The sequence below is a fragment of the Marmota monax genome, unplaced genomic scaffold, assembly GCF_021218885.2.
Source record: "Marmota monax isolate L192 unplaced genomic scaffold, Marmota_monax_Labrador192_F-V1.1 WCK01_AAM20220418_F8-fsc00088, whole genome shotgun sequence".
NCBI lineage: Eukaryota > Metazoa > Chordata > Mammalia > Rodentia > Sciuridae > Marmota > Marmota monax.
Window position 1 is genome coordinate 6,099,962 of NW_026694492.1, and position 72,089 is coordinate 6,172,050.

At 43.0% G+C, this 72,089-nt stretch overlaps 1 protein-coding gene across 1 annotated transcript; it reads left to right on the forward strand.

The window, feature by feature from the left end:
• The first annotated feature begins 5,666 nt into the window (after positions 1-5,666).
• Positions 5,667-59,394, forward strand: Onecut2 (one cut homeobox 2). The gene is made up of 2 exons (XM_046419455.2): positions 5,667-7,225; positions 47,196-59,394. Exons 1-2 carry the CDS (start codon positions 5,998-6,000, stop codon positions 47,480-47,482), a joined length of 1,515 nt encoding a protein of 504 aa, XP_046275411.1. The 5' UTR covers positions 5,667-5,997; the 3' UTR covers positions 47,483-59,394.
• The last annotated feature ends 12,695 nt before the right edge of the window (positions 59,395-72,089 follow it).

The window sequence follows — 72,089 nt, forward strand, 5'->3', positions numbered from 1 at the left end:
CCCAACTTGACCTGAACAAAAGGGACCTCACGCCAGTTCTTCTTTTGTAGGGTGACAACTGGGGGAGAGGAAAACTTTATTTTAAGCACTCTTCAGTTGTACTTTAATGTTAAAAAGAACATGCGGTGGCAGGTCTATACAATTTAAAATCGAGGCTATGGAGTTTGGGGGAAAAGGGACAAATAATGGGCAAAAAATCTTAAAGTCGGTAAGAGGAATTTTGTCTTCGTTTTCCAGTTAACAAGTTGCTTATTTAAAAGACAACATTCTTAGAAAAAAAAAATCTATTCTCAGAAAAATACCCTTCCCCTGCTCCCCAAAAGAAGTCCTCCAGTTCCAATCCTCACTGCCCTCCCATTCACTTTTTAAAATTATGTTTTCCCCAAAGAGGAATATTATTTCTCTCATCTGCTTCCGCAGTGGTAGCAGCCACGAAGCGGGTGGAGGCAGGAAAGTCTGCGGTGGGCCTGAACTCCGGAGAAGGAAAGTGCTCTGGTTTGGTCAGAAGTTCCCGTGGTCAGTCCCGGAGACAGCTACCGCCCGTCCCAAAGAGAGGCCTGGGCACCCACCCTCTTCAACTCCAACTCCGATGAGGGGGCCGAGGGGGCCGGGGCCCCAGAGGCACCCGGGGTTGGGGTGTGTGTGTGTGTGTGTGTGTGTGTGTGTGTGTGTGTGTGTGTGTGTGTGTGTGAGAGAGAGAGAGAGAGAGAGAGAGAGAGAGAGAGAGAGAGAGAGAGAGCAGACTCCAGCAGTCCTTTATGGAGTTAGAGGAGGAGGATGATCAAGGTCAGCCAACTGAGTTCTTGGCTTTCTCTAAAACTAGGCAGGTGAATAAGCTACCATAGCTCAGCTTGGCAGGGCTCGGGATTCCCGCTGTGGCTACCCCTACAGATCCTTGGCCCCTGGAGTAGGGACCTACGCCCCTTGGGATAGCATCTTCTCCTCATCCCTTTCCCTCAAGCCTACCCATTCCCCGTGTCCGGACTACAGAGGAAATTGTAAGGTTTGCTCTTTGGCAGCCCAACTAATACAACCTTCTAATGCAGATGTTGGGGTCTTCCAGAGAAACTTTCCACCGCAGGGTCCTTTAGCTTCATTTATTCCCCAAGAGGCAAGATGAGGGTGAGGGCAAGACTGGCAAATCCCAACTCTCTCCCCAACTCCGAACAAAGTGTATTTTGTCAACCGAAAAGTTGGGGGTCAGTCCCTTGTAGGCTCTGCTAACCTCTTGTTGGGGATTTTAACAAAACCGACCTGGAGGAGGAAAGAGACGAAAAAAAGGACCCGTTTGGCTTTAGCACCCAGGAAACTTTTTTTTTTTTTTTTAACTTTCCTAGATCCAGCTGGAAATCTGAAAGTGTCAGTGAGTTTCTAAGCTGAAAGGTCGAAGGAAGTTGGGAGGTGGGGTGGAGGGGCTGAGCTATGGCTTTAGTTTTCTTCTCCCTATGCACAACCAGTCCAAGCTTTCAGACAGAAGAAAATTGAAGCTAATGGAGATATCAAACTGAGCCACAATTCCGAAGGCTCCTTTTCCGCCACAAACACCCACCCTCCATCTGCACGTGTAATCACAGAGACTTGCGGGGTCTTCATTACCAGGGGCTCCAAGAAAGGGGGAGAAAATACTCCATCATTAAAAGAAACCCTCTATCATCACTACTATTATTTGTGTATAGCAACATAAGAATTTCTTTCTCTTCTTAAAATTCCCCCACAATATTGAAACGGCATTTGTTGTCAGATTCATACAAACGCTTGAGGCCTTTCTGGAAAACCATTACCATTCAATGGATAGAAAATTGCTCTCCTTCCTTTAAAAAAAAAAAAAAAAAAAAAGCCGGGCGCAGCAGCAGCTACACAGACAACAAAAACTTTCTCCTGCATAATCCTCACTCACAGAATGACAAAGAAATGATATTGACTTACCCCTGAACGGATGATGTGTTTGATAAAGGGGGGACTTTTTTTTGAAGATTTCTGTTCCGGAGCTGCACAGACAGCTGCAATTCATGGGCGACGCTGATTGCCAGAAACGCTATGGATTGGCATGGGGTCTGCAGCTCACAGATCCTGATCAATACCCCTACACTCACACGCCAGATGGTTTGGGGAAGGACAAAAATAAAATAGTCCAAATCAACCCACCATTATGTCTTTTTGTATTGCTCTGATAAACCTAGTTGGAGCACAAATGTGTTCTGGCCAACACAAAACATGAAGAGATTTTGAGCACTTGGGTAGAAATAAGCAGCCCTGCTCTTCTCTGGATTTGGGCTGTGGTTACTGTTGTTTAGTAAAAACAAAGCTGGTGGGCCCTTTATCCAGTTTGGGTTTACTTGTGGTCTTTTCAAAATTTTTTTTTTTAGTGAATAATTTATAGAATTTCTGTTTAAAGTGAATGTTTCTCTCTCCCCTTCCCCCAAATACCTTTAATGTGAAAAATGCATATGAAAAACCATTACAATAAATATTTTCAGTCTCTTCCTACAATTGCTACCTTACTTTCAGTTTTTTTTTTCTTTTACATTTCAATAGCCTACAATTGTTGTCAAAGCTGTGTTTTATTTACATGCTTCTTTTGCTCTATTTAAGTTTCTGGTCTTGAAGAAAATCTGACCTGCAAATGTGGTATACTCAAAAGTGGATATTCCTGTCCTGATATAACAGTGGGTGCAACTGTCTAAATTCTACTAGTCATGAACTAGCACACCACATTTCTATACAGACTATTTGTGAATCAAATACTGAGGAGTGAGGAGGAGGGTAGAAAATAACTTTATATTAAAAGACAAAATTCTGAGCTACAGAACTTGTGATGGTTAGAGTATGGATCCTAAACAAGGAGCAGTTAGAAAGCAATGCTTCTTTTTTATTTTCTCAAAGGACTATCTAAAAGAAACACAAAGTGTATCTCAAAACATATTTTAAATCTTATTAGCGTAGGTATTCTTAAAATAATCTTGAAAATTAAAGTAACTACATTTCCTTTTAGAAAGAAAGGCGAAAGAGCATCCAAATCTTAATCAGTAAAAAAAAATTAGGGTGCTGGCTTTCATTTTCCTTTTAAATGGGTTTGGGGTTGAAACATAAAACCTCAAACCACCATTAGAAAAACGTGAAAAATCTGCTTTAATCTAGCCCAATGAAATTATATACAAAGAAGCCAATACGATTTCATGATTTCCCTGAGATCGCCAATATTGATCGAGGAAAGGGGGAGGGATGGTGGAAGAGAGGCTAGAGGGAGGGAAGCAGGGAGGGAGAGAGAGGGAGGGCGGGAGGGAGGGAGGAAACGGCAGGGAGAAAATGCAACTCACCTTTCTGCTCCCAGACACATCGAAATGCAATTCCCAGGAGCAGATTTATCTTGGTGGCCTGGTAAATGAGTTTATCATTTTGAAAAATAATTTAAATGGCAATTTATATACTTCGGTTTCTGTGAGGAAGCAGCACCACTCTGGGGTCATTGGCCATTCCTTGAGCCTGAAGCCAGGGGAGCAAAAACTACCTCTAGCCTTTAGGACTGGGGTCCATTAAATGAACCCCTTCCCAGGCTTGTTTTTCTCCTGTCTCATTTCAGCTACTCAGGAGGCCAACAGTAGGTTGCACTCTTATGAACTTTTGTTCAACTGGGTGTGTATTTCAAACATTAACTGGCTCAAATTATCCAAGTGTCCAGCCATCATATATAAAGTAGGGAGTGGAAAGAGATACAGTAGAAGGAAGAAAGGGGGAGAGGAAAGTAAAAAAAAAAAAAAAAAAAAAAAAAACAGAAAACTGAGTTATTTTACCTGTCTCCTGTTGTGACACTAAAGATGTGAAAATCCAGAAAACTATGTTTGGCAAAGCCAAGTACTGCTTCCTTACCCAGGCTTTGATAACACAGAGAAGATTCTATTTGAAAGAATAATTGGCAACGTATTGGTCAGAGCTCAATAAAGTTGATCTATGAATAAAGTCACTGTACATTCACGTGACAGGATGGTGTTCAAATGGGGAGGGTCTCTGTAGCTAAAAGAGAGAGGAGGGCAACAGAAAAGGTCACTGCGACTAAGAACTGTTTTCCAAATGAATTAAACCTTTCTGTAGCACCAAGAAACACATACAGTATTCCAGGCTGTCCTTGTTTTCTTATCAAGTTTTCTCTAACAGCTGGAAGTGGTTGGCGGGGGCTGTCTTAAGGAGACCCCCTGCTCTTCTTTTGACAGCTGATCAAAAGAAAATAGGTCACGCTTCTCAAACTTATGTCCACCCTGTCCTTAATTACTGTCTCTTTAAACAAAGGCAACATCTGCGCAACCTCAGCTAGCTTGAATCTTCGGAGGCAAACAGAGCGCAACCTGCTTTGGAAGAATCTGTTACTTTTGAGGCTTTCAAAGCCGAGTGTTGGCCTCTTTGGCTGTCTTCAACTACCCCTACACCCCCACGCAGGCCGCAGAAATCACCACCTCCTTTCTCCCCCAGCTCCACTTCCACCTCCCGATCAGTGGTTGCCAAACAACGGAAATTCTAGAAAGAATAAGGTGCACTTTTTAAAGCTATGGATGCGTCTGGAACCGGCCAGGGGCTAGGATCTTTTCAGAAATAAGGTTTGAATATACAGATGTCAGTCCAGGCTCGGTGTCACCTACCCCAATAACCAGAGATGTTCCTTTCCCGGGATTCCAGAGTGTGTGTGCGCGCGCGCGTGCTTGTGTGTACCGTGCATTAGGAGAAAGATCCGCGGTTGTTGCCCCGGTCAGTTCGCATGTTCCCTGTCCCCAAGAGAAGTTTGCTCACTATAAGTATCGGCAACAATCTTCACCCCCACCTCACCAGTTCTACACTCTCCCCCCTTCTTTTCAAGCCACTGATGGAGCAAGCACTTGCTCTTCTTGAAACCGCAGCTCTCGGAATTCGAATTTTGTTTTGCAATTTAGCAGGGCCCTTTCGAAGTCTCATAACTGGGAGATTTATGGGCTCGCGGAGTAATTAAATGATGTTATTGTGTTAACTTTGCATACATTACGGTTGCCCGCGCTGCCCGTGGGCCGTCTACCCACCGCAGCTTGAAAGCTGCAAGGGCCTTGGAGTTCCTTTTGCCGAGTAGATTATGCATGCCCCAGCCTCGGGAATTTACCGTGCATTAGAATACACTAGCGCCTGCATTTTAAAAGGCTAAACTACTGGCTCTCAGCTAGGGACTCTCGGGAAGTGACTCGCTAGGAGACGCACATTTGTTTTTACAGGAGCACGGAGTCCCTTCCTCCCAGCTTCGAGAAAAGCTTTGAGGTGATGCGAAGGGGACCAAAGCAATGCCCCCTCCCCAGATCCCAGCTGCCCAAAAGGGATATAGAGCGGCATCTTTCACATAATCTCTCTCCCTCTCTCGCACTCCAGCCTCTCTCCATCCCCACCCCCCGCCCTTCTCCTCCCTCCCTCTCCTTGACGTTTGATTCCAGTAGCAAAGGAGGAAAAAAGGCACCGAGCCGTCAGCCAAACATGAAACCCGAAGCCCCGCCCCTCACCCATTCATTGGTAGTTGCATGTCAAAAGCCCGCCCCCCGGAGCAGAGGCGTCCGAGGAATGGCTACTTGCGGCGCCCATCGAGTGCGGCCCCGCCCCGGGTCCGGGAAGGTAGGTTGGCTGCCCCAGCGAGCGGCAGAGCCCTTCTGGACAGCTCCCGCTCACCCAAACAGAAGACGTCGGCGCCGGAGCGGGCTGGGACATGGCGAGGCAGCGCGCCGGCCCAAGCGGCGGGGCCCGGTGATCCCTTCTTCCCTCCCTGCCCCCTCCCCTCTCCCGCACGCAAGTCCCGTCCGCCCCCACCCCACCCCCACCCCGGGCGCGCCCGCCTGTCCTCAGCCCGGGACACACACCCGCACACACGCTCTCCTGCACACACTCACGCACTCCCGCGCCCGCCCCTGTACCCACAGCCGAGCCCAGCCACGCGCGCCTTGCCAGCCCGCCGGCCTCCCCCGCCGCCCCCGCCGCCCCCGGGCCCCGATGGACTGAATGAAGGCTGCCTACACCGCCTATCGATGCCTCACCAAAGACCTAGAAGGCTGCGCCATGAACCCGGAGCTGACAATGGAAAGTCTGGGCACTTTGCACGGGCCGGCCGGCGGCGGCAGCGGCGGCGGGGGCGGCGGGGGCGGCGGGGGCGGCGGCGGGGGTCCAGGCCATGAACAGGAGCTGCTGGCCAGCCCCAGCCCCCACCATGCGAGCCGCGGTGCTGCTGGCTCTCTGCGGGGTCCTCCGCCGCCGCCAACCGCACACCAAGAGCTGGGCACCGCGGCAGCAGCAGCAGCAGCAGCGTCGCGCTCGGCCATGGTCACCAGCATGGCCTCGATCCTGGACGGTGGTGACTACCGACCCGAGCTCTCCATCCCGCTGCACCACGCCATGAGTATGTCTTGCGACTCGTCCCCGCCCGGCATGGGCATGAGTAACACCTACACCACGCTGACGCCGCTCCAGCCGCTGCCACCCATTTCCACCGTCTCTGACAAGTTTCATCACCCGCACCCGCACCACCACCCCCACCACCATCATCACCACCACCACCAGCGTCTGTCCAGCAACGTCAGCGGTAGCTTCACGCTTATGCGCGACGAGCGCGGGCTCCCGGCCATGAACAACCTTTACAGCCCTTACAAGGAGATGCCCGGCATGAGCCAGAGTCTGTCCCCGCTGGCTGCCACGCCGCTGGGTAATGGGCTGGGCGGCCTCCACAATGCGCAGCAGAGTCTGCCCAACTACGGTCCTCCTGGCCACGACAAAATGCTCAGCCCCAACTTCGACGCGCACCACACTGCCATGCTGACCCGCGGTGAGCAACACCTGTCCCGAGGCCTGGGCACCCCTCCCGCGGCCATGATGTCGCACCTCAATGGCCTGCACCACCCGGGCCACACTCAGTCCCACGGGCCAGTGCTGGCTCCCAGCCGCGAGCGGCCCCCATCGTCCTCATCGGGCTCCCAGGTGGCCACCTCCGGCCAGCTGGAGGAGATAAACACCAAAGAGGTGGCCCAGCGCATCACCGCCGAGCTGAAGCGCTACAGCATCCCACAGGCGATCTTCGCACAGAGGGTGCTATGCCGGTCTCAGGGGACTCTCTCCGACCTACTCCGGAATCCAAAACCATGGAGTAAACTCAAATCTGGCAGGGAGACCTTCCGCAGGATGTGGAAGTGGCTGCAGGAGCCGGAGTTCCAGCGCATGTCCGCCTTACGCTTGGCAGGTAAGGTAAGGGGCACCCAGGAGCAAGGCTCCCCCCTTGCTCCTGGGATCCAAGTCTGCGCGTCTGGTCACTTTTCTTGGTTCTCCCTTCCTCTCCCCTATACATTTCCTCTTTTTTCCTTCCTCTGTTTTTTTTCTTCCAGTTTCTTTTTCTCTTCTCTCTCTTCTCCCGTTTTTCTCTTTTCTCTCTTCCTTCCTCTTTCCTTTTCCGTGAGCTTTCATTAACTACCTCCCCCCATTTCATTTGCCCTCCTCTCTGTGCCAGTCTTTGCCCTCAATTTCCCACCTTTCCCAGCAGTGGGAGGCGCGATGGGGGGGGGGGGTAAGGTGTCTGCGAGGACTCTTTCCAGATCTCACAGAAACTGCGAACTACACTTATTCAAAATCTCGTGCACTTGAACTCTTCTTTAGACAACAAACTTAAGTTTTCCAGGCTACCTACTCTCCCTGTATGGAGGCAGTTAAGGGGCTTTGCTTCTTAGAGTGGAAAAGATCTCTGCACTCCCTCCCACCCACCACATCAGCCAAACTTCTTTGGTCACTGGGAGGAGGCACAGCCTTGCCCGCTAAGGGAGCTGACAGCCAGGAGGATACAACACTGCTCCTGGAGTCCATCTCCTGTCTTGGTGTTGGCCAGGGACTTTTTGACCTGTCTTGATTAAAAGAGCTCCAGTGCCACTGCCTATAGCTAGGGGAGGGTGCAAGGAGGAGGCTGGGAGTGTTACATTCGCCGTTTTAGGAAGTCGAGAGAGAGGCGGAAGGGAGAGCGCTGCGCCTCCCTCGCCAGCAACCCTTGCCCGGCTCCCGGCTATTTGTTGGGATTTGCCGAGGTATGCCGAGACTCCGGGAGAAGATACTAGCTCGGGGAAAGAGGTGCTGATAAATTAAGATGCAGGTTAGTTAATACATGTTGGTTGCAGATTGTAAGCTCCGCCTTTGCATTAAGCGGGCGCTGATTGTGAGCGTAGCCGGGCAGCAGGGAGGGCTGGCGGCCCGCTGGAGAGCACGGGTCGAGGAGCCGGTTACATTGTTCTGGAGCGGGCTCGGCTCTTTGTGCCTCCTCTAGCGGCCAAGCCGTGAGGTACAGCCCTCTATTGTTCTAGGAGGACAGAAATCTCCCGTGTGGGCGGCGGGTGCAGGAGCGAGAGCGAAGGACGCGGCAGTGGCTTCCGACTGGCATACAGTTGCGCGCCTTTGTGCGCCCAGACCTTGCGCCGCGCGCGTGGTAACTGCTCTTACCCCCAGGACCGAGCCATGATCCCAAAGGGGCAAAGTGTCCAGATCTCCCATTGAGGAAGATGCACAATAACCTTACTGCAAGCCAGTATAGGCGGCTTCTCCAGAAGGGTGGGAGGGAGGTTCTCTCAGAATCTGTGGGCGCTGGGGGGAACAATTCTTAGTGGCTTCGATTTGCATAGCGTGGATATTGGGACCCGAGATTCGGAGTCAGCCGCGCGCACAGAGCGCTTCCGGGGCTGTGAGCTCCCTGGGGGGTTTCTTGCGTTGCTGAACCCGGCCTATGGGGTGCACTCTCCTGACGCCGGTCTGGGCTGGGGGATGTGACAGGCATCTTGTTCACTTGGGCCTGGGGAGGGGGTGTTTCCGCTCTGACAGCCTCCTCCTTAGCCAGCTGTTGGGGAATTCGGATTTCCACGCAGTAACCACCCCCACGGTGTTGATCTCAGAAGGTTAAAAAAAAAAATCTGTCACCCCCTAAAATGGTGGGCTCCAGATACTCTTGAGTATTCTTAGGAGTCTACTTGATACTTTTTTGTCCTTTAGTTTACCTTTCAGCCTTTCCTACAATTTTCTAAGATTTACGCTTGGTTCCTGGCAAAGATAAAGCAATGAGAAGAAAGTGACGTGAGGAATGAGCTGGAGGTTTACTGACGATTCTGTGGTAGTGCTTCTTTGTTTTAGATTTCTGCCCCCCACCCCCACCCCTGCCCCCAATGCCGCAGGCTCTCTCAGGCGGACTCCAGAGTCGGCTGGCTTCCTGGGCTTTGGTGGTCAGAAGGAACTTGGCAGCTGCTCATGGGGGTACAGTTAAACACAGGATGACAGCTTTTCTACTCCGGCCCTTCTCGGAGCGCTGCCGCCCCCTCACGCCTGTAGCGCAAAGAACACAGCTTATCTGCCTATGTAGATGGGACTGTGTAGATCTGAAGTGGAAAGCACTCCTTCACTATTTAGGGCCTGTCTGCTTTTACGGCGGCCCCAAGTATTGCTGAGATGAGGAAGAGTGCACCTCCGGGTCCTCAGCCCCACACGGCCCGTTAGTCGTCTGAGTGGTGACTGCTCAGAGTCAAACCTCAGAGAGCATTGCCCACACCGCGCGGGCTTTGGGGCACAGGAGCGCTGAAACTGCCTCTACAGGAAACTGATCGCCTCCTACGACAAGCGGGAAATGCCGCTGAGGACCCGGCTTTGCTCAAGCATTCAAATGTGTGTCTGTTTTATTACCCTGGGTTGAAAGGGGACAAGAGCTTTAGCCTTTTTATCTGGCCATTTTATCAGCAACTACAAGTGTGTTGAGTGGTTATTATTACATAGGAGGCTTTTCAGTTGGGGTCAGTAGATCAGTCTCTTCAGACTGACGCAGAAGCTGGACTGGTAAGTAGGTATTATGTACTCAGGAGCGCTGGGGGACGTGAGCAAATGGAGAAGAAAAGCGGAGGCCTTCTCCGCCAGGAGTATCGATCGGAATCCCCGCTGGGACGCACTGAGGGCCCAAACCCTTGGCCCCAGGGGTTAAACAAGCCAGCAGCTCCGCTGGGCGGCTGGGCCCGAATCCTAGCCCAGGGCCTCCAAAACACAGCCCCTACCCTGCCCCTTTCCGGAGTGTGCATGTGTGTCTCTCTCTCTCCTTTTGGCTTTCCTTTCTTTTTCTCATTTTGGGTCCCTTTGGGGCCCTGCCAGAGGCCCTAGCAGACAAGAGTTGAGGGGCTTCAGAATCCGGACGTCTGAATAGGCAAGCCTGCCAACCTCAGGGCCAAGCACCTCTAGTCTCTAGGAAGGCAGGTCTGTCCTTCCTGCCGCCCGTGGGTTACCAGGCTCTCTCCCTAATGTGTTTTGGCTTACCAAGCTGGGTACCGGGGTCACTTAGAAGGTGAAGGGGAAGGTGTCAGGGAAACTCGGATTGCCAAACATTAGATTTCAGAAAAAATGAACTCCAGGGTAGTAAGTGGTTGCAACCCCGCCCAGGTGGATCTCTTCTGGGGTTCCGACGACAAAGGCCCCAGTAGGGAGGTTTTTATTAACCTGGCAAGAGGCAACAAGGACAAATTCCCGAAGTTTTGAGGCGCTTTCCAGTTTTGAGCCCAAGGGGCCTCAGCACCAACCACAAACACTAACAAGAAGTGACTGCGAGAATACAGGCATGGACCTGAACGGGCGCGCGGCGGAGGAAAAACTCTGCTTTCTATGGCAAGGAGGGGTTTTTCAATGTTGGAAGACAGCGCAGAGTCGGCGATTAAGTTCTCTGCTAAGGTTTCCGCTTTCAGTTAGCCTCCTCTCCCCGACTGCTTGAAGTCCCTGCCACCCACAGACGCACGGGCAACAGCTCTCAACTGCCAGGACCGAGCTAACATCGTACAGTAGGCGGAAAGCCCTTAACCAACTCAAAAAGTCGCCTAGACCACCTGCCACCCGCCGTGGTGCGGCATCGACTGGACAGTGCACAGCTGCTCCTGCCAGCGGCGTTACTTGTATGCATGTCCCCTGCTCGCAGGGAATGTCCTTAGACGAAGCGGGTCGCAGGACGTCTCTGAAGAAAAGGGGTCCTTCTTCCTAGTGCACTCGCATCCTACCCCCACCCCACCCCCACCTCCCCTTTCTCGGACTTCGGGCCCACCCCACCTCTCCTGACCGGTTTAGTTTGGGACCCCAGAGGTAGATGAGAAACGCAACCCTCGCCAATGTGGAACAGATGATGTATTCGCCTGCTAGCTGGTCGGATTAATAATTGAAAAGCCTGCTATCGTCCTAGCGTCGTCAAGTCCTGGGCGCTCGGAGACCGCCTTTCTAACACAGTAGGGTGGGCGGGAGCTGCCAGAGGAGGCGGGACGCCAGGGACCGGAGTGAACCCCAGCGCTAGAAGTATTCCAGGCTGCCGGGCGCCCAGGACACGAGAGGCCCCGCTTTATTTTTATTCCAGGCTTTCCACCGTGTGGTTATGTCACTTTCTCAAACAAATGTGTATATGGAGTGAGATCGATGCTGATAATGTTTAGAAGATTAAAAGAGCATTAATGCTGGCAACAATAACGCAAACGTGTGGACCCAGATTTCATTGATCTGGAACCTGATCCTGCGCATTTCCAGTAAGTCCGACGGAGCGCTCTTCCCAGCAGAGCGCTCGCCAGCGCCCAGGTTCCCCGGCGCTCCAGCCACTCGGTTTCCCTAGCCGAGGGCAGTTTCTCAAGTCTGACCGCAACTCTGCCCCGCATGATCCTTCCTCGCCAGTTTTCTCCTCTCGCGAGGCTCCCAGCCCTCTTCCCCGTCATGGTATGCGCTCATTGCCCTCTACGTTGCCCACTACCTCAATCCTCACAAAACGGCGCCCAAATCCTTCCGACTCACTTGTCCTGTCCTTGGTGGCGGTGGCCCGCACGTGGTTCAACAGAGCTCGAGGTTTTCCCATCGAAACCTTCCTGAGAAGTCCCCATGATTTTAAATTTCAGTCTCAATATGAACAAATGTCTTAAGTTTGTAAGTGACGTGCCTGAAGTTGCCTGCTAACTTCACACCTTCGTGATCCGAAGTTCCCCTTCATCCTTACCAGTTATGGTACTTTTGACACTGATGCATTAGTTGGGCCATTAAATGCAGCTTTAGTAACAAAAACCTAGGTCTCATCCCTCAGAACAATCAGCTTTGCTTTGGGCTAATTGGATCGACCAGGGAAGAATCTTGTGACCTACTTTGATGGGAGGCTAGGGGAAAAGACTGGAGAACACCCTAACCCCCACCTGGCTCTGAGGCGAGGGTCACAGGCATATCTGGGGTAGAGGGATTTCTTTGAGACACTCACAGTGGAAAAGAACTCAGCTCTTCCTTCCTGACACCCCACCCTGCCAACCTCTCCTTGCCAGGTGTAGCTTATTCTTCCAGAAGGAACACACGGAGGTGAATGTTATATAAAGAATGAAAGAGCTGGGTCTGAGGTGGGGTTTGGGGATGAGGACTAAATTGGTCTTTTTAAAAAAATTATAAATCCTTCTTTGAGAAAACTAAGTTTTTTTCTTCAAGAGAAGGTCTCATTCTGGAAGGAAAGGAGCATTTCCTTTCTTTTCCAAGAACAGTGGAAAGAAAGAGGGAGAGAAAAACAAATCTTGCATTGTTCTGCTGGTGAGATGTGGCAGAGGGTGAGCAGGTGTTTTTTTCTCATCTCCCCAGCAGCCGCTCCCCTTAAACAAGGGAGCTTCCAAATGCTGCCATGGTTCCTAGTCAGAAAGTGTCTTACTGTCTTCTAAAAACCAGTGCCAGGTGATCAGATACTGACAGAGTGGGTTTCCTTCCTTATGGAAAGCAACTGACCCCCTCAAGGGGGTCACACAAGGACTTCTAAGCTCTGAGAGAAGTGAGTCTTAGACAGCTCCCACCTGCATCTTGGAATCCCAAGACAGAGCAGGATTCCTGATGAATGCTGAGGGCAAGGTAGAGGGTAAACAGATTACCCAAGATTCTCTCTGTCCCTACAAAGCCCCACAACTGCTCCAACCTCCTCTTGAACCAGTCTGCCCAGAGGCAATAGGATCCTGGGCCAACTTTCCAGGACTTCATTTTAGGCTCACCTCTTGATGTAAGAGAGATCCTAACCCCAACTAACCCTTACTAAAGGAAAACCAGAGGAATGAATTGGAGAGCTCTCAGGAAGATGTACTGGACCCCACACCATTGCTGGTGGCAGGAGTTAGCAGAAACTGTCTTCATGAAAAATGGTATTGTGTAGGGAGATCCCTGGAGAGATGAAAACCTCAAAGGAGAAGCAGAGAGATTTAGTTTCTGGGTTCTTGCCAAAGGGAGGAAAATGAGGAGGGCATAAATAGAAATAATTGCCTAGATAAATGGCCCTAGGGAAGAGGATAAAGATGGAGGCACCCTGGGCCCTAAACTTCATCTGCATAGACTCTTTGAGCTATGCTTACCCTGATCTTTTTAGGGACCCCCCTCCCCTCCACCTGAGGAAGGTTACTTCCTCCAGGGGGATAAATTTTCTTGGTGGGTAGAATCCATTATGAAGAAATCCTATAGGATCATTTACGCCATCAGGTGCAGATGGCTGGCTCATGCCAAGGAGGGACATCACCAGACCTCTTTACCCAGTCGATTCCCCTAAACACTCTCAATGCCTTTGGGAAAGCCTTTTTGATTTTCAAGTCTCATGCAAGGCAATGATTTTTAAAAAGTACATAGGGTTTTTAGAGGTAGGTGGAAGGAGGTAAGGTAGTTGATTGGGCAACCCAGTACAACTGAATCCTGGCACAGTACAGATGGGCAAGGCATGGAGACAAGACTCTCGGGCCATGCAGATAGGGATAATCTCACTTGGGGAGCAGGATTCCTAGAACCTGTGGACATTTATTATGAAAAATCATCCCACACAAATTGTCCCAGAGGGCAGGGAGGCTCTTCATTCCACCTTGGCGCCTCTCTCACCATTTGAGGATCCATTACTCTTTCAGTAGAAAGCAGACTTTGTTTGGGTTGGAAGCACACCTCCAACGTAATTTAATCAGCATTGGACTTTGGCTAGTGTAATCAAATATACATATACTTTCTCCTGCAGGAAGAAAAATAATTTCTCAGTAACTGGTATTGACTTGAAGTCATGTAATCTCTGGAAAGCATCACATTTTTAAAGGGAAAGGTAAAAATTAAAGGGAAAAAAAGCCACAGTTTTAGCGGTTTGCCTTGTTGTTACTAAGAAGGGCCAGTTACCACTAAGGTAGGGCAGAAAGAGCCCCCCAAAAGCTCAAATACTCATCCTACTCCAATTGCAGATATTTCACTACAGCTTCCTCTGTTCAGCCTCCAAGATCTATATTGATAGGAAGCCAGGTTGACTGGCTCACTAAATCTGAGAATGTGTGATTTATGTTTATATTTTATAGATATCCTTAAAGAACATGTATGGTGTATTAATTCGCTACCTTCTTTCGAGAGGTCATAGGCAGCAGGATCTGGATGGACAAAAAGCCTCTTCTTTTAACAGTGCTTGGTAGCCATTGCCAACTTGCTCCCTATTCTGCCTTGTGTCTTGAGTCTTGAGCGTGAAGCTCTGCCCTAGAGCATCCCCCTGGAGCAAGCTTGGGCTCCCCACCCCCAGGGCGAAGCTCTGGGCTTTGCCCAAGTTGAGTCTGTTAGGGAATCTGTTGTAAACACAGATCCATTGATTTGCATTTGTCAGAGAGTAAAGTTAAACCAGTGAAAAGAGAAGCCCTTACCCTTTTATGCAGGGCCAGGGAAACCTTTCATATTGATCCTATTGATCCAACCTTTCCCTTTAAGGAAACCACATAGTTAAAGACCCTCGTTCAATAGATTTACCCTTCGTGCTTGTGATATTCCTTTAAGTGTTCTCATCTAGGATAGCTAAGCATTAAGCCCACACTCCCAACCAAACAAAAATGAAAAGGGGGTAGGAGAAGAGGGGTTAGGAGGCAGAATTGTGGGAAGTAAAATTAAATCAAACTGAAATGTGTAATGACCCAGTTGGGGATGTTATTCTCATTCTTCTAAGATGATATGCAGGGATAAAGACAAAATAGATTTATTTCACCTCCTCCCCCACCCCACAAAGGAAAATTAGTTTGTATGTGCATGTGTAGAGATTTCTTAGGAACACTACTTTCTACTGTACAATATTTCAATCAAGCCATTAGTTTGATTCATTTAATCTGGTTCACTAAAAAGCAATGATACTGCTACAATAATTTTTTTTTTGGTTCATTTGTAGAAAATCAGGAATAGAATTGTCCCTAGAAAAGCCACATTGAACTCTGCATATGAGCAAGGACACTGAAGATACTTGGAGAAGAGAAAGGTCTTCGAGCTGCCTGCTCTGATGAAAGTGGGTAGAGGCTAGTCCAAGGTACAACTTTTGTTGTAGAGCAGGGTAGACAGAATCAGAGTTGCTAAATATTGTTCAGTGTTCCTTTTGCCTGCAGATATAAAAATGAAAGTCTCCTTTGTCTCTAGAACTGTTGGCACAATTTGTTTCATTTCTTCCTTGACCTGTTTTTGCTCTGTAAATAACATCCGTTCGTGATTTTTTTCCAACATGGTGCACAAGCTATTCCTAATTGGCTATCTCTTGGGTTGTTTTTGGACATTCATGTTTGTTTTATGTGATTGAAAAATATTAATGATTCCTTAGGTGAGCTAATGTATTTATCTGCTAAGCAAGTTCAAAGGGCAGAGTTCAGCCATGGTTCAGGTTAATTGAACAGGAAGCAGTGAGCTCGCCAGGCTATGTTGAACAAGGGACCAGTCCCTTAAAATATCACACTCAGCAAACATACAATTTCACTGTCCTTATCCTGGAGTCTGATGTAAGAAGTTCAGATCAACTCGGATTGCCTGTTTAAAAACCCAAAGCAAAACACAGCAACTGCAGCGAAACCTGCAAGTCCCCCTCGGGGAAGAAGAGTTTTCTCATTGGCTAATTGCTTTATTGGTAGCACTGACCTGCAGAGCAGCTGCAGGGGCCTGGATGAAGGCTTAAGGCCTTAGAATAATGTGCTCCATTAGAACAGGGCAAGGCATTTTTTGTTTACTCAATTGGAGCTCCCTGCAAAGTGCCATTAACCCCAGCCCAACTGCGTGCATGCTGCAAAAGCCAAAGGTCACGCCAGTCAGTCTGTAGGCATAGCTGGCTTTGCCCTAGTGGAAGGGAGGGGGCATCCTGCTGGCACTGCTGTCCCTGGGGCTTGGCCCTGTCCTTTGGGCTCCTCTAGGGCTTTGACCAAAGCAAAGCAGTTGCACAACTTGTTTACATTTCTCAACTGCTGAATCATGATATTGATGATTAAACAGTTTTGATCTGAGCACCATCAATCATACCAAAAAAAAAAATCCTTCCACTGACTCTTTCTTTTCTATTTATGTTCCCTTCATTACTGTGCATTACAGTAAATAGAATTGCAAACAAGGTGCTTTTAGCAGGAATGTAGTCCTGGTAAGTACTTGGATCAAGAGGAAGACAGGCCTTCAAACATGGCTGGGGGTTTGCGGGGGCAGAAGGAAGGTTTGAAGTGGAATGGAAGCGGAGTCAAGACTTCTACCACCAGCACCATGAACTAGGGTGCCACCTGCTGGGAGTCTTTGAACTGCAACCAGCATGGCACCTCTCACAAGGTCCTGGTGCCTTCTTTACTCAGTTCCTAGTTTCTGTGCCCCCACCTCCCATGCTCCACCCTCCAGATTGCCACCCATGCAAACATGACCTTCCCAGAATTATCTTAAGGGAACTTTTCCTGGTCCTTTGAGACTCTTACCTCTGCCTCTTCTAATTCATTGCCAAAGAGAAACCAATTAACAGTTCTGTCATTAATGAGTTTATTCACCCACCCTATTCCTTGTGGTGCTTGGGGGAAGGAGATGCAGAGAAAGCAAGAAATATGTGTTAGAAGGAGAATGGTTATGTTTGGAAGAAGAATGGCTCAATTGATGGTGCCAGGGAGGATCGTGCCAAGTGCAAGAAGATCAGCAAAGGTAAAATACTGCACAAAGGAGAGAGGATGGACAACAATTAGCATCAGCAGAGAGAACGCTGGAGAAAGAGACCAATCAAATCAGCATGCACGAGGTGGGCTCTGTGAAGTCCCCCGGGAAGAAAAATGCGAACCAGCCGTTTTGCAATCATAAAGAAGTGAGCCATTGAGCTAAATTTGGAGCCAGCTGTGGAGCTGGCTGTAGCTCTGTGGGCGGCAGCTGTTTCCAGAGTCACCACACATCGATCCCAGCCTGGAGCCCCTGGCAGCCGAGCACCTGTTGGGTGGGTCGCTGCCTCGGCTCCCGTGGCGCGGGCTTCAGCACCATGAACAGCGCCCTGGAGCGCCCGCCAGCCCTGCACCGGGACTGCGGTCAGCTTGAGTTTCCATCTCAGCCTAGCGAAGGTAGATGGAGCCCTTACTGGTACTAGTTCTGGGCAGGATCCTGACTGGTAGCTTCAGTCCTGTACATCTCGATGCCCCCAGATAGAGCAGGACCTCAGATTTTTCTCTCACCTCTGCCTTCTTGGGTTTTCTCTATGAGGTCAACGATAATAAAGGGAGAAGAGGCTCCTGGCTTTGAAAAGACAAAAGATGCTAAAGGACCCTTGCCTTCAGAGAGGACGAGCAGGGCCTCTGTTGGGGGCAAGAGGATTGGCCTGTATTTCTCCAAGTTACTGCCTTCTGCAGACATTGGAATTTCGCCTCCCTCAGCACGGCATTTCAGGTCGAGGTTTCCTTTCAAAGTTTAGGTCAGTTGCCTCCGCCTACCCCCCACCTCCACCCTCTACAGGTATACACAAACGGATGCTTCTGTTTCTACTCCTGCTTGCTTCTGATTTTTGAAAATATGGTATTCATTCTAATAAGTAATATTCTCACATTAAATTAACAATAAAATTTTAGAGAGAGCCAACTATGAGACATCACTATCTCACATAAATCTAAAAACTGAGTTTGGTTTCTTGAGAGTCACTAACAATGATGGGACTCTTTAAAGTCCTCCCCACCACTTCTGCTTCCACACAAAAGGCGGGGAATGTTGAGTCACATTCTCCAGGCCACACAATGGATTCATATGGCCCCAGCCTGGGTGAGGGCTGACATTAAGCACTGACCCCTGACTCTGGCCTTTGTCAATCAGCAGCTCTGCTTTATTTGTGTTTTTATTCCAGAAAAAAAGATGCAGGTGGGTTCTTTTGGTCAAGGATGAGGCAAAACTCTTGTCTCTTTGGGTTTCTAGAAAAATGGCCCTTGACTTCCCAAAGCTAATTAAAATGTAAAACTTTTGCTTTATTTCAAGGAACTTCAGTTCAGGCCTAATCTATTGCTAAAGTGGCTCTCAGGGAGGTGGAGCCTGGGAACAGACAAGTGTGTCCGCTTTAAAAGAAAGTCAAGGGTATGATAAATGAGATTTTCTTTCCTGTGATAATTCATCTTTAAATCCCAAGTGGCTCTTGTATGAAGGGAAAATCCAGCCCCAAACAAAACAAATTTGGTAGAGCATTCAAACTCATTGAAAAAAAATTCTGTGTCTAAATACCTAAAATTTCACCTTAAAAATGAGCAGAATCAGATCTAAATACTGATTTTAAGTGTATTTAATGAGTTGTAGATAAAACCGTTTCTTCCATTGTATAACATTTGAATTTGCAGACATGCATTTCTGGTTAGTTGTTGGGTTTCACTATCACAACTTCTTCCAGTAAAACCTGGAATTGACAGTAAGCATGACTTTTTTAAAAAGTCTTTTTCTGTGCATCACTAATCTTCTTAAAAAAAGGTATTACATTCTGCAAGAACATGTTCTGAATGCATTTCCTTCTAAAGAACTCAATTAGGTAATTAAAAGAGATTTTGACAGGACTGTCATGTAAATAGGACCTTTTCTGTGGTCTTCTTTGACTCTAAATTTATTTTTTTAAATGTGTGGAATAAAAGAACTTCTTGTTTTTCTAAGTCAGGGCCATAGATCCCCAAATATGAGAAATACAGAAAAAAAAATCTTGGATGCAGTTGCCTCCTCGTGTATACCAGAGCTCACTTCAGGACATGTTCAAGGCACATGAGTGGATTTTCTTCAAGCCTCAACATCTGACTCCCTCATCCTTTCTTCTTTTCTTCTGAAGAGGAAGAGGTGATCTCCCTGTTGAAGACCAAATCCTCTACCTTGTTCTGGGCCCTGCCTCTACTGCCTCTCGGGATCCCATCCTTTTCTGTCCTATCAGCTTTTTCTGTCCATTGGTTTTGTCCCATCAGCATTTTTTATGCCTCAGTCTCTTTTGTGTCTTTAAAAAATGCTCCCCAGCACCTATCCCAGCTTTACCTCTTTCCTCTCTTCACTTCTAGAAAGAGTAGCTGTAACTCAGCATCTGTTACCTGACTGCTCAGCCTCAGCCCTTTGTGATCTGGTTCCAGCTGCTCCAATGTACTGAACTTGGTCCCACCAATGTCACTATTGAGGTCTTTGTAGCTAGATCCCATGGACACATCTTAGTTCTTAAGGTGGCCTCTCTGAAGCATTTGACACACTGTAGGTTGACCACTCTTTTCTCTAAACCCTTTTCCTTCTTTTCTGAAATCTCATCTCATCTTCTTTCTTTCTCCTGCCCCATCCCCCAGGGTTCTTCTCTAGGCCACTTTATTTTTATTTTTCGCAGTCAACGTACTGTGAAGATCTTACCCACATGATTACCATCTCTCTGTGCTGAGGACTTATAGGTCTCTCTCCAGTACCTATAGCCCTCTCCTCAGCTCCAGGTCCCTGTTTCCTTCTGCTTCTGATCATCTTTGCCTGAATATTCTCACAGTCTATCTCAGAGAGAACTCATTTCCTGATCCTCCAGCCTCACTCACCACCACCAAGAAATGAGGCTCTTCTCCTATTCCATCTTTGAATAATATTAGCATGTGCCGATTTTCAATCCAAAATCAGAAAGTCAATTTGGGCTCTCTCCTTTCTTCTTTCTCCATTGTCAACCAAATTAGCCATGTGGATTACACCTCTTAACCATCTGCTGATGTCTCTCCATCCCCTCTGGTGCTGCCCCAGCTGGGGCCATCAACAACTTCAGTAGTTTCCTAACTGATCTGTCTGTCTCTAGTCTTGCCCTCTCTCACCTTTATTCCATGTTTAAGCTAGAGTGATATTTCTGGGTCCTCAATCTGACCATATAATACCTTGTTTAAAATTCTTTGTTGGCTCCATGTGGCCCTTGAAACAAAGCCCAGATCTCTGAGCAGGGCTGGTGCACTTTATGTGCAGAACTATATTCATCCCTAAACTGTTTGAACTACTGAGTCTCAAGATCTCAAGTGGTTTCACTTATTTATTTGCCACAAGGAAGGATGAAAAAGGGAAGAGGTTAAACTCAAAAGTACAAAAATGTGATCTCACGATTTTATTTATTTTTAGGTAAATTTAAGTCAATCTAAGAATTTGCAGAATATCAAGTAAGGGCTATGTAAATGCAAATTTTTAGCTTATGATAATTAAAATTATTTGTCAGAGGAAAATTATTTGATTATTAATTTGAAAATTATTTGATTCACTGACCTGATTGTTGGCTCAATTGCTTTGAGATGGGTGACATTTTCATCTTTGTGTGGAGGCAGAACAACCTTTGCTTTTAACCAAATCATAAGCAAATCATAAGCCATGTTTTCTCCATATTAAGCTTATGTCTAATTTCGAGTTAACACGGGGATCCATTTTTGATTATGTAAGCCAATATTTCTGTCAAGGACCAAATCATTTCTAGAAAAGAACTCCCATTTTAAAAGAAAAGCTAGAAAACAATGACAGATATAAATAAGCATACACTACCTATTCCTCCCAGAAGGAGTGAAATTAGGAGATTCTATAGTTAGGAGTCAACTCCCTTGGAAAAAAAAATGCCCACCATGGGTTCAGTCATGAGCCAGTCGCCACAGGAAGAATAAGGGAATGCTACCTGTCAGCTAGGACCAGAAGCTAGAAACAGAAGACACAGAAAAGCCGTAGGGAGAATTATAAGAGCTAAGATGCTAGATTATATGATTTAGAACAGATGATTACAGCTGTAGCTCAGGAAAGGGATAGAAAAGGATGGCCTAAAGTCAACTGAGAAGACTTGAGAAAAGGAGGTAGATCAGAGGTGGCCTGAAAGGTCGGAGAGGACCGGAGAGAGAGAGATGAGATGTGCATTCCACGCAGGGGAACAGATTTGCAAATAGGGGAACATGACAGAAGGGACAATATATGAAGAACAGCAAGGAAAACCACCTGATTGGAGTGGGTTGCCCAGAGGATTAGAGCCAACAGGTTAAATGGGTCTCTTTTCTAGTGTCCAGTGACAGCCATTTCATATCCCTTGCCTCACAGGGGTTAATCTGAAGCCTTAAAAAAAAAAAAAAAAAAACTTAAATTCACTGTAAGACTCCCTTGAAAACTAGTCCCTGGCTGTTATAAAACTAGTCTCTGTCAGCTTTGGAGGGAAATGATATTGATGAGAACTAGATATTGTGAAATGTGGAATACTTCTAAATGGTGCCTCTATGGCGATTGTTTTTAAAATACAATCTACTAATCTGGGAGAACACAATGGGCAGAAATAATATTGTATAAAAGTATTTATTAATTTATTCACAAATATTTATTTATTAGCTGCCTACTACATGCTCTGTGCCATCCCTGCTCTCCTGGAACCTCATCTTATAGGGTGACGCTGCAAGTCAGACGCAATCCCTGTCTGTATCTTTGTGCATCAGTTGATGGAGATACCAACTTAGGAGGTCAGAGTCGAGACCTGAAGCTGAGTTCAAGTTATTTTAGTGAGGGGGAAAGTACCCTAGACCAAAGCAAACTTATAGTTAAGAGTGGGAAAAAAATTAGCTAGCTTTCCCCCCTTTGATTTTACTAAATTTTAAAGATTCAAGTGGCTAAATCCTTGTTTATATTTAAAATACCCAAATGGATTAAGAGTATCTTTTATTATTATCTCAACTGTAGTGAGAAACCAAAACTAAGATAATTTACTTGCTATACATCTTATGAGCGAGTAATATATTGCCTCATGATGTCTTATGTCTTTTGCAATTAGGCTTTGGCATTCATATTACAGGAGTAACAGACTATGAAGAGTAAGCATATGTGAACAGAATATAGTGTTAAAATTAAAACATTCCAGATTTTTAAAAAAATTTCTTTAATTGAATGTATTGCTGTTCTGCATGATAATTAGGTGTACATGGTGAGCAATTGACTTAAGTGACTGTCACTTGTGTGCCTTGCATAGTCAAATCAAGTTCCTTTGATACTGGAGCAGGAAAGGTTGGGCAGAAAGGTGGCTCTCAGGCCTTTCTGAAGCACCTCCCACCTGAGGAGCTGCAGACTGTCCCCTGCTGGGGCACCAAAACCAGGACGTGGCAAAGGCCATAAACTTCCGCCTCCCTGACCCTCCTCTGCCACCCTGGCAAAAGAAGCAAGAGGGACCAGGAGGAGGCCGCACTGGTGAGCCCACCCTCCCTGGAAACCCAGACTCAGGTTTCCACAATCAAATTCTGGAAAGTAAGTTAATAGACCAGGGTGAGAAATAGGTAGGAGGTTGAGTTGGAGGAGGAAACTCTATACCCAGATAGGTGGTGTTTTGGGCGGTTGTTTTGTTGTTGTTGTTGTTTTGTTTTGTTTTACCATAAGCCACATCATCTCAGGAGACCCGCATCCTGCCTCTTCAGAGCTCTGGAAATCTCTGGAGACGGAGGGCAGGGAACTCTAAGCTAAGACAGGGAGTCTAAGCAAATCCTGAGAACAGTCTCCGTATGATCAGATTCCTCTCTCCAGGCTGCTGGGTAGGGATTGGAGGAAATAAGCACTTGTTTTTCCCTTCCTCTTCCTGTTCCCCCTCCTCTTCCACCTCTTCCTCCTCCTTCTCTCCCTCTTCCTCTCCCCCCTTCCTCCCCCTCTACCCCTTCTGATCTTATGGAGACAGTATAGCAGCAAGGTACACAGTAGAACGAATGATCTTTGGCTTTGGAGTGAGACAGGCTTGGATATTAATTCTAACTCTACCATTGACCAGTTCTATCCTGAGTCTCAGTTTCCTTCTTTATAAAATGGGAAGGTGTCCACCTTAGAGAGTACATATATTAGATAGAACTGATCTGTATACAGTAATTGTCAGGAAACAAGGTAATGTGGACTTTCTTCAGAATTTCCCCCACAAAGTCCTAGAGTTGTGACCCAAGACTCAAGATGGCTTTGAATGTTAAGGAGGCAAGGAGAAAGGATATGAAGGACATATTTTATTGAACATTTGTTATGTGCTGTATATGAGTTATTTATTGCCATAATCATGCTGAGTAGCAAATCACACCAAAACTCCTGGAATTCAACCATAAACACATTTCTCACACTTGCGGATTCTGCTAATGAAGGCTGGTCCCAGCTGGGTTTGCTCATGTGTCTGTGGTGTAACTGGCTGGATCATGTGTCTATGGGTGGTTCTTCTTCCACGTGTTTTTCATCTTCTTCTGTGACCACCCAGTTAGCCTGAGCATGTCCTTCTCACAGCAATAGCAAGCAATCATTTTCTCTGTACCATCCTGTTGGTGAAAGCAGATAACATGACTGTGCCCAGAGATGGAGCAGGAGGGTATTACAGTTTACATGGCAAGAGTGGGGTACAGAGAGGGCTAGAGAACTGGAGATTTGCCTTTTTCTTTTTCATACTCTATGTCTTGCCACCTGTTTTGGTTAAATTGTTCTTGCAGGAAGACACTCCCTTGGTAATATATAGACATCAAGGTATGTCTAATAGGAGTAGGACTGGTTTTGTCAACAAAAAGAAGATAAAGGGGGGCATATATCAGTTCATAAGTAACAAACCTGTGCCCATCTGGACAGACTAGATGATAGCAATCAAGGGCCTTAAACTTCTCTCCTTCATCTTCCCCAGGCACAGTGCCCAACACACAGTTAGCACCCGATAAACACACAAGGCAAAGGACCCCCAGGGTCACACAGCTCTAGTGTGACCCATCCCTACCAGATTGCTTGTAACTCATCATGTATTTTATTTTTATTTTTTTTAAAGAGAGAGAGAGAGAGAATTTTAATATTTATTTTTTTAGTTTTTGGCAGACACAACATCTTTGTTTGTATGTGGTGCTGAGGATTGAACCCGGGCCGCACGCATGCCAGGCGAGTGTGCTACCGCTTGAGCCACATCCCCAGCCCTCATCATGTATTTTAAACTAAGGATTCCTTTTAAGTTTTTATTTAATTTTTTTCCATTGCAGTGATCACCAGACATCAAAGAAGCAAATGTTCAAGTCTGATGCTTATAGAGGTTAGGGATCCAATTTAGATCTCAGTTATTCAGTGTCAATAAAATCCAAACAACATAGACATTGTGTGGGGTTTTGCTAATTAATATAGAGGCAATTTGGAGGCAATGTCAAAAGGCAATATCAAAAAAGATCAACTCATTTGTGAGTCTAACATGGCTAAGTTTTTTGTTATTTTATTCACTTTAAACCTCAACTTCTACATCTGGGGCATGGTTTTTCTTTTTCTTTCTTTTTTTTCTTTTTTTTTTTTTTGTCATGAGCAGTGTTAAAATACTTGACACTCTGGTTAGGTCTTGATTCTCAGTGTGAGTGTTAAGGAATGCCTTCCATTAGCGAATGTGCCCCAGATAATGTGTTTATTTGCATCTTCCTTCTTCTCTGCCTGCCTCCTAATGGTCTGGTACACAGAGGGCTACTTGAGCTGATTTATATGGATCTCAGTTGCTCTCATTTGTGCATACTTAACTCAGAGGGGTGATCACATTGATTTCTAAGCCCTGTTTTCCAAGACATGGTACTAACATAGATATCTCAGCTGCTCTAACTACATTGTCTGAAAAGGAAAACATTTTAAACCTTTGGAAGCAATTTTGATGGACATTTCATTGTGTTCTATATTACTTACATAATTAAATTTCCTTCACTTCGAGGTCTGTTTAAAATTAAATTGAGAAATATTTTTTGAGTTCCATTGGGCAGATAATTTTGTTTAGCTGAATTTCTTCTGCATACATATGAAAGAGCATCCTGTGAATCAATACCCAGAGCTTACACTTCCCAGGATGTGAACAAATGCCACCCTTAGTAGGAAGATATAGTCTCCTATTATTCATAACGAGCTATCCCTAGTTATTAAGCTTGTCTACTCTGTAATTCCACAAAATCCTTGTGGTTTTGTACCTATAGTTGGGTGGGTTGATTTTGTTTTCAGATGCTGAAAATTGGGAAAAAATTTGTAACTTCTTTCACGGATCAGCTGGTGTCCTGGGGTCACTATTTACAAGCTCACAGTCTAGCTCAGGGAAGCTGGTTTCCTTCAGGGCATTCAGAAGTCTTATTTGGGGCATTCAGAAATCTACCAAGCAGGCAGAATTCCAACTCAGATTTGAAAGCCAATGGGATAAGTTATTGGAAGGCTTATTCCCAGTGGAAAAGGTGTCAGTACCAAAGTTTTGTATCATTGGAAGGAAAACAGGAACAAGGCCTTCTCTCTCCATTCCACCTGACCTGCTACTGAGGACAGAAAAACAGACTCTCCTCTCTTTTTTTTTCCTTTTGTAAGTCTTATATTTGGAAAATTGATATTCCATAAGCACTGCTTTAATTTTTTTGTTTTAAAATCCTCCCCCCAAAAAACCTGCTTTTGGTTGCACTGTTAGCTTTGAACATTTCAGAATTCACTAAAATCTTTAAGATTCATCAAGGCCTTCAAGATTTATCTTGTCTATCTAGATCTTGAATAATATGGGTACATCACAAGATTATTGTGAATGTTGAATGAATGCACACAGAAGCTTAGAACAACTAGTAGATAGTGAATGTTTGCTAATTTAGCTGCTTTTATTACTACTATTCATTGATTGATTGATCTCCTTTCTCATTTCCTCTAACAGGAGATTTGGCCTGAGTCATGGACTCTACCATAGTACCATGTACTACAAATATGGCTTGGCATTGGCATTGAGGAATATGAGTGTTGGAGTCAGACTAGTCTAGTTTGTATCCAAGCTCTGTGATGACCTCAGGCAAGAGATTTAACCTCTGAGAGTGTACATTCCCTTTTCTGTGGATTGAGGATAGGGTGGCCCCAACATCATCTAGTTGGTGTACAGATTTAATGAGATACATTAAGGGTATTACACACTGGCAAGTTTACCTGATTTCCTTAGTGCTAGGATTACACATGGCCATGTCTCTAGTTCAGCATAATTTGTGTGTCACGTTCCGTGCTGGAATTTATGATGAGTACGGTGGCCACCTGCATTCATCACTAGAGTCGCTTTTTGCAGACTTGTCAAAAAGGCAGTGAGGCTATTTACTCCCCACTCCCTATCATCCTTGTAAGACTCTCTTGACAGTTATGGGCATTTTTCTAAGTTCATGCTTAGAACCCAAGAGCCTACTGTGGACTAGTAAATTCCAACTGAAGCCTTACAGGCTTAGCAGGCTGGGTGGAAGGAAGTCCACTTTACAAGTGTGAAGCAAATATTCTACATTTGATAGTTTTACATATAGAAATTGTAGGTGAACCAAGAAGACTCAACTCATCTATCTCCATAATGATCACTGATTTGGAGTGGGTGTTTTATTAGAAAGTCATTTTCATAAACACCCAGGTGATTACGAAGCCACACCTGCTAAGGAGAAGAATGTTTTTTAACTTCTTCTCTGGTTTCATGTCCAGGCCCTGACTCTTTATTTAAAGTTCTCCAAATCTACTCACTTGGGTTTTCATCTGACTCCCCGAAGGGCCTCTCTGTGGGTTTGCACCATTGTCTTTATTTCCAAACCCAAGAAGCCTAATAAGAAAGAAAACTCACAGACACCCAGCTGTTGCTATTTTCTGCAGTAGCAACTTATTTGCTAATAGAAGATTTTGAAGCTATGTGCCTCTGCATTGTCAATGCACCAGTCTATTTAAACAGTCTCCAGTATCCTTTCCTGACCCCAAATTACTCCTACGCATTAATTGTCCTAGTGGTTTCATGGCCACATTATTTCATATTCATTAGTGTTTTCATGAAAAATTATAACACTAATTAGAGCAGCTTCCAGTTAATTCACTCGGTGATTCATTACTCTCCCCTCTTGGTGTTCTGCATGTGGTCATCCTGGAGAAAGCATCCAAGGGGTAATTGCAGCTCTATTCCCTGAGTGATTGCCTAATGCCATTAGTTCTGATCCACAGGCACATCCCCAGCAGCTCTGATGGGGTCTGGTTACAGCTGCACCCTTGTCCCTGTCCTTTGTGTGCAGGGAGGGAGGGGAGCTCACTGTGAGGACCAGTCCTCAGGAGGGTGTCCAGGGCAGCAAGGGGGAGCATTGTCTTAGAGGAAAGAAAATCAGGCTAGGGAGCAGGGAAGGAGCTTTGGGGTGTGAACATCACTTAAACATCTTCGGCAACCTGGAGTAGCCTGGAGCAAGATCTGCTAGCTCAGATAGCCAATTCTTTTAATTAAAAGTTTATTTTACCTGTTAGGATGGCTGCTATCAAAGAAGGAGGAGGGGGGAGGGGGAGGGGGAGGCCAAGGAGGAGGTGGAGGAGGTGGAGGAGGTGGAGGAGGTAGAGAAGGAGGAGGAGGAAGAGGAGAGAAATAACAAGTGTTGGTGAGGATGTGGAGAAACTGGAACCCTGTATACCATTAGTAGGAATGTAAAATGGTATAGCTGCTATAGAAACAGTGTGGCAGTTCTTTAAATATGTAAAAATCAAACTCCTATTTGACCTAGAAATACCATTTCTGGGTACATATGCCAAAAGAATTGAAAGCAAGATCTCAAAAAGATATTTGAACCCCCAGGTTTATTGCAGCATTATTCATAATAGCCAAAGAGTGGAAGCAAGTCAGGTATCCACCAACAGATGAATGGATGGGCAAAATGTGGTATAGACACATACTGGAATATTATCCAGCCTTAAAAAGGAAGGGAATTCCTATGCCTGCTATAATGTGTATGAGCCTGAGAGACATTATGCCAAGTGGAATACCCAGTCACTGAAATTCAAATAGTGTATGATTTCACTGACATGGAGAGCAGTCATCCTCATAGAAACAGAGACTAGAATGGGGATTGCCAGGAAACAAGGAGAGAGGAAAATGAAGTGTGGCTGTTTCATGGGTGTAGAGTTTTAGTTTTGAAAGAGGAAGAAGCTCTGAAGTTTGCACAATGTGAACGTACTTAACACGATGGAACTAAATAACTCAAACACAGTTAAGATGATAAGATTTATGTGTATTTTGTCGCAGTTTCAAAACTGGTCATTTATGTTGTAATGCTTGCTCAATTAAAAAATTGGAAAAATAGAAAAGTTTCTGCCACTCAAAGACAACCACATTAATATTTTTGCTTTTAGTAAAATTGCTTTTTAATTACCTGGGTAATGTGTTACAACATTTTCCTTTTAAAAATCAAAACATTAATGTGGGGCTGAAATCCCCCTTGCCATCACCTTTCCTCCCAGTCTCCCTCACACTTCCCCGGGGTAGATACTCTTCTGGGTAGGTGTCTGCCTATCCAGGTGCGTGCTTACCCACATAGGTACTCATCGAAGATGGATGAATGGATAAAGATGACGTTTGTGCATTATTTTAACACAAGTGCCTTCACTCAGTGTGGCTATTCTGAAGCTGTTATCTTCCACTCAGAAGAACCGTCTACCCACATCCTCACAGAAGGCTCCTCGAGCCTGAATCTGTTGCACTGAATCCCGTGGTCTGGGTTTTTCCTTTATTCAGTCATTCCTGTGTGGATGGGCAATTAGGCCATTTACTTTTTTGGCTCTTTGCCTTATTTGCTAAGCAATGTTGAGCACGTGTCCCTGGGTACCCGTGTGAATGCTTCGGGGGGCTGGGGGAGACACTGAGCAGTGGGTTGTTGGATCCTGGAGATGAACGTTCTTTGATTTTGAAAAGTGTTGCCAAGCTGTCTTCCAAATTGGCTCCCCATCAGCAACACGGGAGAGTCTCTATTTCCCCCCGCACTTGCCAAAAACTGTGTTATCAACCTTACTTTTCCCCGTAGTTGGTGTATTATAAATGGTACTTGGCAGCTGCTTTATGTTGCTTGTTGTATTTTTATGATTTCTAATGAGTCTGTTTACATTCATGTACTGATTGGTCATACGTATTTCCTTTTCTGAGAATGCCCTGTTCATATCCTTAGTCCGTTTTTTTCACTGACTTGTTTTCTTTCTCTTTCATTCATTCATTCTTTCTTTTTTCCTTTTTAGTAGGTCTTTATATATTTAATATATTATATTTATATATTATGAATGCAAATCCCTTGTTTTACCTATTGCAAATATTCTCTTCCATGCTCTTTTTTGAAAATTAATAAGGCTTCTTTTAATTTTGATGCAGTCAGATCAATCTCATTGTTATTTTACTTTATGTGTTTGCTTCTTGGGTCATTTTTAAACATTTTGATCATGAATCTGTCTGTAGTTTCTTTAGGGAAATGATTTAACATTCAGATCAAACTATATCTTCTTAAATGGGTAGCCACTTAATGCAACAGTGTTTTCTGAACAACTTATTCCTTTCTTACTATCTGAAATACTTTATCATTTATTAAATCCCCTTATACACTTGGGTCTGTTTCTGGACTCCATTCTGCTCTATGGATTTCAACATCATACTATTTAAATCGCTTTGCTTTGTAATATGTCTTGAGCTCCAGCAGGGCATGTTTTTTTCTCCTCCTCTTTTGTTTCTGCATTTTCTTAGCCTTCCTTACACTTTCACTCTTCCGGAGAAACTATAGAATCAGCCTGAATCTAAATATTTTTTTTCTTTTTATTTTATTCTAATTTGTTATATATGACAGCAGAATGCATTGCAATTCATATTATACAAATAGAGCACCATTTTTCATATCTCTGGTTGTACACAAAGGAGAGTCACACCATTCATGTCTTCATACATATACTAGGGTAATGATGTCCATCTCATTCCACCCTCTGCCCTATCTAGTGTTCGTCTATTCCTCCAGTGCTTCCCACCCAAAACCCCATCATGAATCAACAACCTTATATCACAGAAAATATTTGACCTGAACTTATATTTTTATTTTTATCTTTCCAATTATAAATAGGGGACAAAGCTCTATTTGCCCAAATCTTACTTAAGTCCTTAGTAAAGAAAGAAAAGTTTTAGATTTAGTGTTTCCATTTTTTTTTTGTTAACATTTTACCTAGTTACTTGTTAATATTGTGAAGAGGTTTTTGGTTTTTTAATTTTTTAATTTTTCTTTTTGCCTCTTCAAATTGGTTATTTCTACTAGATAGGAAAGCTATACCTTCTTAACATGTATTATTGTAAAACAAAACATGGATTTAAGGAGTGTATAAAACATAAATATATAAGTGGACAATTTATTCTAAAGCAAATTGAATATTGCCAGCACTTTAGAAGAAATAAATAATATTACTTACCAAAATTTCTTATCAAAAATCCTCCCTTAACCATACATGGAAGCAATAACTTGCCTACTCTGCCCTTTATTATTATCTCCTGGCTTTGTTGTATAATTCTTAACACTCAAGTGTTAACCAGTGTAGTTTAGTTGTTTTTTTAACTTTGTAAATAGCATCATTCAGTATTTTTCTTTGTATCTGGCTTATTTTTCCTCCAATATTACATTCATGCTTTATTGTTACATGGAGAAGGATTGGTGGTTCCTTGTTTTCATAGCTGCATAGTTTTCCATTAAACCAACATGCCACAGTTATTTCATTCTCTTGTTGATGGGCACTTGGTTGGTTTGCAGTTTTTTGTTTTGTTTTGTTTTGGAATGTGGCTCTGGACATACTTGTACATGTATCCTAATGTATATAAGTATTCATTTCTGTGGAATTTTCTTAGTTTGGGTTCCCTCAGAAAGACCCTGAAACAAGGACTTAAGTATAGGTAGTTTGAAAGATGATTCCAGAAAACACTATCAGAAGAATGGAGAAGCAAGACAGAGCCCAATGAGAGTTGCTTTATCAAGCATGTTCGCAGTATGGGCAAGTAGAACTTAATCCTCCCGAGTTATTCTGTGAAACTCCATGGGAAACACATCTCAGAGTTGTCCCTGCTAAAGAACAAGGTACGGGGGGATTTAACCGACAGCTCCAGTTATTCTATTTGGGGAAAACTTCTGGAAGAGGCCTTATTCCTGCAGCCCTCTGGCCTTCCCTGCCTATGGACAGGGCAGGGTCCTGAAGGCAGAGAAAACCTTCAGGCCCGGAGATGGAAGCGTGGTCAGTTGACAGGGGGCTGGCAGGAAGACCCAGGGGTTCGCCAGCACAAGGAACAATCTCTTCCTGGGAGTCTCTCCAGGAGCAGAATATTGGCCCTGGGGCACGTATATATTAAACCACTGCAGACCCTGCCACCCAGCTGTCCAACCCAGTGTGCCCAGTTATACAACAGGAGCCTACATGGAGGCTCCTGGGGCCTGCTGTACCTGCCCATTCTTGGGACTGAACGACTTTTATGTTTATGCCATCTTGGTGGGACTCCAATGTTTTAATTTGTGATTCCTGGATTATTAATAATTTTGAGCATCTTTTTATTTAGTTGTTAGACTTCTTCTGTGAAGTACTGGTTTATATTCGGGTGTCTGGTTTTTCTCTTATTGATTTCCAGTAGATTTCATGTATTCTGGCTTTAAGCCCTTTGCCTATCATATGTGTGGCCAAAATCCATATTCTCCTTTTTATTCTTATTACTATCTTTTGATAAATAGAAGTCCTTAATTTTAATGGATCCTAACATACAAATATTTTTCCTTTTGGTTAGTACTTTTTGAGTATTAAGAAATCTTTCCCAGGAATATGAAGATACTACCTTATGTTTATTTTCCCGAACACTTTATTGTTTTGCAGTTTACTGTGTGTTCCATGCAGAACTTGCTTTTTGTGTATGACATGAAGCAGAGGTTAAAAAAAAAAATCATACCTAGCCAGGTGCCCCAGCTCCATTATTGGAAAAATACACTTTCCTCATGTTCTACATGGCCATTGTCACTAAGTGTCCATATGTGTATGACTCTACATCTGGGCTTTCTGCTCTGTTCCATGAGTTGTGTATCCCTGTCTCTGTACACCTCTGTAGCCTAACTGAAAGTCTTCATAGTTGATGCGGCAAGGTCCTGTCTTGCTCTTCATCAAGAATAGCTTGACTATGTGTTAATTTTTGTTTTTTTGTTTTTTTGCATTCCCATATAAATTTCAGAATCAGCTTTTCAAATTCCAAAGATTGAAAGGAAAGAAAGAACAGAGGGAGGGAGAGAAATCTGTTGGGATTCAGATTAGAGATTGCACTGTATTTATATCTTACTATGGAAAAAATTAAACTCTGCATTACCCAGTCTTCCAATCCATTTATTTAAGTGTTCTGTAATTTAACCAAGTTTTGAAGTTTTCTCCAAGATTTGCATGCCTTTGTTAGATTTATTCTATGTGCTTGATGTTTTGATCTTACTCTATGTAAAGGGTATATTTTTATCTTGTTTGTTGTGTCTCTAGAAATAGAATTGATTATTGTCTTGCTGATTCTGAGCCTAGGAACCTTGTGAAAATCTCACATAATCTCATTCCAATTCTACTAGTTTTTCTTCTATTCTCTTGAATTTTTTTTATGTCCATATAATCAATATTGTTTTTTACGTTTGTCTGATAACTGGCCACCACACTGAACTTTCTTAATAGTTCTAATAATTTGTCTTAGAATCTCTTGGTTTTTCTAGGTTAAAAAATCAAATTAAAGCCTTGAAAAAAATCAAATTAATATGTAGTTATGAAAGTTCTGTTTCTATCTGGAAAAATAGTATAAAGTACCTGTTAGATATCAAGAGTCAGACTACCTGAATTTGAATCCCAGCTTCCCTACTTACTAAGTGAGCCTTAGTGATTTGCTTAATCCTCTGTAGCTCAGTATCATTCATTATAAACAGCCTCATAGGATGATTGTAAAAATCAAATGAGTTCATACAGTTAGAACAAAGCCAGGCCAAGCATACGCTTGAACTTTGTCAGCTTTTATCATTTTATTAATTAGTTTCATTACTTTCTATATGTCTATGTCTTATTTATTTTTTCTTATGTTATTATATTGGGTACTTTCCTAACACAATACTGAATAGTAGGGTGCTTGCATACTGCATCTGAAACTTATCACTTTGAAACATTTCCTTCTCCTTTCATTATAAGCATAGTTGTTTTGATTCATGTCTGACATCTGAAATAATTTTTAACTGGACTTCTGAACTTGGTGCTAAACTCTGAGAAATACCCTTCCAAGGGAATTTCTTTTGTTTGAACTATGTTATTTGCATAAAAAAGAAAAACATTAGTAGTAAAATTACTTTTTTTTAAATGTCCCTGAGAATTTTGTAAAAGGAGACCTCAACCCTTTTCCCTTCCTGAAGATATGTTCATTTCCAAACAAAGTGCTTAGTTAACCTCACAAACCTCCTTAGGATGTTTGGGTTGAGCTCAGGGATGTTGGCACATCCTTTTAAAAGGCAATATCACATTCTTGAGCTTTTAAGTTTTCTTTTCTTTTTTTTTTTTCATTTCACCTTTAGGTCAGCTTTAGGTTAATTTTTTATTTTTTTATTTGTTCTAATTAGTTATACATAATAGTAGAATGTATTTTGACATTATACATATATAGAGTATAACTTCTCATTTTTCTGACTGTGCATGATGTATAATTACATTGTTCATATAATCATATATGCACATAGGATAGTAATGTTTGATTCATTCTCTTTCCTATTTCCATTCCCCTTCCCTTCCCTTCATTCCCCTTTTTCTAATCCAAAATACTTCTATTCTTCCCTAACATCCCCCCTCCGTATTATGAAGTTAATATCCATATATCAGAGAAAACATTTGGCCTTTGGTTTTAGGAGATGGGCTTATTTCACTTAACATGATATTCTCCAGTTCCATCCATTTACCAGCAAATGCCATAATTTCATTCTTTTTTATGGCTGGATAATATTCCATTGTGTATATATGCCACATTTTCTTTATCCATTCATCTGTTGAAGGGCACCTAGGTTGGTTGTATAGTTTAGCTATTGTGAATTGAGGGGCTATAAACAATGATGTGGCTATGTCCCTGTAGTATGCTGATTTTAAATCCTTTGGTATAAACCAAGGAGTGGGACAACTGGGTCAAATGTTGGTTCATTCCAAGTTTTCTGAGGAATCTCCATACTGCTTTCCAGAGTGGTTGCACCAATTTGCAGTCTCACCAACAATGTATGAGTGTGTCTTTCCCCCACATCCTCACCAACACTTATTGTTGCTTGTGTTCTTCATAATTGCCATTCTGACTAGAGTGAGATGGAATCTCAGTGTAGTTTAATTTGCATTATGCAATTGCTATGTTGAACATTTTTTCATGTATTTGTTGATTGATTGTACTTCTCCTGAGAAGTGTCTGTGCAGTTCCTTAGTCCATTTATTGATTGGGTTATTTGATTTTTTTGTGTTAAGTTTTTTAAGTTCTTTATATATCCTGGATAGTGTTCTATCTTGAGGGACAGGTGGCAAAGATTTTCTCCCATTCTGTAGGCCCCCACTTCACATTCTTGATCATTTCCTTTGCTGCAAAGAAGTTTTTAGTTTGATTTCATCCCATTTGATTCTTAATTTTACTTCTTCTGCTTTAGAAATCTTGTAAGTAAGCCAGTTCCTAAGCCGACAGGATGTAAATTTGGGCCAACTCTTTCTTCTGTTAGATGCAAGGTCTCTGTTCTAATGCCCAGTCCTTGATCCACTTGAGTTTTGTGTAGGGTGAGAGGGGTTTCATTTCATTTTGTTACATATGGATTTCCAGTTTTCCCAGTACCATTTGTTGAAAAGGATATCTTTTCTCCAATGTATGTTTTTGGCACCTTTGTCTAGTATGAGATAACAATTTTTGTGGGTTGTCTCTGTGTCTTCTAGGTACATGGGCCATTGGTCTATGTGTTTGTTTTGATGCCAATACCATGCCATTTTTGTTACTATAGCTCTGTCTATAATTTAAAGTCTGGTATTGTGATGCTTCCTGCTTCACTTTTCTTGCTAAGGATTTTTTGGCTATTCTGGGTCTCTTATTTTTCCAAAGGAATTTCATAACTGCCTTTTTATTTTTATGAAGAATGTCATTAGGATTTTAATAGAAATTTCATTAAATCTATATAGCACTTTTGGTAGTATGGCCATTTTGACAATGTTAATTCTCCCTATTCAAAAGCATGGAAGATTGTTCCTTCTTCTAAGGTCTTCTTCAATTTCTTTCTTTAGTGTTCTATAGTTATCATAGAGGTCTTTCACCTCTTTTGTTAGATTGATTCCCCAATTTTTTTTTAGGCTATTGTGAATGGGATAGTTGTCCTAATTTCTCCTTCAGTAGATTCATCACTGATATATAGGAATACACTTGATTTATGGGTGTTAATTTTATATCCTACTATTTTGCTGAATTCATGTATAAGTTCTAGAAGTTTCTGGTGAAATTTTGGGGGGCTTCTAAATATAGAATCATGTCATCTGCAAATGGGAATAGTTTGAGTTTTTAAGTTTTATTAAATTCTTAATAAGCTAGATTGCATCTTCAAGTTATTTTTCTTTTAATTAAGAGAATGTCGATAGTTTTTGAGTCACTGAATAATTTAAAAAATGCATCCCTACAGGAAATATCACCTGAGCTGCCTAAAATTCTAGCATTACAATCAGAGTGTCAACTTCATTCTCAATGTCCTCTGATGCTACCAATTTATTTTCCTGCAAATTTTTTATCTTAACTACATTTTCATGATATTTGTTTATATAAATTTTTGTCTGTTTTTCTTCTTTGTAATTTTCTGTTTCATAAATCATCTCTTCTGCAACCTATTGTGATGAGTTTTTTGTTTTTGTTTATTCAGTGATCAAACCTAGGGTCACACACACGCTAGCCAAGTGTTCTACCACTGAGCTACATCCCTAGTCCTGAAGTGAATCTTTAAAATGTTCTTTAAGTGTTTGTAATATATCTTGCAAATGAATTTTCAGATGATGATCCCTTTTCCTATTTTCTAACATTTTTCATCTGTGTGTCATTCACAAATGACAAAAGACTCATTCGGGCTTGGCGTGGTCAATAGGAGGGTGTGTGTTTTGCACATGACCTCGTTTCTGGATGTAGTGAACTCACTCTCTAAAACCTGTACTGAATCTCCAATGATGCACCTAAGTGAGCTCCTGCTCTGCACAGCTTATCATCTGGCCCTGCTGAATGGCCATGGGTTTTTCCCTCTGCACCCAGGCCTAGGCTGCTGGCAAGCTGATCAAATGGTGTGTATGCAGTAGTTCCCCAAACTAGTGCATATCGAAGGCTTTCTTGTCCTTTTGCTCCCCAGAGCAGTCTGGAAACTGCACCCCTTGGGGATCAAAGTGCTATCATAGATGTCCTCCAACCCCTGCCCCAGTTTTCTTTGTCCACTGTTTTCTGAGAGTTGCTGTTCTCAGCTGGTAAATGAAGGGGAGTGGACAGAACTCTGGCTGTTCCAAAAGGCAGCACCTGCCAAGTAACCTGATGGCTAGTACAGCTGAATTTCTGAATAGTCAGAGGACACAGGTGTTAATTTTTTAATCCAGATGCTATTTTTCAATTTGGTTCCATTGGCCTTGAATTTAGGTGAGAATTCCTCAGAAATGTCCGAAACAGATTGACTTCAGCCATAGTTTCTAGTGTGGTAAGTTTTAACTTTTATTGTAGGTCTTTGGGATGGATTTTAGTGAAAAATTAGAGAAGCTGCCTCAGGGTTTTCTAGTCATTTGAAGCCAGATATTCCTATCCAGGATTGAAGATTTGCCTTAGCAGCCCATGGCTTCCCGGATGGCTTGGAGGAATGCAACTTTGCAGCAGAAGTAGAGATCCCTCTATGCCAGACTTCTACACAGACAGAGCAGAGGAACGGGAATTGTGATTTCAAGGCACAGGGGGTCACTGTAATGGGCAGGTGGGAAATAAAATCCCACTGGACTAGTGGGAAGGCATCAGGGTTCTTAGGGCCCTGTCGCTGCCTACCTGTGGTCACTGTATGGCAAACTGTCACTCCTGGGAGTTCTAGTCTCCTTATTTTAAAATATAGACTGAATGGTCTCCAAGTCCTCCCGTCCTGGGATTCCATGGTTTACCAGCTGGCCAGGACCGTCTGCTTTTAGCAACCTCCTCTGTGGGGCTTCTTGCTTTTGTCCCCAGAGTTTCTGCCGATAGGAAAGCAGGGGCGGCAGGCTTATCCCCACATGCTCCGGTGTGCTTCCTGCCCACAGGCTGGGCCAGCCAGAGGAGCAATGCAGCAGCCCAGGCACTGAGGCCTGCACCTTCCCCTGGGGGATTTGCCCTGTGGTCACCCTGGGCCTTTGTCCTGCCTGTGCAGAGCAAGTTTCCAGACTCCAATGAATTCAAGAACTTACTAGACTTTTTGTATTGAAAGTTAAAAAAAAAAAAAAAAGGAATAAAACTCGTTTTCTCCAGAAAATGATTTTGAGGCACACGAACTTAGTGCTCTCTGCCTTTTTTGGGACAAGAAATGGACATTGCTGACTTACTGTGGAGCATGTTGAGGCTCACTTGCTTACAACCCACCCAACACCTGAGTGCGAGTAGGGGCTCTGAGATATGGAGGAACAGCAGAGACCTATCATTTATCATCCACATCTTCCAAATGAGAGGAGGAGGGTGCTGCAGGAAATTCCCACATAGTCAGAAATGTGCCCCACATCAGAGGTGAAGCCCAAAGCAAAGCTCCATCATTTACTGGCAATGCCAAGCATCATGGGACTCTGGGTCTCTAAACTTGAGGACATGATCCTCACCATCCAGAGTCTCCAGGATGGGGGTGCTTGTGTGTGTGTGTGGCCCCTCCTGCTCTCCCCAGCTTTCTTTTTCTCTCTTTCCACTCACTCCCTATCCTCCCACCCAGAAATTCTGCTCTGATAAGGTAGGCTGCAGCTCTTAGATTGCCACGTGGTCATGCATCCAGAGTACCTTGTATGTTCAGGATAATTTGCCGAATGGCTTACAGGTTAGCCCTGACAGAGCTTTACCTACACCCTTAATTAGAAAACAGCCCCAGACCATTTGCACAGCACATCCCCACCTCTGCTCTTGGCCTCTCAAACCAATGTTAGTTTGGATGGCTCCACTGCCTGACAGGATTGGAATCTGGTCCATGGAGATTGAGTTTCTGAGGAAAATCAGCTTTCTACCTTAAGACAAAGCCACTAAATTTCCCATCTGACTTAGGCCAGGGACATTTGGAGAGATGTATCACAGTTAGGGTTCAGTTCTCAGGAGCCAAGCTCCGTGGTAACCTGGACCACGGTGGGTTTTGTTGATAAACCAGAACCAGCAATCAAAAAGGCAGGAAAAACTTCAGGGCATCTAAATGCAAATTATTTATAATTTTAGGAAGCACAAAATAAACAAATAATGATTTTAATATAGCCCTTCTCCAACACCCACCCCTCCTTCCCAGTGATCAGTGTCCCCACTCCAGCTGGTCCTTAGTGACAAGTGGAACTGCCAAGAGCCTGAACTCAAGTCACGTGTGTCAGTATCCCCCCCACCCGGCCCCCGTGTCCCTATAGCAATGTGCTGACACCTGTCCTTCTGCTGACCCAAGAAGCCTGCATGACTGATTTCCCAGCATCAATGGCTTACTGAACGTTAAATATGTGCTATCAGAATGTGTAATTCTTTTCCTTCCTTCCTTATTTGAATGCCAGGGACCCTGTCATTCTCATTTTAGAGGTTCTTGAATATGCAAATGAGTTCCAGAGAACTTGCTTTTTGAACACCATCGCCTCTCACGGGCTTGCTACTCTTTCATTGTAAAAGGGCCCCCTCTTCAGAGCAGGCAGTAGAGGGAGTTTATTTCCCTTCTTTCCTCAAAAACCCATAGGTTTTGCAGGGAACAAGGCCAACAGTACAAATGTGAACTTATATGTGTCATTAATTTTCCTAACACAACCCCAATCGAGGGCCTGGGTCGATCTTTCCAACACAACTGCACCCCCATGTTCTCTCAGGATGTGCCCTCCTTGCTGGAGAAGGTCACTCTCTCTCCTCTTTGCAGAAGCCCTTTAAAAGAGAGCATCAGCTGTACAGCTGGAAGACGAAAAGAATTCTCCTGTAGGCACAGTTTGCAAACCCATACACTCAGAAGTTAAGTGTCTGCTGACAAACGCACACCCTGGATGTTTTCACTCCCCACCCCTATCCTATACCCTGGCAAGATCATATTGAACTATTCAGGGAAAGTATTTACTGAATGCAAGGAGAATAGAGCACTTCTGCATTATTTATTATAGGCTAACAATACCCATCATATGTAGAATGTATTTGGACATAAATTAGTGATGTTAGGAAACACCGGTGGTCCAGAACCTATTAGGATCTCTGACATGTATGTAAAAACACATCACAGTCCTACCTCCTGTGCAAGGCTGGGAATTGGCTATGAGACAACTTCACAAGGAAAACAAAAATCATTAACCTTTTATTTGCCATTAGCCTTCCAGGCCATTTATCTACTATTGAGTAAGCCTTAGAAAACCATTTCAAATCATGAATCTTAACCTTACCTTCTAATGCCTTCTTTTATCTCTGTGAAGGAAGAAAGAATCGTCATATCCACTAAGCACTTATGAAGTGCCAAAGTTACAGCTAGCATTTGGATGTCCTGGAGTGGTAGGCATTAGAACCCCCAATTTACAGAAGAGGCTCAACCTCATGCAACTGATAAATGAACAACATAGAATTGGAAGCCAGGTCTTGGTTCTGAGCTGAGGCTTCTACCCTACATGTGATTCACCTTCTGAGCAGGAGGCAAAGGTTGTTCTTGGCTTTTGTGTTGGTTACCTGTAGCCACAATGATGCTGTGTAATAGAGATGACAAAGTGGGCAGCACAAAACAGCATTTGTCTTTGCTCAGGAGACCATGGGTTGTCTGGGTGGTTATGCTGATCCAGGCTATGCATGGCTGTTCTCAGCTGGTTACCTTGAGCATCTGCAGTCAGTGCTGGGTCAGCCAGAGCTGGCCATCCAGAATGGCTGGCACTGGGACAGCCCATCTCCTCCATGAGTCTGGCCTGGGCTTGTTCACACTGCAGTCAGGCAGTGTTCCAAGAGCCTGGACGAAATACACAGCTTCCTGGGGCCCAGCCTCACAATTGCCCTCAATGTCACTTCCACCACATTCTGCAGGCCAAAGCAAATGATAAGGCCATCCCAGACCCATAGGGAAGGTGAATACATCTCTGGCTGAAGCAGATACAGTCATGTTGCAGAGGGTGAGGGCATTGGGCCAGTTTTGCAGTCAGCCAGCCTTAGCTCCTCTGTGGGGCTGCGGTGCTCTGTGAGTGGCACCTGCTTCTCATGAGCCTCCATTTTCTCTGCTGTCTTCTTTCAGAGTCTGCACTGAGAGGCTCCTTCTCACTCAAACTAAGGGAAAGAATGACTACAGGACAGTAAAATGGCCCTTTCCAAAAGGGAAAGGAACTATGTTTCAGTCTGACAAGGGTTAAGCCTTCAACAAACCTATTTGCACTAAAGCCAAGCCCTTTGTCACCAGACTGCAGTAAAGAGGCTGCTTTAGGAGCCCCTCTTCAGCACTGGCTTCTCTATCTCAGCTAGACTATGTTTACTTGTGGAGTCAGGGCCCACACACCTTCCCTCAGCTCTCTGAGGAGACCTATTAGTCCATTTTTGTTACAATAACAAAATACCTGAGGCTTGGTATTTTACAAAAGAAACAGAAAAGATACAGATCCCATGTTACAGTTAGTGAAGCTTATGGTTCTGGAGATTCTAAGCCATGACTTGTCTCTGGTGAGGACTTCATGGAAGATGCATCATGGCAAGAGTGAATGCAAGAGGAAGAGAAGATATCACATGGTGAGACAAGAAACTAGAAAAAGATACTGGAATCACTAGGTCCCAGGAGAAATACATTAATTCTAAGACACACCCCCAATGACCTGAGGACCTCCCACTAAGCCCCGCCTCTTAGAGGTCCCACCACCTCTTAACATCACCACACTGAGGACTAACCTTCCAACACATGAACCCTTAGGGGACACGCACAAACCATATCTAAACAATAGCAGTCTCTGTTTGGCCTGTGTGCTTGTGGTTTTGGGAGGATTCGAAGGACAAGTCATTTCTGTAAGACTCCCTGTGCTAAGGAGTCTAACACAGGAAATGATTTTGGATTGGGGGAAGGTGCCAGATGGGTTGGGAGGTGTAGAGAGAGGAGAGAAAAGGGAGTATTAAAGGCAGAGGTGGAAAGCATAGCTGGATTCTAAAAGAACAGGGATGGGCCAGAAAGTAAAAGAGTAAAAGAAGGGAAATGGGCGAGATGACTCTAGAAATCAAATGCAGAAGCTCAGGAATGAAAGGACAAGCCCACAGGTCCAGACCCCAGAGACCCAATCAGACCACACTGGCCCTGCTGCCAACTCGAACCCAGAGCTTGCTTAGGTTATCTCCCTCCAGCAGTTGATTCCTGAGCACCCACTAGTACTACTACTAGGTGGTCCCAGTGGTTAGAGATTCTACTCCCCAAACCCCAAAACTTCTAGCCTGGGAGGGAAAAGAATCTGCTTTTATAACAAGGCTATACAGCAGGAGCCCTAATTATTCCAGACTAATAATTCTCTTGCACATCGTTAGGTTTAATTCTCCAAAAACAAATGGGAGGGTTCTCGCCCAAGACAGGAATGTTGCTCAGTGAATCTGAATTCATGATGCAAAATCCAAGTAGTGTGGGAAGGACAGGAGGATTCTGATCTGATGTTGGGTCACCCTTACTTCATGGGCCCCCCAGGAATTAGGGAGGCTGCAGAGGGTGTTTTAAAGTCAAGATCTAGTCTCCAACACTAAAAAACAAAGAAGTGTCACTGAAACTTTACTAACTGTAACGTGGGATATGCACCTCTGCCTCATCTTCCTCTCAAAGATGTTGTGGAAAGTGGGGCCTCCAGACCCATCAGACTCCAATTGAGCTGAGCATCAGCTCAGTGGGTCGCCAGTTCCCCATGTGGAACTGACAGCCCCTGACCAAACAAGACCCCTAAAGATCTATGACTACAATGAGGACCAAGTTATGGGAGGTAGGTGATTTTCAGGTGCCTTAAAAAGAGCTAAAGCCGCTGCATCTGTGGGACAGAACAAGTACCAAGGTGAATTGTGGTACTATGATGGCCCACCCCCACATACCTGTACCAGCCTCCAGAATCAACCAGATACTGGCCCCCTTAACCTCTGTCACACACACACACACACACACACACACACACACACACACACCATACACACTCCCGAGGTGATGGGAGTTATCCTGGGCTTGATAAACTTTGCCTCAAGTCTCTGATCATACACCTTCAAGGGACCCATGGTGGGCTATGGGTGCATCTAAAAGCCAATTAGCCTGGGTGTCAGAGGCTAACCAATGCCAGGAGCAGCCTCTCTCAAAACAAATTAGACCTGGCTTTATGGCAAGTTGGGTTTGGAGAGGTGTGGAAAGAAGGACCGACCTGTCAGTCTTGGTTAGGGAAGATCAGCTGCAGGGGAGCAGCACTCTGTGGAGACGCACTTTCTTCATCCTGTTTCTGATCCTGGGAGAGGGAAATACAGTGGCCACAAGGTAACAGGCAAGTTGACATCTCAGGGACTCAGAGAAGGCTTGTGCCTGTCCCTTATTATTTACCTCTGGGTACTGTGTGGTTTGAAAAGTAGGCTGCCAAGGAAACTGTCTTTTTTAAATATATATATATATATATATATATATATATATATATATATATATATATATATATATATTTTTAGTTGTAGGTGGACACAATACCTTTATTTTTATGTGGTGTGGGGGATGGAACCCAGTGCCTCACATGTGCCAGGTGAGCCCTCTACCACTGAGCCCCAGCCCCAGCCCCAGGAAACTGCTTTTTAAAGTATAACTCGCTGTTTCCTTTTCTGTGAATCATAGATTAGACACAGATCTGTACACACTTGTCTGTCCCAGTCCCAGACCGACATTACCAATCTGGATCAATCTTATTCTTTCCAAGGAATGGGACACTATAGTGTAGGTAGGCTGCCTCCTAGTAGGTACATCCAGTTTTCAAATGGACATGAGCTCTTGGTCCTTGTGGTAGCCCCACATGGGGAGCACCTCCCAGTAAGAGGAGGAAGTTCAAGAATAGCTGAGCACTTTCAGGATCCGCATCCTACCTCGCCATCATGCAAAACACACATCAACCCCTGGTGCATGCGTGCGTGTGCACACACACACACATACACTAACACACCCACTTTTCTCCCAGGAGAAAGAGTAGAAACATATCCACGTGCTATCATGGAGGTGGGTTAGCCTTGCATCTTCCATAGCAGAATTTCCTTGGAGTAGCTAGAACCCAGGAGAGACTGGCATGGGGCTATATCATCTCAGTACATCAGCACCACCCACCTGTGAACACCTGCTATTTTGTTGGGTTTCTAGCACATTCCTGGGTTGTAGGGAACCACTTGGCATTTTCCTGGCCACTTAGAAATGGGTACATATTGACTACAGGATGTAATGTTTTAACAATACCAAAGCCATTTACATCCTGATTGTGCCTATGGCTATAGCTGCTTCACAGCTTGGTTCTAAGAACCCTGCGGTCACGATCTCATAACAGCTTCTCCACATTGTCTGATCTCTGGACTTTTTCTTAGACTTTCAAAGCAAGTGAAATTGTGTTTATTTCCTTCAGCTCCTGACCAGCAGCTTTTGTAAGAATCATGGGCTGGTGACTGCTAACTGTAAGGACTGTGGGCAAGTAATGGACCTTCCACCTCATCTTTCTGGGCTTCTGGACTTGCCGTACATTTGCAGATTCCAGGCTACAGCTTTCAATTTGCTGGCACAGAATATGGTGGCTTTAGAAAGCTGTTGGGAAGGGATAGGCAGAATGTATTGATTGGATCTTTCTCTACAGTTTGCTGAACATTTTAAGTCTTTAATATTTTTCTCTGAAATTAAATATATACATATTTTATTTATCTATCTATACCTCACCAAATATAATCTGATGAAACCAATATGGATTTGTACCAACATTGTCTAATCACCCTACTAAAAGCATAAATACAGAATTATTTGAAGAATAATCAATATTGGTATGAAAATGAGGGCTATATGGTTAATCCAAAGGAGAGTTAATTGACAGAGGACCTCTGCCAATGTTTGCAGAAGATATTTACCCAGATTTTGTTATCAGGAGATTATCCCACTCCACTGTTTATTCAAAGTCCTACAGATGAAGGCTTGGCACCAGGCACAGTGGTTTGGGACTTGAAGTGGCAGTGTTGCCGGGCACACTGGTTCCCACATCTCAGAAAGATCTGAGAGTCGAGTCCAGAACCTGGCCCCACACAGTGTGCTCAGGATCTCTGGAGTGGAGCCCTGGGCTCTCCTGCATGGAGGGTCCCCTCTACTGTGTAACTGGGCACAGCGCTCCCCTGCAGAATGAGCCTCGCCATGGGTCAGCAGCAAACCTGGAATGTGGACCCAAAGTCTCTCCGTTTAGTTCCTTTTAAAATGAAAGTCATCCTGCCTGATTTTCCCAGCTCAGGGCAACTGAGATCATCCAGTGAGAGCGAGGGCAGGAAGCAGAGTCGGACCCAAGCATATCTGACTCTGGAGCTTACCATTGCATTGGATGCTCTTCTGAGATTTTTAGAAATCAAGCAGAACATTGCTGCTCAGACTTAGGCATGTGGACCAGCAGCAGCAGCATCACCTGGAAGCTCATGAGAAATGCAGAGTCTCAGGATTCACCCCCAGACTGGCTGCATTTGAATCTGCCTATTAATGGGTTCTCTAGGTGATTTCTTGGTACCCTTAAGTTCAAAAGCACCACTGTAGAAGCCTTGAGTTGGGGCAAGAGATGACCTGAGGTTATGGCAACCATGCAGGAATCATTATCCTAGAAAACGCAAAGGATGGGCGAATAATTACTTGCTGGGAAATTGAGAGACAGGTAGCAATAAGAGGTTTCAGCCCCTGCTATCGGAGCTCCTGCTGCTGAGGAAGCTCCCTTCATCTAAGAAAGTCCTAGGCCCCCAGGAGAATGGGTTTTAAGATAGGAACAAATTATTTTCTTGTGGGTGTGTTTAATTTTCCAAGGTAACATGATTACTTTTATTTTTTTTAAATGAAAGAAAAATCAGGAAGAAAGAGTTTGGCAAAGCTGACACAGCAGGCTTCCTTTTGGAAAGTTCTCTCCCGCCTGTTGGGTGTGCATTGCATTTTGTTTGTTTCAGAAGGGAGTCCTTTGTTTCCCTATATGATGTGAAGCATCCACCAGGGAGGATGGCCAACTAGGTTAGAAGGTCTAGTTTCTAGGGTATCTTTTCTGTGATTGTTGAAATCAAGTCCCATCTCAGTCTGTTTGGCTGCTACAACAAAATATTGTGAACTGATTTATAACAACAGAAATACATTTCTTAGAATTCTGGAAGCTGGGAAGTTTAAGATCAGGGTGCTGATAAATTCAATTTCTGTTGAGGGCCTGCTTCCAGGGTCATAGACAGTCCCCCTTGATGTGTCCTCACATGGTAAAGTGGCAAGAGGTCTCTCTCAGGCCTCTAAGGGCACTGACCCCATCGTGAGGGCTCCACCTCCAAGGCCTAATCACCTTCCAAAGATCCCACCTCTTAATACCATCACCGTGGGGCTAGGATTTCAGCACACAAATCTGGGGGAGGGACACAGACATTCATAGCAAACCCTAAGACATTCCCTTGATGTATTGAAATGGCCTCTCTCACATGATGCTCCCAACAGATAGGAAATGCCTGAATGGAGAACCAGGAAACCACATTACAGACCAGGGCTTTAAGGTGTGTAGAAATCCAGCCAGTCGTCACCCTGAAGGCCTGCTGTGGGGAAACGTCAGTCCAGTTGAAGAGACTCCTAACCTGGGGCTGAATGTCCAGTGGAGTATGAAATACAGTTCCTGGAGAGGCCTCCTGATCCAATCCTCTGTCCCTTCCCTGCCTTTCCCCAGTTTGCTCAGGGGTGAGGCTGTACAAAACCCCTGGGGAGATGGGATTTCTTTCAAGTGATTTTAACCCATGTTCTCGTCTCTTTATGATTTGTATGTACTGCATCATTTAACTGTCACTTTTCTGAGAAACCAAATCTGTCTAGGAATTGTACCAATTCCCTGAAAGAGTCAAGATGCCATTTGTCATCATGGTTCCAAGGACTGTGTCCATGGCTCCAAAAAAGAGTCAGTGAGGAATATTAGAGAGACTTGGTCACCGCCTTACAGGAACTTACAGGCTAAGTGATGACACATTAATGTCCTGGCTGCATATGTCAATCCAAGTGTGATACTTATTCTCCTAATTTCAAAGAGACTCTGCACATAGTAATAGGCCAATTTAGGACCTTAAAGCCCTGTCATTGTAACCCTGGGTTTCTATTCCCACCCTCACCTTCCATCTTATTATACTGACTTCACTTCAAATTACCCAAATTAAAGTTGGGTAAACCAATTATTTTGGGGTCCTTCCCTGTTTTGTTTTGAAGGTTTTGTTGTTGTTGCTGCTATTGTCATTTTGTTTTCATTCTCCCGAAGTCTAGATGGAAAGAATTGGGGTCAGAAAGATATCATCATCTTCTAGTTTCATTCTGTTAACAAAGTTTAGAGTCATATGGGTAGGATCCTTGATCTTGAAAAAAATATGCAATTTTAAGTTTTGTTTCCAAAAGATAATTTCAGTTCAGCTTAAAACAATAATAGAGGGTGAATATAAGAGCAACTGCCTCGCCAGGCTTTCCCCTGGAGTCCTTTGTCACACCTGATTTCAGAGTAAAGAATTCTAGGGGTGTGCCAGGGGACAGGGACTTAAAGTGAAAGAGCACTTCAGCTGTTCCAAACCAGACTGTAAACCAGCCCCGTCTCCTCCTTTCTCCCATCCCTGCTACCTAACAGATGCCCTCCATCACCCGCATGAACTGGGAAGGCTGGTTATTGACAGCCGGGCAATCTGCGCAATAAAGCTTAACGGTCTGCATCCCCTTGTACTGTGTTGTCGATGTTTTCAATGGATCACCTTCCGCTGCTGGTCCCCACACTGCCACTGACTCCTTCTCCTTCTTTTCTTTCCCTTCAAGCGTGCAAACGCAAAGAGCAAGAACCAAACAAAGACAGGAACAATTCCCAGAAGAAATCCCGCCTGGTGTTCACCGACCTCCAACGCCGAACACTCTTCGCCATCTTCAAGGAGAACAAGCGCCCGTCGAAGGAGATGCAGATCACCATTTCCCAGCAGCTGGGCCTGGAGCTCACCACCGTCAGCAACTTCTTCATGAACGCCCGGCGCCGCAGCCTGGAGAAGTGGCAGGATGACCTGAGCACAGGGGGCTCCTCGTCCACCTCCAGCACTTGTACCAAAGCTTGATGGAAGGACTTTGCCGGGCACAAGTCACCTCCAAATGAGGACAGCAGATACCAAAAGAAAACACAAAGGAGAAAAAAAACAAAACACCAGATTCTTAGCTGGGGCCCTTCACTGGTGATTTGAAAGCACAATTCTCTTGAAAAGAAACTTTTCTATTCTAGCTGTAATCATAGGCCAGGTGTTCTTTTTGTTTGTTTGTTTTTAATGGCTATGGAGTCCAAGTGCAAGCTGAAAATTAATCTCTTTGAACCAAACACTGTCCTCCGAGCATGCTAAGCATCCCAGAAACCCAAATGGGGGCCTTCCTGGAGCAGGTTAATTCCAGTATTGTGTCAACTAAAGCTCAGGATTGCTTAAAATGTCCACAGTCCCACTTTGGGTCCTGTCAACCTCTAGCTGTCAGCATTCCCATGGGAAACAGTGGGAATTTAGGCCGTGGAAGGACTCTTGAGTTTAGGCTTCCAAGACACTAAAACAAGAGAAGAATCTAGCAACAAGAATGACCTCATTTGTTTTCCAAGTGCTTAGCCTCATTACATCACAGTACACCAAAGTTCACAGCCATGACATTAAAAAATAAAAAATCAGAATAGTAACTACTGAGCACAAGTTTTAAATATGGAAGTTTAAAAAAAATAACAATCCAAGGACCTGTTTTTCCAACTCAGGCATCTTTCATCGAATGGTTTGGAGAGCTTTAAGTTGATCCAGTTAGTGGTTTTCTTTTCTTTACCTCCTGGAAATCTCATGTGGTCTTGGATCTGTCCAAAAACAAATCAGTTCACTTGAGCTCAAAGTATCAAGCACAACGAAGATAAACAGAAGTAAGGAAGGTTCTGGATTCATTGCATCTGGATTTTCAAGACACCTGTTGTGAAGTCATTAGGGAATCGTTAGGAATATGGCTTCAAGCACATTTTGCAGTTTGCTACAAATTTTGTTTGTACATAACGCAGACGCACACTCAGGAGGCCAATTTAACTGTTACGGTACATGGAGCAAATGCAGCATTTTAAAAGATCTTAAATTTTTTTTTAGATCTAATGTATCCTTCTTGATTTATTAGTCATCTGGTTCCTCCTATCATGCATTAACGACCACCACGTAATTCATTCTCTTTCTGATTTGTGTTGTTTCCTCCACCATCCCGTTAATAGGGATGTTTCCAGTGTTTTCTAGAAAGAAAAATATTAATAAATCAAACCACTACACATGTTGCTCATGACTGTCATCTAGTCCTAACTCTCTTCCATTGTTGACTCATCCTTGCAAAACAGCTGATTAAATCTGGAGAAAACACAGCACACCAAAGAAGCAGAATACTGCAAACCAAAGACATTTATTACTTGCCATTTTCTAGCCTAAAAATACTGTGATTACTTTTAGAAATCAGAAAAACCTCTGCAACTCCGAATGGCATTCAGCTCTTGCATTTGACTCAGTTATGGGCTGAGCGAACCACCTACGTACGCCAAGGACGTTAGCCAAGTACCCCAGGCGGTGGCTTTACCACGCCAGCTCTGGTTCCTGGATGTCACCTTCCCACAGCAAGCGAAGAGCACCCACAGAACTCTGGGAGATTGCAAAGGTCACGATGTGCATATTTACCAGTGAATGGCCCCAGGTGGGCACCATGGGGGTGTTCAAAGCAAGCCAAACGCTGCAATGATTCTTTACAGACACTTGAGACTGACTTTTTTATGAATTACTTAATCGAAACCAAAGAAACTTTTTCTGCACCTACTTCTGCAACAAATAGAACTGTCCCATAAATGAATAAATAAATCCGTAAATCAATGGAAATCACCACCAACGAAAGGAAGCACGCCAGAAAAAAAACAACAAAAAAAAAAAATCCACAAAAAAACAGTGAGATGCACTGTGTTCAAATAGACCTCTTGGGACATTTTTTGGAAGCAGATTTGAAAGAAAGGGTTAAGACAAGAATTGAAATAAGGAAGCGCCTCCGTGGCTGCTGCTTCATTTGACAACTCACACGGTAATCTTAAAGTTGAAGATTGTCTTTAATTTGTGCCTATGCAGTTTTTCAAAAGAACACGGAACAGAGCAACAGAAACCTCAACAGCTACAATACCAAAGATGAGGATTTCTCACATCTTTTGTTTCCGTTCATGATCTCCTTTTGCCTGGCTAAAATACTAATAGCGTCATTGATCTGTGCAAAGGTAATCAATTTTGTTTCTCTGAGCAACAAAAGGAAAGGGTCATTTATTTGATTTTATCGTTTTCCTTTTATTTTGTTTTATGGCTTTTTACCCCAACATGGAATCTCTCAAAAGGTTCCATGGACTCCAAATTTAAGATGTTGGGATACTGAGTAATTCTCTCTGCTCAACCAAGTGTGGGGAATGACATTGTCGCTTGAATGTTCTTTGCTTAACCCTTAGACTTGGTTCCTTCTATGTTCAGAGTCGCATCATCAGGGGAGGGAAGTGGAGCTAGGGTTGGGGCAGGGGTCCCTAGGTCTCCCTAGCCACAAAACCAAAGAATTTTTAGAGGAATTTAACCAACCTCATATTCATGTGATTGCTACATCTTAACAGGGCTTCATTTGGGGGTAGGGGAAACATGTAAAGATAATTGCCAGTTTCTACTTTTCTATTAGCTTTTTAAAAATCAGCTGTAAAGTTGCATTTCTAAAGAAAGATATATATAATATATGAATACATATATAGATCAACTTGACATTGGTGATAACCCCAAATTTTTGCTGTCCAAATTCATGTCTTGTTTTTTGTCACATGCTTCATTTGCTGAAGATTCAGCTTAGAGTTTCGCTCATGTCTCATACCATGACAGAGTTAATTAGACATTGTGGATGATTTGGAGTATTCAGATTTCTATGAAAATTTCTGGGAAAGAGAATTCAAGTATTTCACCATTTAACCTGTTGATAAATAGATTCATGATATGAATGAGTTTTATTTGTATCTAAAGTCATCTTTATTCTATGCCTCAACCACGACCAAGGTGGTGAGTGAGGTATAGCCACCAGATTCAGCCCAGAGCTGGGCCACTGATGGTGGGATGCTCATCTTCTGTAACTGCTGGGAAGATTCTGTGGTCCATTCCCACCAGCTATGGAATATGAAGCCAGCTCAAAAATCATTCTCCAGGAGATTCTGTCCATCAGGGTGTTCCAAATCCCCCTCAGTGAGTAGATCCACCAGAGACTTCTCATGGGGAAGTCCAACTCCTGTTGCAATGGGTTGATCAGTTTCCTCAGGGTGGTACACATTACCAATTTGCATTGACAAGCCTGCGTGCAACCACAGCTGGCACTGGGGTGGGACCATGGTGTTGTTCTTGGGGGGAGGCGTCTCAGTCCTGGAGAAAAGACATGTAGCAGGTTTTGGGGAGAGTCCCAGAGTCCTCCCCCTGGAGAGCCCCATCATCTACCACGCCACCTCCTCACTCCCAACCATGTAGATGGCCCTTTAGGCAGGGACCGCAGCCATGGAGCTGGGAGAGAATGTGATTCTCCATGATTTTTGTAATTTATCCCAGCTAGGGGATTGTTCCTTGATATTTCCCTTGTGTCCCTTTTATCCTTTTCTCATACTCCACGTATCCTTTGTCAAAGGATCAAGAGAAGAGTGTCTTTCAGCAGGGGATTGTTCCCATGTGTATTGATGAAAATGAATTTTAACTTGGCTATTTCTAAACAAGTCCTTGTGACTGTGGCCAATGGAAATGGTTGTTCTTGAGAATAGGTTGAGGAGCTAAGTCTCTTGGTTTTGTTAGTGATTCTTTGACACATTAATCTCAGCATCTTGGTCTCTGGCATCCCATGAAGATGCATAGGCCAAAAGTCTGCCTTTGTGGCCTGACATTTCAGAACTGGTCAAACCAGTGTTCTGGTGATCAGAAAAAGATGTCATAGTATGAAAAAGGCAAGAATTTCCCTCCAAGAACTCTTGATAAATATCTCATACTAAATAATGTTATACCAGAGAGAAGTGCTTGCTTTTTTAAAAAAATTATTTACATACATAAATATATATGTGCATCTTGTACATTTATTTATCAAAATTTAAAGCCCTACAGAATTTGTTAGAAATCTGAAAGAAAAAAAATTGCTGTATTGAAAGATTATAGAATTTAAAACAGTGAGTTTCCTTAAGAATTTTTAAAAAATTGTTTTACATTAATAATTTCAGAGAAAATAACCTTTTGGATTTGGTTATAGTTTAAAATCCGTTCCTCAATCCAAGAAAAATTCTAGGCATGCCTCAGCCATCAGCAATGACAGGGACTATGTGAAGGACTACAAAGTTTCACCTTCTTGAGGCAACAGATATTCTAATGTTCACAGCTACTAAGTGGAAAGATATTTAACCTTATGCCTTTACATAATGAGGTTTCATGTTTGCTTTCAACATAACGTGATTTTGGTACTAGGGATATGATTGTTCCATTCCAAGAAATTTTTTTAAAAGATATTTATCTTCTAAAGGAAAGCAACAACAACAACAACACCTCAACACCAATATTTAACAACTTCCTCCAAAATGTAAAAGAGTGTTTAGGATGTAGCACACAAAGTTACAGGCTAGTCTGAGCTAGGAAGGACCCGGTGCAATGCTTTCTCTGGAAAATTCAGAGTTGGCCGCAGAGCAGCTCTTTTCCCAGAGACTCTTAGCAATTATGAGTTTAAGAAATACAAGCTCATTTTCATTTGAAGCTCAAATAAAATCAAAATTAGGAAGGTAAATCTGACACACACACACACACACACACACTTTTCTACGTCCAGTAGTATATTTCAAAGCTAAATATAAATACCCCTAATCAACCATTTTACATTGTCTATGCTGGCCACCCACATATTAGTGCAATAAATTAAAGTTGAGCAGATTTTTTTAAAAGTCATAATAACTACTGCTGCCTAGGCATAGGGAGAAACTTTCCCACTTTTGAAAATGTTAGGATTCTAGGAGTCTCTGTCATTAAAGTTTCTTGACAGCATGGCTTTGCAGTGAACCCAGATCTTTAGGTGGTTGTATAATGAGAATTTTCCAAAATCTAAGAACAAACTGGGTTTCAATGTTATTGAAGAACTCTCCATAAAAACTGGAGAAAAAGGGATGATACCTGTTGTTAAATTAGGGTTGACCACAAGGCCCAAACACAAGTACTTTGGTAATAACTCTCTGGAATCACAACAGCTCAGAACTTTTTGCTGTTATTGTTGTTTAACCAAGAAGAGCGAATGGGAACTGGTAAGAGGAAGAAAGGATAGAGCTGGTATACCTATAACTTTCTGATATTTGCAAAACTGGATAGCTTAATAATTTTGTCCCTATATCTAAGACCAAGTCACCTCTGAAACAACAGGAGATTCCAGGTTTAAAATAAGGTCACAAAAATCCTCCCTAAAGAAGAATGGCACCCCAGCTGGTTGTATGAATTTCATAAGAGAAGGACATTGGCTGTAAGTATGGATGTCCCAATGCCTTTATCTGTCAATGAATTGCTTCTTTCCAAATTTGGGCGGAGGGATGGTTTGTTTATTTATTTTGGAAGGTCCCAAAATACTTACGAAATACAAAAATCATTACTCAAATAATATAGGACCTCACATAGATAGGTGCAAAACCTCTAATTGAGGCTCATGGGCTATGGTGTGAATCCCATAGAACCTTGACCGCTCATTGTCCTCAGACACCAAAATGGCTTTGACAGTCTGGGGAAATGAAAACTGGAGCCCTAGCTTTCCCATACAGGTTTTGAGTTAGGTTGATTGAAATTAACCATGTAAAACATTTTTAGTGGGGAAATGTATGTAATTAAAAAAAAAACACATGGCTACAGATTTGTTCATTTCGCTGAAGTCTTGTACTCAATCCATTTTTAGCAGCAGGTATTTCATATAGCATAAACCTTGGAAGTTTGCTTAAAGTTTATAGGGTCTGTCAGCTTGGATGTATACAGCTTTAGATGCATATTTCAACAGGTATTCTCATAGTTGTCTTTACATGAACACATTACGCATAGGTGTCTAGACTGTGTACATGCAAGTGTGTACAGACATACTCAATACATATATACTGTAATCTGTTACAATAAATAAATTTTAAATCATCTTGTAACATGTATGTGGTACTTTTGCAATGTACATTGTTTTCACTATTATTTATTGTAACACTGAAAACAAAAGTGCAGGAATATATATGTGCATATATAAAGTATCCCAGCATCTTCATTGAGTTACTTTCCTTTGGGCACATCTCAGATAAAACTCAACTTGTAAAGGAACCTTGGATATTATTTAATCATCTGTGTTAGAATGACACCTACGCTTGATCACCTCGGTTGAATAGCTTTATTCTGGATCTCTCATAACTAAAGCTAAATCCAAAGACCTGAAAAAGGACCAAAAAAAAAAAAAAAAACGAAAAAAAGGAAAATAAGAAAAAAAGGGAAAAAAAGGAAATGAAAGAAAGAAAAAAGAAAAGAAGGAAAAAATAGAAAAGTAAAGCTCAAACCAATGGGAGAAAGTGGGTTCTGGTTTCCTGGGTAGAGACAAGGCTGCCCTGGTCCTGGGGAGGCCACCCTGGCTAGTGAGGAGTGGTGATTTTTTTTCTCATGCTTGTCACATCAAAATGGTCTTCAATGTGAGCTTTAGAAGTTACACTTTCCTGCTTTATTTCCCAGTAGACTACAGAAAGAGATTTCACATTTTGTCATTCAAAAAATGAAGACCCTCCCTCCAAATATTTTTTTTATAATCTTGTTTCTTTGGGTTATGACCCAATAAGTACTATTAATGTAATTAATTTATTTAAATTAGTTTCTAGTACATAAGTATATAGATTTGGAGTTATTATTTAATCATCCTTCCTTAGTAAAATTTTACTTCTTGTACTTATTTATCAAAATATAGACCAGTGGTGCATCAGAGATGCAAAATCTTACTTAGAATATTCTCAAAGTTTAGTTTGCTTTATAAAGCAGTGAAATTCTGTTACAGACAGGAAAGAAATATAGGTTACGAAAAAAAATTGGGGGGTATTTTTTCCTTCTTGAATTACTTTTAAAATAGTTTAAGTAATGATTATTAAATTATTTAATTTAAGTTCACAGCCCCACCTGGTACCAGGCGATCTTCACCTCTTAATTATTGGGGCCCTCAGAGCCTTCATATTGTAACTTATTTATTTAACTTATTCAGCATCTGAGACAGATGCACTGTATAGTTTATATTTTTTATTTAAAACAACAGAGAGCACTGCAGTTTGTTTGCTGTCAGAACAACAGAGCAAATTTTGTGGACAAGCAATGACTATTCAACCTGAACCTGTACATTCAGAAACATAAGCTGAGACCCTGCTTCACCAGCCTGGATTTCGGGGCTTCTATATGGAAACTGGAAAAATAAGTTAAAAAAATCATAGACAAAAAAAAAAGAGAGAGAGAAACCCTTACACTAGCTGCTTCCAAGAATGAACTATGTGTGTGTGTAAAGCAACAAAAGAGGGGGAAAAAAGCAGAAAAAAGAAAAAAAAGGAAAAAACTTTCTATTTCTAGTGAGAACCAAAGAAGGCTACCTCACTGACTTTTTCCATTTGTAATTTTAATCGTGTTGATGACACTAAAGATACCAAAGATTTCTTTCTCTGTGCGGTCTGCATTTTGCTTGTGCTCTTTTATAATTTGAACTATTCTCTGACGTATGGTATGTACAGCCACAGCTCAGATACCCCAAAGAAATAATTATCTATGTGATGGCGGCTGCTGATTTAAAAAGGGATATTTTCTGTGTTTCTCTCATTTGTTTGCCATCCCCTCCATGTGGTCAGGAGGCAAATATGGATGCTGCTGTAATTGTATTCCTTAAATTCCAATTCCAAATTGGTGAAGAAGACTGGTTGGAGATGGCCTTCAGTCCTAGCCATGACCTCTCCCTCTCTCTGCTTGGAGTTATCACAGCAAAGATTTCCAATTACGAGACCTTAGAAAGTCTAGCCATTGGGTAGCAGAGCTGGAAGGGACCTCAGGATTCAGTTAGTACAGCCCCTTGTGGTCTAGAGAAGTGACACAGTTATCCAAGTCAAATAACTGCAGGGCCAAAGGCCACCACAGCATCCTGCTCGGCCCCAGTGCTCCATTGTGTGGTGCCACCTCTGCGTGACACTGGGTACATGTAGGCAAATAGGAAAGTGGCGATCCTTTAGCAATGAGCAGGGACTGGGGCTTATCACTTAACACTTTCATTTTGTGAGAATAATCACAGGCACGTTCAGTACCTACCTAGTTACACTGCCACAGTCACATATGATCAGTTGCCCAGTACGATGGCCAGCCTTGAAATATTAGGGCTCATGCAGGGGTTTCTGCCCTGGGAAATACATATTGATCCAAAGAATGTGATTGCTTTGCAATCTCCCCATTCCAAAGTGTTGTAATTAAGCTTTTAATTCACTGGGAGGAGAAGTTTCATTCTTGGCCCAATGAGTTTAATTACTATGGACATTTTTAAGTCAGTATTTACCAAGAAAGGGAACTTGATTGCCATTTCCATGTCTGACATTTCTGCTGTCAGTTCTTTTCCTTCTCCTTTACACTTACAGGGTTTACATTTCATTTCTAAGCCACTCTGGAGAAGAAAAATTAAAACCGAACATTATTAGATGCCGGTTATTCATTATGAGAGACCCCAAAATTTTCAAAGGAATTGATATGCTAGTTTAAGAAATGGTCTAAGTTGCTTCTCTCTTTTCCTTAGTCCTGAAATTAATTGGTCTTCTTGAAGTTTCTTTAAATTCCATTAAATGATAAATCACTGCTAAGATCATTCATCAAAGTGATTGGTATGTTAGCCAATGAATCTTCTTCAGCTTCTGACCAAATGGGTTTGAGACACAGATAACCACCTCTAATCTATACAGTTCTTCATTGAATACTAGTATTTTCCACTTCACCTAATATAGTAACCTTTGAGGTTTTTCTTAAGAGACCATTTAGACAATAAAGGTAATAAAGGAGAGAACCAATGAGTTCATCAGTTCTACACATCAGCAGAGTGTGTAGTAGAGGCATTGAGAAAATAGACTGACCAGCTAAGAAGCATTCAGTGTCTGAGGTTTCCATGCACCATCCTGACACATGTGAAAGCTCCTTCCTGTCCCATTGAGCTCAAAGTTCCAGATTCTCCCTTCATGAGGCAGACCTGTAAGGCCTTCCTTCCAAGCAGTAAATTGCTTTGGTTTTCTTCCCAAATTCATATTAGAAGTAGAATTCTCAGAGTACCTGGGAGACAACAAAGATGGCCTAAGCCATTAAGCATCAGAGTGTTGCCCCTTAGGCAGACACAACCTTCCTCAGCCTTCCTACCACCAAGTCCCACAAGTGAGAACCTAGAGAGCAATGGCAGCCTGAACACAGAAAACATCCCCAAGGGGCAGACCCCGCCTCAGCAACCCCCCCTCAGCCTCATGCTTCACTTGCAAAGTGTGACATAACCACGGGACGAGTGCCTTGCTTGAACCAAAGCAACGATTTAGCCAGTCTGGACCTCTCTGTGCTTTTTTTAATCCTTCCTGTGAATACCTCAGCTTCAACTGGGCCTCCATACAGTAAATTGGTGGGCTTATTGTACTGTGGTGCTTTGCAATGCAACCCTGCAAAGAACAAGTTTGTACTAATACCAAAGGTTCTTTATGTCTCCTCCTCCTGCCTCCCATTCTTCCCCTTTTCTAGTTCTTCACGGTTCCAAAGCTTTAATATGAACCTGGGCATGTTGGCAATGCAGACCGCTCAATTCCTTACCGAATTTTCTCAGATATACCTCATAGATAATAGTGTTTAGAGTAATGTTATTATAGCGTATGTAATAAATTATTCACTGTTTCTTTTTGGTAACTGTAATTTAAAAAAAGAAAAAAGAAAAAAAAGCTTTATACGTTTTAGGTTGTGCTTTTGTAATAGATGAAAAGGTGCGCTTAAAAAGAAAAATGTATGTTCTTTTTTTTTTCCCCTTTGGATTTTATTTATTCTGGATTGGGGAAAGTTGCAGAATGAGCCCAAAGTTTACAGTTTCATATTTTGCTGAAGAAACAATCTGTGTTCATTTGCTCTGTTGAAAAAAATAATAATTATTTTCTACATTTGTGGTACTTGGTCTGAACAATTAATTGTTCTGTGTTAACAGTGTAGTATTATAATTAGCAACTGCCAATCAGTGCTATAATTTTATGCATGAGGCTAAAAATTTAGCGATGTGATGCATTGTGGTCTTAATAGCAACATTTTTCATTTTGAACTAGATCTTCCTGTTTGGTTCAATGGACATTATTTATGCATGGGCGCCTATCGTTTGTTAGCAGTTGTGGAACAGTTGTGTATACATTAAACTGTGAAAATGTACACAGTTCAGCCTCAGACAGTGGTAATCTTGGTTTTACTGGAAGATGTCTCACCTCAAAAATATCTTTACACCTGTTGGGATTTCAAAACAAGTCAGATTGAATTGGGTTCAAATTTTATCATGAGAAAAGTCACTTCAAGTTTGTTAGCCAACTTGCATTTCACCAACTGGGATCCTCATAACCCAGATGTAGCACTATATCTGAGAGGGGTTTGAAAATAAGCATCAAAAAGCAACTCACCTCTGCATTTTTAATTTCCACTCAACTGAGTTCTTTTGGCTTTATGTTCATGACTTCAGACCTAAGTGGCTATGTATATGGGATGCTAATTCATCCAGCTCCAGCTCTTTCGTCTCTGGGAATGGCTATTTTTCGACTATGTGTGGTTTCCTCCAGTATTTTGATGTCAGGTCAGTTCCTAGTAGAAACTCAAAGGGCATCAATATCAATAATTCTCTGACTTTTTTATCCCCTCCCCTGGATATTCCCATCAACATTTTCACAGTGATTCGGGCAAAAATATATGGCCATTCCCCAGAACTTCATCTGTATGGTTATGTCATTGTTTTTCCTTCCCATAGCCAGATTGACTTGCTCCGAAATGCTACACCTATCTTCTAAAGGGGAGTATAAGAAAAGAGTTTGAAGCCCAGTTTAGGAAAACCATCTTGTTTTAAATTCCCCAATTATCTCAGAGTAGTTTTCAGCTGCTGTGGATTGAGCAAACTAATTCTTATATTTGGGTTCTGAGCTCCATCCTCAAGTTTCAGACCTATTTTCCAAACCAGTATGCTTGACATAAAGCCAAATCAACTGCCAAGCACACTTTGTTTTGCATAGGAGAGTGCAGATTGGAAACACAGCAGTGTGCAATGCAAAATGTTAGAAATCACCGACAGTCGAGCATTCACATTATCTGTCAATGAGAACGTGTTACAAATGTGCTTTCATTAATAATACAGAGAAACATTTTCATTTGGCCTTATAAAGTAGGTTGTGATAATGAAAGCTTTGTAATATAGTCTTTTTATTTTTCCTTTTATTAATCTGCCAAAGATGGGAATGGATACAAGAATTTTAAAATGGGCTTTTGTAAGACAGTTGATGATTGTAATAGTGTTTAATCTTCTAGAAAGCTTTGTATGTTCTTCTGCAATAAATCAAATCGATATTTGTTTCAGTAAATTCTCCTCACAACCCACAAACTGTTCCTCTTGATGCAGATATTGTAGCGTCTATAAAGTTCAAATGCATTTTCCATCCAAAGAAAACAGAGGGGTGTCTGAGACATGAGTGTGTCCAACCCTTTTTATTACAGACAACACAGGGGTCTGGCTCACTAGGATTTGCCAAGAAGTCTTGTCTTATGAAATTTGAGGTATATTTTGTTTGCCACTTATGTCCTTTTTTTTTTTAAACTTTGTGGAAAGTGATGTTGAATCAAGTGTAAGCTGAGTTTTACAGACATCTGAAGTAGCTACATTGTGAATGTTATTTTGTTATTAAAGGGTTTTTACTCAATACTTTGTGCCAATGGATGTCCTTTTCCTTGGAGACACAGAACTACGGAATCACCAGCTTGGCTTGGTTTTATCTCCTGCCCTCCTGGAGAAACAGGGGCCTGACCTAGGAAGTAAATGGAAGGTCTGGGCTAGAAGGTAGGTTTGGGACATTAGAAAGAGATCTCCATGTCTGTCAGCTTTAAAGAGAGCTGGGTCCAAACTCTAGCCTCACTATCTTTACACCCCGACACTGTCTGAGATCTCTTGGGCACATACCAGCATGAAGGCAGACCCCATTCACGTAGGAATGGAAACGAAGAGAAAATGGCAACCTCGAATCTTCTGGGACCCAGTGGGTACTCACCAGTCACGGCTGCGGTGGCCTACCTGGTTGACTTCAACTGGGCTAGCACTGAAGGCCTTTCTTCCATCTTGACTACTGCAGAGGGTCCAGGTCCACTCATTGAGTGGGGCTCCTCCAAATCAGAAACCCCTCCCCACCTATCCTCTGCAATCCACTTAGCTATCCCATCTAAAACTTTTGGAGATACTATTTGAAAATCCAAGCCAGGTTGGAATCAGGTTTTCTAATATTTTGTTTCTAAGTTGTATTTTAACTTCCCAATTCTTTCATCTGTAAGAGGGAAAAGAAGACCCTTCTGTCTCTCTGTGCCTTGCTCCCATCTCAGGGCAGACACGCACGTTGCCCAGGCTGTTACTCAATACTTTGTGGACAAGTATTGAGGGACAAGCTGTAACATAGCTATGGAGCCAATCAAGAGCACAGCCCATCCAAACCTACTTTATCTCTACTTGAACATCCTATTTAAAAAGTTGTTGAGCCAGGTACAGTGGCGCTTGCCTATAATCCCAGCAGCTCCAGAGGCTGAGGCAGGAGGATTGTGATTCAAAGCCAGGCTCAGCAATTTAGTGAAACCCTAAATGACTCAGCAAGACCCTGGCTCTAAATAAAATATGAAAAAGGGCTGGGGATGTGGCTCAGTGATTAAGCACTTCTGGGTTCAATCCCCATTACAAAAAAAAAAAAAAAAGTTGTAGAACTTAGGTTTTTTTTCCCCATACTTCTGACTTTAGCTCAGTTTGGCATTTAGCACAAAAGCCATCTTACAATCCAGAAAAGTTCCCCCTTCTCTTGCCCCAAGTATGTCAAGGAGCCTGCCACCTGAGATAAAAAGTTAAGTCCCAAACAAAACCTATCTAGCTACCAGGTAGGTAGTCATATCACTAACAGATACTGCGGGAAGGAAAAATATGATCTTCTTTCTTTAGTGTGTTATTTTTTTTGTACTACACAAGCCCAAATGGTGCCAGTTAAGTCTTCACCACAAAATGTTTTAAAACACCCACAACATTAGAATTTCTGAAACAATAATTCAAGCTTCACACTTGACCAATTGATAAAAGAATTACTAAAGTTTGAACTGAAAATGGTACAGGCATTAAACTGGTTTTGGTTTCTTTTTGAATCCCTATCTCCAATCACCAAATTTTTTCCCCCTTAGTCCAAGAATGGTTCAGTCTTTTCTCCACAAATCTTAGATGCCACAAAATTTCATGGATGAGGATAATTAGGAATTGACCAACATTCTAATTAATTCTCTTCATCATCCTTTGCTTTTCTTAAAGAAGGTGTTTCCCTGAACTGCAGAGAAAGAGCCCAACTAATATCTTTTTATTCTTCCTATTCAAATATTTCCACCCAGATCAATACTTTGTTAGCATAGGTACTACAGATTCTTGGTCAGTGAATTCTCCCAAGAGAAATTATCCTCCCACCAAAGTGGGTAAAAATAAGTACCAATATCTTTTCTCCACCTAGTTTTGTTCTCACAATCCAAGTCAGTCTTGGCAGTTTCTTCATATTAGGCCTGGTTGGAGATTTTTTTTGGGGGGGAGGTATTCAAAACACCATTTCACGTGCTGGTTTATGGGGTTTAGATCCTTTCTTCCAATCTGTTGGTTATTTTGTGGTATTTAAAGGTGACTGTGATGAGAGAAGGGACAAGGTAAAGAGAGAAGAATTTGCCCCAGCTCTGTTTAAAGTTTTAAAATGGAAAAGAGACCCACCTAAGCCATAGGGAAATGTGGGCATCTCTGTCAATGACCACACTCTTCCACCTGCCTTCTAAGTGGCTGGCTATTCCAGAAATCCAGTTCTTCAGTAGGAACCCAACTACCTGTGATAGGACTCACACCCAATTGAAGGAAGACAAGAGATTACAAAGTCACATGCACACCTTTTGTTCTGTTTCTTTGCTTTTCCAGATATTATCTCCAATATTAAAATCACAGGAGAAAGTGTGAAACTGTTACTTTTAGTCAAGCCCTTTGACATTACCTCCCATGTTTAAAGCCAGGAACACACACTCCCTCCTATTTTGAAAAAGGAAACCTAAACACTGATCCACATTCTTATTTCCTTTTCACCCTGAGCTATATTCCCCAAAACCATCATAGTGCAGATTTTGCTCCATCTCAGACAGGTAGAGTCAGAATGTGCTGAAAGATTTTCCAGGGATGGTCAACAGGGTATATGTTCAGTGGCTGCCCTGAAGTCCTAGTGGGGATGAGGATCATACTTCATTATCAAGGGAATGCTCACCCTTGATGAGGTCCCAGTCCTCTGGAAGATTTCCTTGAATGTTAACTGCATTTTCCAGTTTGCTCATTTCGTACCCTGATGCTTCGTGTGTAACATTGCTTACACTGGATTCTATTTTTATTCCTATCATTAAATGGTAGTGCTGTAAATTCTGCAATTAATGTCAAATAAACTGCTTTAATTCATTGACCATATTCAGTTGCCTTCTTTCTCTCTTGATAGGATGAAACGCTTAGCTGGGTGCAGTGGCATGCACCCGTAATCCCAGTTGCTCAGGAGACTAAGGAAAAGGACAACTTGAGTTCAGGAATGAGAGAGCAACCTGGGCAGCACAGCTAGACCCCACCTCAAAAACAAGAAGAATTCAGCACTCTTAATCCTGCTGCATCCCATTATGGTTTCCGAAAGAACCAATAAGTTATTCTTAAAAAGACTGCAGCTTCTATCTCTAACATTTTATAATCAATAAATCTGTCATCCTTATCAACCACAAAAGATGAAGGATGCCCCATAATTTTTTTTCCCAAAGCTAGGGATTGAACCCCCTAGGGTTCAATCCTCACATTTTCTAGGCAAGTGCTCTACCCCTGAGCTGTATCCCCATTCCTCAGTTACCTTATTCTTAACCTGTTAAAATTTAAAGCTAACCTATCCTAAAGGTAGGATAACTTAGCCTACCTTTTAGTTTAAAGATAATTAGCATTTGTACAGGGATAAGTTGAGTTACATGTGACAAATCAAAATGAGGATCATGTCATTGTCACCCTATGGAAGAACCTAGAAACACAAACATATTTGAAATGAGGAGGCCTCACATGGAGTCGAGACTCTACCAAATATTACTTGTATGACTTTGAGCAAGTCATGCAACCTCTCTGGGCTTCAATTTCTTCACCTATACAAAGTTAATGTTAGAATTAAGTTATGCCTACAGTAACTTCCATCTTTTCATTTGCCAAAAATAAACACAAAACAAAAAAAGGAGACATTGTACTTTTGCACATTTCTTATATTGGCTTATTATTTTCTGTAAGTGAATAGCCAAGGAGTTCTTTCATTTTAAACTAAGATGCACTCAAGTTTCAAAGGTGCCTCATTATGCCCAGCACCGCCCCCCCCAACTCAGGCGACAAAGAACTAAATTTCTTTGCCTGAACTACAGGTCTTCAACTCTGGTTGTGCATTAGAATTACCTAGAGAGTTTTGAAAATATATTTATGCTAAGTTCATCCTAGACCAATTAACCTGATTTGGCATGGGTGAGTTTCAAACACTGGTTGATCAGTTAGCTTTTGCTGCAAACAAACCACCCTAAACACTAGTTGCTTAAAAAAACAACCAGGCATCACATTTTGCCTCATAAATAGGTACAAATGTAGTATGCTAATTAAAATGTTTTTTAATTAAAAATAAAAATAATTTTAAAACTTTTATTTTAGAAAAGAGCAAGCACATTTATGTTTATAGCTCACAAATCCATTGGTTCTCTCTTTGAGCTGGTCCTAGCTGAGTGGTTCTTCTGGTCTTTCTTGGGCCCACTCACCCTTTGCCATCAGCCCCGTGGTTGGCTGAGAGCTGGCTAGTCTAGAGTGATCTTAGTTTTGACAACTTAGCTCATTTTTTCTCATCCCCCAGTAAGATCAGCTGGGCAGGGTTCCAGGTTCAAGTGAAGCACACGAGGCCCCTTGAATCCTAGGCACAGAACTGGGATAATCACTTCTGCATAAAGAAAACCCTAAGTCCAGCAAAAACTTAGACGAGGAGGAGTGAAGACATTCTACTTCTTGATGGGAAAGCTACAAACTCCCAGTCCAAAATAAAAGTTAAAGATCGTGACTTTTGTATAATGTGAACTTATTTTTTTGAAAAAAAAAAATCCTACAACTTCCAAACTTGAAAAGTAGTTATTATCCATAGACTGAATTGATACAATTTGAAAAAAAAAAAAAACCTTACACAAACCAGAATGTATTAGACACTTGTGACAGAGAAGGGCATCTTAGAAAACAGGTGCATAGTCATTTCCAGCTTCTGCCGAGGGAAACCGTTTCTATCTCTGCTAACACCTGCCCTCCAGTGATCCATTACTGTTACTCAGAAAGTGAAAAAGTGACTACAGCTTCCCATTTCAAGGCTAAGGACCTCTGATCTCAGTTTGGGGTATCCTGAGGGGGCTAAAGAGAAACTTTCATCATCTAGGTGGACCTTCTGAATAACAGATGTGGCTCATTGGGGGAAATACTTCCTCACTTTTGGAACTCATCAACATTAGGCCATTCCTTCATCTAGACTTTGGTTAAAGCCTTTTGGTTGTATGGAACATCTTTTAATCAAAATGCCCTAAATTATTGACCACAATCCTTACAAATCCTTTCTCTTACTTTCTCCCTAAGTCTAAGAGGTGAATCATTTGAAAAAGGAAAATTAGAAGCAAGAATAAATCCATGAGGACCCATCAAGCATGTGGAAGCACTGGACAGTCCGCAGTGGTTCACTGAGCATAATTATTTCTGGAACTAATAATGATAGCTGTAGTTAACCACGGCGGCAGCCATTGTGCTGTCATCTCCAGAATACTGCCTGTGCGACACAACAGCTGTGCGGGGTGCATACATTAGAGCAGGGGCTGTTATTCCCTCCTCACAAATACAAATGGTGGAGTACAAGGACATAAGGACCAAGTGGCAGAACTGGGATTCAGACCGAGATGTTAGTGTTACACCAGGGAGACCTGCTGGTGAGTCAGGTATGCTTCCTCTGGTTGGAGTCATAACACACACTAAGTCACTCCTGCTGTGGACCATAGCTGCTGTGTTTCCAAATAAGTGGCACAAACAAGCAAAAATGCCAAGAGTTCAGAGGAAAAGAAAACTACATAAAACTGGGCTGGTCAAAAGAAACTTCTAGGGTTAAGAATGTAGCTTAGTGGTAGAAAGCTTGCATAGCACGCACAAGGCCCTGGGTCAATCTCCAGCACCATGGAAAAAAAATCCTCTCATTAAGATTTCCAAGTACTACATTTTCATCATTAAACCCAGCCGAGCAGAACTCAACTCATGGCAAGTAATCTAAGTTTGTAAGTGTAGATTCTGTGACCTCATGTACAGTTTGTTCTTCAGAGTAGCAATATGTAGACGTCTGAATCATGCTTCCATAGATACTTCTAGTTCTGATTTAGTAGAAAACCCAGGTATTTGAGTCAGAGATTTTAATTCAAGTCCTAAGTCCACCTCTTACTGTATGTGACTCTAAACTAATTGTTTAAACTCTCTGCCCATCAGTTTTCTCGTCTATAAATTGGGGATAAGAATGTTTTGCTATCCTATCTAGTTCACAAAGTAATTAAAAGCATCAAGCACTGTAATATATATGAGCTATTAAAGACAACTCTCATAAAAAAAATCTGGGTTTCAGAGAGTTTAGGTAACTTGGCCTCAGTCATATAGTACTGGAGCCTGATCAGCCTCAAAGCCCACCTAAAAGCACATGAAACTCTCCATTAAACATGGATTCCCCAAGTGGGAAGAAAGTGCCATGCTATGGCACTGTGGCAATGCACACCTTTGAATATCAAGTCCTAGGTCTTTATCTAACAACTAGTCTCAATGAAAAAAAAAAAAAATAGACATGTACCCAGTAGAAGAATGTATAACCTTGCTTTTTCTGCCTTAAAAAGACTATTCATACAAATGGCCATAAACTGATTAAGCCAATTTAGACATGCACAACATAGGTTCTTTGGGGTAGCTAATAACAGCCCCTCAAAGGTTTTGAGATGGACAAGATTTACCTACTTTCCTGTGATACCCCACCAGATTTAAAGGAAGTAACTCTGAAACCAAATACTGCCACATATCTATATGTTTTATGTATCAAATTAGGCACAGAATCTCTCAAACCACCTACTGTGCAACTTCAATGAAGTCTGAGGTCCTGTACTCCTAGGAGCTCCAGCTGCACTCAAGATGTTCCTAGCAATGTTCAAGAGGCAGCTCTTGTTAGCTCTTGCACAGCATCAGACAGCAGATAACTAGACAAAGGACTGGATGTAGGAGCTTTTAGAGGTTGACCCTATAGTCCAGTCCCCAGTGGCCCAGTCTAAAGGTATACTCCATGCATGCAAGGGAGCAGGGTAGGGCTTCTCCAGCCCACTATCTTAAGGCTCTTTAGTTTTACCAGAGCCCAGATGTAACATTTCTCATGATAATTAATGGGTGATTATTTTCACATTAAAGAATCCTTGTGGCATTCCGCACGCTAATCCACAGAGCCTCATTATCAGAGATGCAGGTGACTGAATCACTAGGAGAAACTGCTCTAGGATGGGATTCTTCTGGAAAAGGTACTTATCAGCTCCCCATGAAGTCGATGCATATTTTTGAATTAGGGAGACTTGGGTCCCCAGATCAAAGCTGGAACAGACCCTAGTACACCCAACTGTCTATGCTGAGGTCTCCTGGAATGAGTGACAGTCATTGCAACAGAAGTTCCTCTTTACCCACACTCTTCTTAGGAAAGATGGAACAGTATATGTTAATTTCAATATAAATAATGATACAGTGCAGTTACATTTTAAAAAATAATCTTCGTTCATGGACTCATCTCATTTCCCCCTACAACCTGTGGTGCAGGTATTATTATTACCACTGAACAATTAAACGATAAAATTTTAAATCATCTCCTTGCTCATCTAATAATAGCAGGCTACACGTATGTTCTGGGCATTGTGCTAAACACTTCCCAAGGTCTATCTCTTCTTTTTGGCGGGTGAGGAGAAGTACCAGGAAATAAACTCAGGGGCACCCGACCACTGAACCACATCCTCAGCCTTATTTTGTATTTTATTTAGAGACAGAGTCTCACTGAGTTGCTTAGCATCTCGCTTTTGCTGAGGCTGGCTTTGAACTCACGATCCTCCTGCCTCAGTCTCCTGAGCTGCAGGGATTACAGTGTGTGCCACCACGCCCAGCCATTTCTCTCTTCTTGTTCTCCCACCACCTTATGAGGCAAATACTACAATTATCTTTACATTAAAGATAATGGAACTGGTGTTTAGAGAGAAAAAGTAACTTGCTACAGGCCAAACACTAAGCAGGCTAAATAGAAAGCTAAGTTTTTATTTGTGCTAAGTTCTTATAAGTGCATTTGTTTGAGAATATTTCCTTAGGCTAATACTCATACCTTGGGACTCCTAGGTCTATGTTTTCCAACTGAAAGTCCTGAGTCCTGATCACTAAGCAGCCCACCACAGAGGTAGAAATGAAGGTAACTATTCAAAGCCTCTTCCCACATCTCCACTAAATGCACCTGCAGCTGGGATGCTGTTGTTTCTAGCCAGGCAGAGCTCGCTTACATTCCTAATTCTCCCCTGTCTACTGGGGGAGCTCCACCTAGGATAGAAGCCTGGAACTCCACGGATTGACAGATGATGGTTTGGTACTTCCCAAACACAAGGAGCATAAAGAAACGCAGGTGAAGGTTCACTGTTAGCTCTATGTACTTGAGTTACCCATGCAAATTTATTTTTAAGGAATACCAAGAGCAGCCAAATCAAAGCACAAAGAAAGAACCTGGTATTGTGGCTACAACTATTTGCCTAATGGAGGCAGGTTTGAGCAACCTCCTTGAGCTTCAAATGGGCTCAGGGTCATCAGTATCATTGTTATCACCATTTTCACTTTCACCATCCTGGCTAGATTTTTAGGGGACCAATAAATAACACCCTTGTCTTCTCCCCCAGAGTTTAGAACTAGAAGAGAAATAAAACACAAAAATGGCACAGTCTTTTCTTTAAGGCAGTTTTATCAACTGGAGAATGGGGGTTGGAATTGAGACCACAGGATTTTCCCAATATGTGCCCCCTGAGTTGAACTTCCCCAGAAAACTGCAAGTTCACTTTTTCTTCTCTCCTCACAGGGGTTTATTCCCAAAAGCACTTGTCCATAAATGTCCTGCAGGTAGAATTTATCAGCACCTATTTTCCAGGCAATGTAACCTAAAATACCCATTTAAAGTTATCCCCCTAACTCTACCCATTTTCCACTCACCCCCCAAAAGCAGGTACTAATCTGGGGAGGGAGAAAGAGGGAAGAAAATACCAAAAATAAACAAATAAATCCACAAACTAGCTGTTCCCCCCAAACAGATTATTTGAATAGCAAGAGACTGAGATAACATAAAATAATAAAATGAAATCTTTATCCTATCCCCTGGCACAGCTGGACAGGACTCTAAAAGATCAGAAAAGAAAATTTAGTAGCTCTATTTTCTTGCAATATCCATGGTATTGTTTTAGTTAGCTTTTTTGCAGCTGTGACTTAAAGGCCCAACCAGAACAATTATAGAGGAGGAAAGGTTTATTTGAGGGCTCACAGTTTCAGAGGTCTCAATCCATGGACAGCAGGCTCCATTCCTTGAGGCTCAAGATGAGGCAGAACATCATGGCAGGAGACTGTGGCCGAGGGATCAGGAAGCAGAGAGTGAGAGAGCCACTCTATTCTCCAGATGCAAATATATACCCAAAGCCACATCCCCAATTAAACCACTTCTTCCAGCCACACCCCACCTGCCTCCAGTCACCACTCAGTTAATCCCATCAGGGATTAATTCACTGATTAGCTTAAGGCTATGACCCAATCATTTTCTCCTCCAAACCTTCTTGCATTGTCTCACATGTGAGCTTTTGGGGGACACCTCACATCCAAACCATAACAGATATTGACTGAATTAAAACTGTGGAGGGTATAGCTCCGTGGACCACAGCTTGCCTTGCGTGAGTGAGGGCCCGGCTTCAATTCCCACCACCGCAAAAAAAAAAAAAAAAAAAAAAAAACAACTTTGTCCTAGTTATGTGAAAGGGGGTTTCCAAATTGGGCAAAGGCTGAAAGGCCTGAGTGTTTCCAGCCATTCAGTAGCCTGGGAGGCAGAGCCTGGGTCAAGACAACCTGTAAGAGCAGAGCGGAACCCGCAGGACCGTCCTCTGTGAATAGGTGAGAGTGGAGACAGTGGTGAACACGGTGTGCAGGCTGACGCAGAGGATAGGACAAAACCGAGAAATAGCTAAATTTATAAGCACAACTTCCAGAACTGCCTTTTCAACCATGCATGCGTGGGCACGTGGGCACATGTACAACACTGGGTATTGAACCCAGGGCATCGCACATGCTAGGCAAGGGCTCTACCACTGAACTACACGCCAGTGCTTTTTGTTTTGAAATAGATCTCAGTAAGTTCCTGAAGCCAGCCTCGAACCTGTGATCCTCCTGCCTCAGCTTCCAGAGCCATTGCATTACAGGTCTGGCTCCACCCATTTCCTTCAGGTAACAGGTTGACACCATAGGTTGACATTGAAGGGAGCCCTATGAAAGCAAACTGACTCCAGTGAGCTCATGGAAGGGGTGACCCCCTCCTTAGAGGATCACACTCCCAGCTCCAATTGTTCAGGCCTCCTCACCCTCACCCTCAGCCCACTCAGCCCACTCCCACCCACTCTCCAGCTGGAATGTGAGTGGTCATCTGGAAGAGGGATTAGGGTGCACCTTAGTTTCCTGTTACTCTGTAACAAATTCCATGAACCTAGCAGCTTAAGCGAACAGACATTTAGGAGCTCACTGTCTCCAGGGGACAGGAGCCTGGGCATTGCATAGCAGGGTTCTCTTCTTGGGTCTCAACAGGTCCTCTTCAAAGTTCACCTGGTTGTTGGCAGAGTTCAGTTCCTGTTTTCTTTCTGGCTATCAGCAGGGGCCTGCAGGCCCCTCTAAGTTCTATGTCACGTGACCCTCTTGCTTCACTGGCAGTTCACACGTCTGCAAATTGTCTCCTCCAAGACTGGATTCCCAGGTCATGAAACTTACTCACAGAGCTGCATCTCAGCCCTGTCACAAGTCACCAATCCTGTCCCCATCCAAGGCAAGGGATTACCCATAGTGTGACTCATTTGGGGGTAGGAAGTGGGGGTAGGGGAGGCTCATCTTAGAATTTCACCTAACACAGGGTGGGACATAGAAATGAAGGGAATCCCTGTTGGGTCATCATCATCCATCTACCCTCGGCCTTTCTCCTGGGCACCAGCAGTAATAATACCTGAAGAAAATCCTGATGAATTCAGTGGTTGGATGAGAGAGGGAGACCTGTGAAAATGATTTCGGCACCATAAGCTGCACATCGTGTGTCAGGTGTAGAACCAGAAATATCCCAGTTCCATCCTAGTTCTGCCACTTAATTATTCAAGCAAATTTGGGCAAGCACATTTTAAAAGCTCTCTGATCCTGATCCCTTACTTATAAACTGGATATAATAATATGAACTCCTCAGGGCTGCTGTGTGGATTTAGTAATATAATGGTATCATGCAAGCCACAGAAAGCTTGCAGGGGTGGAGAACATCATTCATCCATGTTGTCCATAAGCCGTGGGAGTTCAGTGCAGCCCACAGTAAACAGAACACAATCAAAATATTTGTACAAGAAGGGAATTAATGCAAGGAATTGGTGCCTACTAAATTATTGGACTTTATTATCCTTTGCCTGGACTTCCCAGATCCCACACAGCTACATCTAGTTAGAGGAACCTGATTCACATTCAGGACCCAAACTGCAAAGGAGTTTGAGGAGGGTACAATGGCAGCTGAGAAAGAAACTCTGCTGTTCCCAGGGCACCAAGTGTCAAAAAACACTAAGTGTGACAATATGGACTGGGGAGCTCTTACTCCTTTTATAACATTAGCCTGACCTCTTTGTGGCTGCAGCTTAAGCAGAAAAGTAGCATGTAAGAGGAATCCCTTCTAGAAACCTGGATGCATTATCCCCTAAAGTCACCCACAGATCACCCACGGGAGGCAGGAAAACATGAGAACCAGCCCACCAGCCAGATTCTGGGGACAAATGTTCATCACCAGGATAATATTTAGTCTACGGGTTCTAAAAAGTTTTTACGATCCTAAGTATGACCTATAAATAAGCAATTGGTAATTGATTAATAAATACATTTTAACACAATTTTTTTAAAAGAGCAAATGGTCAATGTATTAATTTCCTGGGGCCTGCTGTAACAAAGTAAAACAACCTGAGAGGCTTAAAAAATATATTGCCTCACAGTTCCCGAGGGCAGATGTCTGAAGTCCAGGAGTGGGCAGGGTCATGTTCCTTCTGATGGTGCTAAGGAAGGACCTGCTCCAGGCCTCTGTCCTGGCTTCTGGTGGCCTGGCAGCCTTTGGGATTCCTTGACTTGTGCACAGTCACCCCAATCTGCCTTCCCCTCTGCATCCAAAATTCTCCCTTTAAAAAGACATAAATCATATTGGATGAGGGGCCCACTGTACTTCTATCATCTTAACTAATACATCTGTAGCAATCTTATGTCCAGAAAAGGTCATGTTCTTAGGTATTGGGGGTTAGGAAACATAGGAGTTTGAGGGGAAGGACACAGTTCAACCCATAGCCATCAGTATAAAAAAATGTTCCTGGATCTGAATCTTGGTCAGGACCTCTTGTCATTAATTTGTCACTTATAATTTTAAAAAAAAATCTTAGATATTCTTAAAATTTGCCCTCAATACTTTGTAGAAGGGGGATGAAAAAGAAAAGGAAGAGAATAAACAGGAGGTAGAAGAGGAGAGGGGGTACGTGAAAAAAAGAAGAGAGTAAAGGAGTAAGGTACCGTGTCAGCTGTCATCTCGTGAGGCCTAGAATTGGTGGACAGGGTTCAAGTTTCTGTGATCTCCTTCACCAAGGCTGAGTCAAGAGAAGTTGAAAAAAAAAAAAGAAGAAGGTACAGTCCCTAAATTTGCCTTCACTAGTACTCCAACAAGAAAACCCAAATGTACTATATGTTATAAAATGATAACGTTTGTAAGACTTAAATTTGACAAGATCTAAGGTGAATTTATAGGAATCGAAGTCTGAGCAGGAGCAGGCTGGTAAGCCTTTTCTGCCCCCGAAACCATTCTATTCTACAATTGGAGATATTCCTTTCCTAAGAAAAATTGTCCAAAGTCAAATATCAACATTCTCCATGATTTGCCATGGCAAGGTCAAATCCAGAACCATGGACAGTTTCCAAACCCATCTTCCTTCCAATTACTCATGACTGGCC

Excerpts from the sequence above, each read along its gene's own strand:
- Onecut2 (XM_046419455.2), top strand. The coding sequence starts at position 5,998 with ATGAAGGCTGCCTACACCGCCTATCGATGCCTCACCAAAGACCTAGAA. Across the intron at positions 7,226-47,195 it reads GTCCGCCTTACGCTTGGCAG|CGTGCAAACGCAAAGAGCAA; the intron begins GTAAGGTAAGGG and ends TTTCCCTTCAAG.